Source organism: Meles meles, chromosome 9, assembly GCF_922984935.1.
Source record: "Meles meles chromosome 9, mMelMel3.1 paternal haplotype, whole genome shotgun sequence".
In the NCBI taxonomy this organism is placed as follows: domain Eukaryota; kingdom Metazoa; phylum Chordata; class Mammalia; order Carnivora; family Mustelidae; genus Meles; species Meles meles.
The window spans coordinates 118,536,403-118,605,825 of NC_060074.1; positions in this window are offsets into that span (position 1 = coordinate 118,536,403).

Consider the following 69,423-nt stretch of genomic DNA (forward strand, 5'->3'; position numbering starts at 1 on the left):
TGAAGGGAAGACTTGAGAAGAAGGGCGTACTAGAAGCTTGTTGGATACTCCGAGTTAAGGGCACGCAAAGACGCTGCGGCTTCCAAAACGTGAACGCGACCTTCAACGGAGGATTCCCAAAGGGCAGTTTGCTCCCGGCTGTGGAAAGAAGTTGGAACCTGGGGCGCACCCTAGGCAAGTTGCACACTGCGAGTTAAGTGCAGGCCCAGACCCTTAGGCTTCCACAACGTAAACTCGACCTGAAGTCAAGTTTCCTATGGGGCAGCGTGTTCCCTGCTGTGGAAAGAAGTTAGAACAAGGCCGCACTGGAGGCAAGTTGGACACTCTCAGGGCAGGGCACCCCAGGTCCCCTTTTGCTTCCAAAACGTATCATCGCTCCTAAGGTGACGTCTCCTGGGGGGGGGCGTGAGATCCCAGGGGAGGAAAGACCTTAGAACAGGGGCGGACTAGAGACCTGTTGGCTACACCGAGTTGAATTCCAACGAAGCCCCTTAGGCTCCCCAAACCTACAAACGCAGCGAGGACGAACACTACAAGAGGGCAGTGTTTTCCCAGTGGCGGAAAGGTATTAGAACAAAGGCGTACTCTAAGGCAGGTTGGAGACTCTGAGTGAAGTGCTCGCAAATGCGCCTCTACGCCAAGTTGCAAGCTCTGAGTAAAGTGCAGGCTAAGGCCCTTCTGCTTCCAAAACGCAGAAACGCTCTGAAGGCCAAGAGGCCTATGCGGCCGTGTGTTCCCATTGCAGGAAAGAACTTAGAACCAAGGCCGACTAGAAGGCAGTTGGAGCTTCTGAGTTAAGTTGCCCGTCTAGTCCCTTGGGCTGCAAAGCGTGTCATCGCGCTTCAGGTGAAGTCTCCTCAGTGGCAGTGTGTTCCCAAGTGAAGGGAAGACTTGAGAAGAAGGGCGTACTAGGAGCTTGTTGGATACTCCGAGTTAAGGGCACGCAAAGACGCTGCGGCTTCCAAAACGTGAACGCGACCTTCAAGGGAGGATTCCCAAAGGGCAGTTTGCTCCCGGCTGTGGAAAGAAGTTGGAACCTGGGGCGCAACCTAGGCAAGTTGCACACTGCGAGTTAAGTGCAGGCCCAGACCCTTAGGCTTCCACAACGTAAACTCGACCTGAAGTCAAGTTTCCAATGGGGCAGCGTGTTCCCTGCTGTGGAAAGAAGTTAGAACAAGGCCGCACTGGAGGCAAGTTGGACACTCTCAGGGCAGGGCACCCCAGGTCCCCTTTTGCTTCCAAAACGTATCATCGCTCCTAAGGTGACGTCTCCTGGGGGGGGCGTGAGATCTCAGGGGAGGAAAGACCTTAGAACAGGGGCGGACTAGAGGCCTGTTGGCTACACCGAGTTGAATTCCAGCGAAGCCCCTTAGGCTCCCCAAACCTACAAACGCAGCGAGGACGAACACTACAAGAGGGCAGTGTTTTCCCAGTTGCGGAAAGGTGTTAGAACAAAGGCGTACTCTAAGGCAGGTTGGAGACTCTGAGTGAAGTGCTCGCCAATGCGCCTCTACGCCAAGTTGCAAGCTGTGAGTAAAGTGCAGGCTAAGGCCCTTCTGCTTCCAAAACGCAGAAACGCTCTGAAGGCCAAGAGGCCTATGCGGCCGTGTGTTCCCATTGCAGGAAAGAACTTAGAACCAAGGCCGACTAGAAGGTAGTTGGAGCTTCTGAGTTAAGTTGTCCGTCCAGTCCCTTGGGCTGCAAAGCGTGTCATCGCGCTTCAGGTGAAGTCTCCTCAGTGGCAGTGTGTTCCCAAGTGAAGGGAAGACTTGAGAAGAAGGGCGTACTAGAAGCTTGTTGGATACTCCGAGTTAAGGGCACGCAAAGACGCTGCGGCTTCCAAAACGTGAACGCGACCTTCAAAGGGAGGATTCCCAAAGGGCAGTTTGCTCCCAGCTGTGGAAAGAAGTTGGAACCTGGGGCGCACCCTAGGCAAGATGCACACTGCGAGTTAAGTGCAGGCCCAGACCCTTAGGCTTCCACAACGTAAACTCGACCTGAAGTCAAGTTTCCTATGGGGCAGCGTGTTCCCTGCTGTGGAAAGAAGTTAGAACAAGGCCGCACTGGAGGCAAGTTGGACACTCTCAGGGCAGGGCACCCCAGGTCCCCTTTTGCTTCCAAAACGTATCATCGCTCCTAAGTTGACGTCTCCTGGGGGGGGGGGGCGTGAGATCCCAGGGGAGGAAAGACCTTAGAACAAGGGCGGACTAGAGGCCTGTTGGCTACACCGAGTTGAATTCCAGCGAAGCCCCTTAGGCTCCCCAAACCTACAAACGCAGCGAGGACGAACACTACAAGAGGGCAGTGTTTTCCCAGTTGCGGAAAGGTATTAGAACAAAGGCGTACTCTAAGGCAGTTGGAGACTCTGAGTGAAGTGCTCGCCAATGCGCCTCTACGCCAAGTTGCAAGCTCTGAGTAAAGTGCAGGCTAAGGCCCTTCTGCTTCCAAAACGCAGAAACGCTCTGAAGGCCAAGAGGCCTATGCGGCCGTGTGTTCCCATTGCAGGAAAGAACTTAGAACCAAGGCCGACTAGAAGGCAGTTGGAGCTTCTGAGTTAAGTTGCCCGTCCAGTCCCTTGGGCTGCAAAGCGTGTCATCGCGCTTCAGGTGAAGTCTCCTCAGTGGCAGTGTGTTCCCAAGTGAAGGGAAGACTTGAGAAGAAGGGCGTACTAGAACCTTGTTGGATACTCCGAGTTCAGGGCACGCAAAGACGCTGCGGCTTCCAAAACGTGAACGCGACCTTCAAGGGAGGATTCCCAAAGGGCAGTTTGCTCCCGGCTGTGGAAAGAAGTTGGAACCTGGGGCGCACCCTAGGCAAGTTGCACACTGCGAGTTAAGTGCAGGCCCAGACCCTTAGGCTTCCACAACGTAAACTCGACCTGAAGTCAAGTTTCCTATGGGGCAGCGTGTTCCCTGCTGTGGAAAGAAGTTAGAAAAAGGCCGCACTGGAGGCAAGTTGGACACTCTCAGGGCAGGGCACCCCAGGTCCCCTTTTGCTTCCAAAACGTATCATCGCTCCTAAGGTGACGTCTCCTGGGGGGGGGCGTGAGATCCCAGGGGAGGAAAGACCTTAGAACAGGGGCGGACTAGAGGCCTGTTGGCTACACCGAGTTGAATTCCAGCGAAGCCCCTTAGGCTCCCCAAACCTACAAACGCAGCGAGGACGAACACTACAAGAGGGCAGTGTTTTCCCAGTTGCGGAAAGGTATTAGAACAAAGGCGTACTCTAAGGCAGGTTGGAGACTCTGAGTGAAGTGCTCGCCAATGCGCCTCTACGCCAAGTTGCAAGCTCTGAGTAAAGTGCAGGCTAAGGCCCTTCTGCTTCCAAAACGCAGAAACGCTCTGAAGGCCAAGAGGCCTATGCGGCCGTGTGTTCCCATTGCAGGAAAGAACTGAGAACCAAGGCCGACTAGAAGGCAGTTGGAGCTTCTGAGTTAAGTTGCCCGTCCAGTCCCTTGGGCTGCAAAGCGTGTCATCGCGCTTCAGGTGAAGTCTCCTCAGTGGCAGTGTGTTCCCAAGTGAAGGGAAGACTTGAGAAGAAGGGCGTACTAGAACCTTGTTGGATACTCCGAGTTCAGGGCACGCAAAGACGCTGCGGCTTCCAAAACGTGAACGCGACCTTCAAGGGAGGATTCCCAAAGGGCAGTTTGCTCCCGGCTGTGGAACGAAGTTGGAACCTGGGGCGCACCCTAGGGAAGTTGCACACTGCGAGTTAAGTGCAGGCCCAGACCCTTAGGCTTCCACAACGTAAACTCGACCTGAAGTCAAGTTTCCTATGGGGCAGCGTGTTCCCTGCTGTGGAAAGAAGTTAGAACAAGGCCGCACTGGAGGCAAGTTGGACACTCTCAGGGCAGGGCACCCCAGGTCCCCTTTTGCTTCCAAAACGTATCATCGCTCCTAAGGTGACGTCTCCTGGGGGGGGGCGTGAGATCCCAGGGGAGGAAAGACCTTAGAACAATGGCGGACTAGAGGCCTGTTGGGTACACCGAGTTGAGTTCCAGGGAAGCCCCTTAGGCTCCCCAAACCTACAAACGCAGTGAAGACGAACACTACTAGAGGGCAGTGTTTTCCCAGTTGCGGAAAGGTGTTAGAACAAAGGCGGACTCTAAGGCAGGTTGGAGACTCTGAGTGAAGTGCTCGCCAATGCGCCTCTACGCCAAGTTGCAAGCTCTGAGTAAAGTGCAGGCTAAGGCCCTTCTGCTTCCAAAACGTAGAAACGCTCTGAAGGCCAAGAGGCCTATGCGGCCGTGTGTTCCCATTGCAGGAAAGAACTTAGAACCAAGGCCGACTAGAAGGCAGTTGGAGCTTCTGAGTTAGTTGCCAGTCCAGTCCCTTGGGCTGCAAAGCGTGTCATCGCGCTTCAGGTGAAGTCTCCTCAGTGGCAGTGTGTTCCCAAGTGAAGGGAAGACTTGAGAAGAAGGGCGTACTAGAACCTTGTTGGATACTCCGAGTAAAGGGCACGCAAAGACGCTGCGGCTTCCAAAACGTGAACGCGACCTTCAAGGGAGGATTCCCAAAGGGCAGTTTGCTCCCGGCTGTGGAAAGAAGTTGGAACCTGGGGCGCAACCTAGGCAAGTTGCACACTGCGAGTTAAGTGCAGGCCCAGACCCTTAGGCTTCCACAACGTAAACTAGACCTGAAGTCAAGTATCCTATGGGGCAGCGTGTTGCCTGCTGCGGAAAGAAGTTAGAACAAGGCCGCACTGGAGGCAAGTTGGACACTCTCAGGGCAGGGCACCCCAGGACCCCTTTTGCTTCCAAAAGGTATCATCGCTCCTAAGGTGACGTCTCCTGGGGGGGGCGTGAGATCCCAGGGGAGGAAAGACCTTAGAACAGGGGCGGACTAGAGGCCTGTTGGGTACACCGAGTTGAGTTCCAGGGAAGCCCCTTAGGCTCCCCAAACCTACAAACGCAGTGAAGACGAACACTACTAGAGGGCAGTGTTTCCCCAGTGGCGGAAAGGTGTTACAACAAAGGCGGACTCTAAGGCAGGTTGGAGACTCTGAGTGAAGTGCTCGCCAATGCGCCTCTACGCCAAGTTGCAAGCTCTGAATAAAGTGCAGGCTAAGGCCCTTCTGCTTCCAAAACGTAGAAACGCTCTGAAGGCCAAGCGGCCTATGCGGCCGTGTGTTCCCATTGCAGGAAAGAACTGAGAACCAAGGCCGACTAGAAGGCAGTTGGAGCTTCTGAGTTAAGTTGCCCGTCCAGTCCCTTGGGCTGCAAAGCGTGTCATCGCGCTTCAGGTGAAGTCTCCTCAGTGGCAGTGTGTTCCCAAGTGAAGGGAAGACTTGAGAAGAAGGGCGTACTAGAAGCTTGTTGGATACTCCGAGTTAAGGGCACGCAAAGACGCTGCGGCTTCCAAAACGTGAACGCGACCTTCAAGGGAGGATTCCCAAAGGGCAGTTTGCTCCCGGCTGTGGAAAGAAGTTGGAACCTGGGGCGCACCCTAGGCAAGTTGCACACTGCGAGTTAAGTGCAGGCCCAGACCCTTAGGCTTCCACAACGTAAACTCGACCTGAAGTCAAGTTTCCTATGGGGCAGCGTGTTCCCTGCTGTGGAAAGAAGTTAGAACAAGGCCGCACTGGAGGCAAGTTGGACACTCTCAGGGCAGGGCACCCCAGGTCCCCTTTTGCTTCCAAAACGTATCATCGCTCCTAAGGTGACGTCTCCTGGGGGGGGGGCGTGAGATCCCAGGGGAGGAAAGACCTTAGAACAGGGGCGGACTAGAGGCCTGTTGGCTACACCGAGTTGAATTCCAGCGAAGCCCCTTAGGCTCCCCAAACCTACAAACGCAGCGAGGACGAACACTACTAGAGGGCAGTGTTTTCCCAGTTGCGGAAAGGTGTTAGAACAAAGGCGTACTCTAAGGCAGGTTGGAGACTCTGAGTGAAGTGCTCGCCAATGCGCCTCTACGCCAAGTTGCAAGCTGTGAGTAAAGTGCAGGCTAAGGCCCTTCTGCTTCCAAAACGCAGAAACGCTCTGAAGGCCAAGAGGCCTATGCGGCCGTGTGTTCCCATTGCAGGAAAGAACTTAGAACCAAGGCCGACTAGAAGGCAGTTGGAGCTTCTGAGTTAAGTTGTCCGTCCAGTCCCTTGGGCTGCAAAGCGTGTCATCGCGCTTCAGGTGAAGTCTCCTCAGTGGCAGTGTGTTCCCAAGTGAAGGGAAGACTTGAGAAGAAGAGCGTACTAGAAGCTTGTTGGATACTCCGAGTTAAGGGCACGCAAAGACGCTGCGGCTTCCAAAACGTGAACGCGACCTTCAAAGGGAGGATTCCCAAAGGGCAGTTTGCTCCCAGCTGTGGAAAGAAGTTGGAACCTGGGGCGCACCCTAGGCAAGATGCACACTGCGAGTTAAGTGCAGGCCCAGACCCTTAGGCTTCCACAACGTAAACTCGACCTGAAGTCAAGTTTCCTATGGGGCAGCGTGTTCCCTGCTGTGGAAAGAAGTTAGAACAAGGCCGCACTGGAGGCAAGTTGGACACTCTCAGGGCAGGGCACCCCAGGTCCCCTTTTGCTTCCAAAACGTATCATCGCTCCTAAGTTGACGTCTCCTGGGGGGGGGGCGTGAGATCCCAGGGGAGGAAAGACCTTAGAACAAGGGCGGACTAGAGGCCTGTTGGCTACACCGAGTTGAATTCCAGCGAAGCCCCTTAGGCTCCCCAAACCTACAAACGCAGCGAGGACGAACACTACAAGAGGGCAGTGTTTTCCCAGTTGCGGAAAGGTATTAGAACAAAGGCGTACTCTAAGGCAGTTGGAGACTCTGAGTGAAGTGCTCGCCAATGCGCCTCTACGCCAAGTTGCAAGCTCTGAGTAAAGTGCAGGCTAAGGCCCTTCTGCTTCCAAAACGCAGAAACGCTCTGAAGGCCAAGAGGCCTATGCGGCCGTGTGTTCCCATTGCAGGAAAGAACTTAGAACCAAGGCCGACTAGAAGGCAGTTGGAGCTTCTGAGTTAAGTTGCCCGTCCAGTCCCTTGGGCTGCAAAGCGTGTCATCGCGCTTCAGGTGAAGTCTCCTCAGTGGCAGTGTGTTCCCAAGTGAAGGGAAGACTTGAGAAGAAGGGCGTACTAGAACCTTGTTGGATACTCCGAGTTCAGGGCACGCAAAGACGCTGCGGCTTCCAAAACGTGAACGCGACCTTCAAGGGAGGATTCCCAAAGGGCAGTTTGCTCCCGGCTGTGGAAAGAAGTTGGAACCTGGGGCGCACCCTAGGCAAGTTGCACACTGCGAGTTAAGTGCAGGCCCAGACCCTTAGGCTTCCACAACGTAAACTCGACCTGAAGTCAAGTTTCCTATGGGGCAGCGTGTTCCCTGCTGTGGAAAGAAGTTAGAAAAAGGCCGCACTGGAGGCAAGTTGGACACTCTCAGGGCAGGGCACCCCAGGTCCCCTTTTGCTTCCAAAACGTATCATCGCTCCTAAGGTGACGTCTCCTGGGGGGGGGCGTGAGATCCCAGGGGAGGAAAGACCTTAGAACAGGGGCGGACTAGAGGCCTGTTGGCTACACCGAGTTGAATTCCAGCGAAGCCCCTTAGGCTCCCCAAACCTACAAACGCAGCGAGGACGAACACTACAAGAGGGCAGTGTTTTCCCAGTTGCGGAAAGGTATTAGAACAAAGGCGTACTCTAAGGCAGGTTGGAGACTCTGAGTGAAGTGCTCGCCAATGCGCCTCTACGCCAAGTTGCAAGCTCTGAGTAAAGTGCAGGCTAAGGCCCTTCTGCTTCCAAAACGCAGAAACGCTCTGAAGGCCAAGAGGCCTATGCGGCCGTGTGTTCCCATTGCAGGAAAGAACTGAGAACCAAGGCCGACTAGAAGGCAGTTGGAGCTTCTGAGTTAAGTTGCCCGTCCAGTCCCTTGGGCTGCAAAGCGTGTCATCGCGCTTCAGGTGAAGTCTCCTCAGTGGCAGTGTGTTCCCAAGTGAAGGGAAGACTTGAGAAGAAGGGCGTACTAGAAGCTTGTTGGATACTCCGAGTTAAGGGCACGCAAAGACGCTGCGGCTTCCAAAACGTGAACGCGACCTTCAACGGAGGATTCCCAAAGGGCAGTTTGCTCCCGGCTGTGGAAAGAAGTTGGAACCTGGGGCGCACCCTAGGCAAGTTGCACACTGCGAGTTAAGTGCAGGCCCAGACCCTTAGGCTTCCACAACGTAAACTCGACCTGAAGTCAAGTTTCCTATGGGGCAGCGTGTTCCCTGCTGTGGAAAGAAGTTAGAACAAGGCCGCACTGGAGGCAAGTTGGACACTCTCAGGGCAGGGCACCCCAGGTCCCCTTTTGCTTCCAAAACGTATCATCGCTCCTAAGGTGACGTCTCCTGGGGGGGGGCGTGAGATCCCAGGGGAGGAAAGACCTTAGAACAGGGGCGGACTAGAGACCTGTTGGCTACACCGAGTTGAATTCCAACGAAGCCCCTTAGGCTCCCCAAACCTACAAACGCAGCGAGGACGAACACTACAAGAGGGCAGTGTTTTCCCAGTGGCGGAAAGGTATTAGAACAAAGGCGTACTCTAAGGCAGGTTGGAGACTCTGAGTGAAGTGCTCGCAAATGCGCCTCTACGCCAAGTTGCAAGCTCTGAGTAAAGTGCAGGCTAAGGCCCTTCTGCTTCCAAAACGCAGAAACGCTCTGAAGGCCAAGAGGCCTATGCGGCCGTGTGTTCCCATTGCAGGAAAGAACTTAGAACCAAGGCCGACTAGAAGGCAGTTGGAGCTTCTGAGTTAAGTTGCCCGTCTAGTCCCTTGGGCTGCAAAGCGTGTCATCGCGCTTCAGGTGAAGTCGCCTCAGTGGCAGTGTGTTCCCAAGTGAAGGGAAGACTTGAGAAGAAGGGCGTACTAGGAGCTTGTTGGATACTCCGAGTTAAGGGCACGCAAAGACGCTGCGGCTTCCAAAACGTGAACGCGACCTTCAAGGGAGGATTCCCAAAGGGCAGTTTGCTCCCGGCTGTGGAAAGAAGTTGGAACCTGGGGCGCACCCTAGGCAAGTTGCACACTGCGAGTTAAGTGCAGGCCCAGACCCTTAGGCTTCCACAACGTAAACTCGACCTGAAGTCAAGTTTCCAATGGGGCAGCGTGTTCCCTGCTGTGGAAAGAAGTTAGAACAAGGCCGCACTGGAGGCAAGTTGGACACTCTCAGGGCAGGGCACCCCAGGTCCCCTTTTGCTTCCAAAACGTATCATCGCTCCTAAGGTGACGTCTCCTGGGGGGGGCGTGAGATCTCAGGGGAGGAAAGACCTTAGAACAGGGGCGGACTAGAGGCCTGTTGGCTACACCGAGTTGAATTCCAGCGAAGCCCCTTAGGCTCCCCAAACCTACAAACGCAGCGAGGACGAACACTACAAGAGGGCAGTGTTTTCCCAGTTGCGGAAAGGTGTTAGAACAAAGGCGTACTCTAAGGCAGGTTGGAGACTCTGAGTGAAGTGCTCGCCAATGCGCCTCTACGCCAAGTTGCAAGCTCTGAGTAAAGTGCAGGCTAAGGCCCTTCTGCTTCCAAAACGCAGAAACGCTCTGAAGGCCAAGAGGCCTATGCGGCCGTGTGTTCCCATTGCAGGAAAGAACTGAGAACCAAGGCCGACTAGAAGGCAGTTGGAGCTTCTGAGTTAAGTTGCCCGTCCAGTCCCTTGGGCTGCAAAGCGTGTCATCGCGCTTCAGGTGAAGTCTCCTCAGTGGCAGTGTGTTCCCAAGTGAAGGGAAGACTTGAGAAGAAGGGCGTACTAGAAGCTTGTTGGATACTCCGAGTTAAGGGCACGCAAAGACGCTGCGGCTTCCAAAACGTGAACGCGACCTTCAACGGAGGATTCCCAAAGGGCAGTTTGCTCCCGGCTGTGGAAAGAAGTTGGAACCTGGGGCGCACCCTAGGCAAGTTGCACACTGCGAGTTAAGTGCAGGCCCAGACCCTTAGGCTTCCACAACGTAAACTCGACCTGAAGTCAAGTTTCCTATGGGGCAGCGTGTTCCCTGCTGTGGAAAGAAGTTAGAACAAGGCCGCACTGGAGGCAAGTTGGACACTCTCAGGGCAGGGCACCCCAGGTCCCCTTTTGCTTCCAAAACGTATCATCGCTCCTAAGGTGACGTCTCCTGGGGGGGGGCGTGAGATCCCAGGGGAGGAAAGACCTTAGAACAGGGGCGGACTAGAGACCTGTTGGCTACACCGAGTTGAATTCCAACGAAGCCCCTTAGGCTCCCCAAACCTACAAACGCAGCGAGGACGAACACTACAAGAGGGCAGTGTTTTCCCAGTGGCGGAAAGGTATTAGAACAAAGGCGTACTCTAAGGCAGGTTGGAGACTCTGAGTGAAGTGCTCGCAAATGCGCCTCTACGCCAAGTTGCAAGCTCTGAGTAAAGTGCAGGCTAAGGCCCTTCTGCTTCCAAAACGCAGAAACGCTCTGAAGGCCAAGAGGCCTATGCGGCCGTGTGTTCCCATTGCAGGAAAGAACTTAGAACCAAGGCCGACTAGAAGGCAGTTGGAGCTTCTGAGTTAAGTTGCCCGTCTAGTCCCTTGGGCTGCAAAGCGTGTCATCGCGCTTCAGGTGAAGTCTCCTCAGTGGCAGTGTGTTCCCAAGTGAAGGGAAGACTTGAGAAGAAGGGCGTACTAGGAGCTTGTTGGATACTCCGAGTTAAGGGCACGCAAAGACGCTGCGGCTTCCAAAACGTGAACGCGACCTTCAAGGGAGGATTCCCAAAGGGCAGTTTGCTCCCGGCTGTGGAAAGAAGTTGGAACCTGGGGCGCACCCTAGGCAAGTTGCACACTGCGAGTTAAGTGCAGGCCCAGACCCTTAGGCTTCCACAACGTAAACTCGACCTGAAGTCAAGTTTCCAATGGGGCAGCGTGTTCCCTGCTGTGGAAAGAAGTTAGAACAAGGCCGCACTGGAGGCAAGTTGGACACTCTCAGGGCAGGGCACCCCAGGTCCCCTTTTGCTTCCAAAACGTATCATCGCTCCTAAGGTGACGTCTCCTGGGGGGGGCGTGAGATCTCAGGGGAGGAAAGACCTTAGAACAGGGGCGGACTAGAGGCCTGTTGGCTACACCGAGTTGAATTCCAGCGAAGCCCCTTAGGCTCCCCAAACCTACAAACGCAGCGAGGACGAACACTACAAGAGGGCAGTGTTTTCCCAGTTGCGGAAAGGTGTTAGAACAAAGGCGTACTCTAAGGCAGGTTGGAGACTCTGAGTGAAGTGCTCGCCAATGCGCCTCTACGCCAAGTTGCAAGCTGTGAGTAAAGTGCAGGCTAAGGCCCTTCTGCTTCCAAAACGCAGAAACGCTCTGAAGGCCAAGAGGCCTATGCGGCCGTGTGTTCCCATTGCAGGAAAGAACTTAGAACCAAGGCCGACTAGAAGGTAGTTGGAGCTTCTGAGTTAAGTTGTCCGTCCAGTCCCTTGGGCTGCAAAGCGTGTCATCGCGCTTCAGGTGAAGTCTCCTCAGTGGCAGTGTGTTCCCAAGTGAAGGGAAGACTTGAGAAGAAGGGCGTACTAGAAGCTTGTTGGATACTCCGAGTTAAGGGCACGCAAAGACGCTGCGGCTTCCAAAACGTGAACGCGACCTTCAAAGGGAGGATTCCCAAAGGGCAGTTTGCTCCCAGCTGTGGAAAGAAGTTGGAACCTGGGGCGCACCCTAGGCAAGTTGCACACTGCGAGTTAAGTGCAGGCCCAGACCCTTAGGCTTCCACAACGTAAACTCGACCTGAAGTCAAGTTTCCTATGGGGCAGCGTGTTCCCTGCTGTGGAAAGAAGTTAGAACAAGGCCGCACTGGAGGCAAGTTGGACACTCTCAGGGCAGGGCACCCCAGGTCCCCTTTTGCTTCCAAAACGTATCATCGCTCCTAAGTTGACGTCTCCTGGGGGGGGGGCGTGAGATCCCAGGGGAGGAAAGACCTTAGAACAGGGGCGGACTAGAGGCCTGTTGGCTACACCGAGTTGAATTCCAGCGAAGCCCCTTAGGCTCCCCAAACCTACAAACGCAGCGAGGACGAACACTACAAGAGGGCAATGTTTTCCCAGTTGCGGAAAGGTGTTAGAACAAAGGCGTACTCTAAGGCAGGTTGGAGACTCTGAGTGAAGTGCTCGCCAATGCGCCTCTACGCCAAGTTGCAAGCTCTGAGTAAAGTGCAGGCTAAGGCCCTTCTGCTTCCAAAACGCAGAAACGCTCTGAAGGCCAAGAGGCCTATGCGGCCGTGTGTTCCCATTGCAGGAAAGAACTTAGAACCAAGGCCGACTAGAAGGTAGTTGGAGCTTCTGAGTTAAGTTGTCCGTCCAGTCCCTTGGGCTGCAAAGCGTGTCATCGCGCTTCAGGTTTAGTCTCCTCAGTGGCAGTGTGTTCCCAAGTGAAGGGAAGACTTGAGAAGAAGGGCGTACTAGAAGCTTGTTGGATACTCCGAGTTAAGGGCACGCAAAGACGCTGCGGCTTCCAAAACGTGAACGCGACCTTCAAAGGGAGGATTCCCAAAGGGCAGTTTGCTCCCAGCTGTGGAAAGAAGTTGGAACCTGGGGCGCACCCTAGGCAAGTTGCACACTGCGAGTTAAGTGCAGGCCCAGACCCTTAGGCTTCCACAACGTAAACTCGACCTGAAGTCAAGTTTCCTATGGGGCAGCGTGTTCCCTGCTGTGGAAAGAAGTTAGAACAAGGCCGCACTGGAGGCAAGTTGGACACTCTCAGGGCAGGGCACCCCAGGTCCCCTTTTGCTTCCAAAACGTATCATCGCTCCTAAGTTGACGTCTCCTGGGGGGGGGCGTGAGATCCCAGGGGAGGAAAGACCTTAGAACAGGGGCGGACTAGAGGCCTGTTGGCTACACCGAGTTGAATTCCAGCGAAGCCCCTTAGGCTCCCCAAACCTACAAACGCAGCGAGGACGAACACTACAAGAGGGCAGTGTTTTCCCAGTTGCGGAAAGGTATTAGAACAAAGGCGTACTCTAAGGCAGTTGGAGACTCTGAGTGAAGTGCTCGCCAATGCGCCTCTACGCCAAGTTGCAAGCTCTGAGTAAAGTGCAGGCTAAGGCCCTTCTGCTTCCAAAACGCAGAAACGCTCTGAAGGCCAAGAGGCCTATGCGGCCGTGTGTTCCCATTGCAGGAAAGAACTTAGAACCAAGGCCGACTAGAAGGCAGTTGGAGCTTCTGAGTTAAGTTGCCCGTCCAGTCCCTTGGGCTGCAAAGCGTGTCATCGCGCTTCAGGTGAAGTCTCCTCAGTGGCAGTGTGTTCCCAAGTGAAGGGAAGACTTGAGAAGAAGGGCGTACTAGAAGCTTGTTGGATACTCCGAGTTAAGGGCACGCAAAGACGCTGCGGCTTCCAAAACGTGAACGCGACCTTCAAGGGAGGATTCCCAAAGGGCAGTTTGCTCCCGGCTGTGGAAAGAAGTTGGAACCTGGGGCGCACCCTAGGCAAGTTGCACACTGCGAGTTAAGTGCAGGCCCAGACCCTTAGGCTTCCACAACGTAAACTCGACCTGAAGTCAAGTTTCCTATGGGGCAGGGTGTTCCCTGCTGTGGAAAGAAGTTAGAACAAGGCCACACAGGAGGCAATTTGGACACTCTCAGGGCAGGGCACCCCAGGTCCCCTTTTGCTTCCAAAACGTATCATCGCTCCTAAGGTGACGTCTCCTGGGGGGGGGGCGTGAGATCCCAGGGGAGGAAAGACCTTAGAACAGGGGCGGACTAGAGGCCTGTTGGGTACTCCGAGTTGAGTTCCAGGGAAGCCCCTTAGGCTCCCCAAACCTACAAACGCAGCGAGGACGAACACTACAAGAGGGCAGTGTTTTCCCAGTTGCGGAAAGGTGTTAGAACAAAGGCGGACTCTAAGGCAGGTTGGAGACTCTGAGTGAAGTGCTCGCCAATGCGCCTCTACGCCAAGTTGCAAGCTCTGAGTAAAGTGCAGGCTAAGGCCCTTCTGCTTCCAAAACGTAGAAACGCTCTGAAGGCCAAGAGGCCTATGCGGCCGTGTGTTCCCATTGCAGGAAGGAAAGAACTTAGAACCAAGGCCGACTAGAAGGCAGATGGAGCTTCTGAGTTAAGTTGCCCGTCCAGTCCCTTGGGCTGCAAAGCGTGTCATCGCGCTTCAGGTGAAGTCTCCTCAGGGGCAGTGTGTTCCCAAGCGAAGGGAAGACTTGAGAAGAAGGGCGTACTAGAAGCTTGTTGGATACTCCGAGTTAAGGGCACGCAAAGACGCTGCGGCTTCCAAAACGTGAACGCGACCTTCAAAGGGAGGATTCCCAAGGGGCAGTTTGCTCCCGGCTGTGGAAAGCAGTTGGAACCTGGGGCGCACCGTAGGCAAGTTGCACACTGCGAGTTAAGTGCAGGCCCAGACCCTTAGGCTTCCACAACGTAAACTCGACCTGAAGTCAAGTTTCCTATGGGGCAGCGTGTTCCCTGCTGTGGAAAGAAGTTAGAACAAGGCCGCACTGGAGGCAAGTTGGACACTCTCAGGGCAGGGCACCCCAGGTCCACTTTTGCTTCCAAAACGTATCATCGCTCCTCAGGTGACGTCTCCTGGGGGGGTGGCGTGAGATCCCAGGGGAGGAAAGACCTTAGAACAGGGGCGGACTAGAGGCCTGTTGGCTACACCGAGTTGAATTCCAGGGAAGCCCCTTAGGCTCCCCAAACCTACAAACGCAGCGAGGACGAACACTACAAGAGGGCAGTGTTTTCCCAGTTGCGGAAAGGTGTTAGAACAAAGGCGGACTCTAAGGCAGGTTGGAGACTCTGAGTGAAGTGCTCGCCAATGCGCCTCTATGCCAAGTTGCAAGCTCTGAGTAAAGTGCAGGCTAAGGCCCTTCTGCTTCCAAAACGCAGAAACGCTCTGAAGGCCAAGAGGCCTATGCGGCCGTGTGTTCCCATTGCAGGAAAGAACTGAGAACCAAGGCCGACTAGAAGGCAGTTGGAGCTTCTGAGTTAAGTTGCCCGTCCAGTCCCTTGGGCTGCAAAGCGTGTCATCGCGCTTCAGGTGAAGTCTCCTCAGTGGCAGTGTGTTCCCAAGTGAAGGGAAGACTTGAGAAGAAGGGCGTACTAGAAGCTTGTTGGATACTCCGAGTTAAGGGCACGCAAAGACGCTGCGGCTTCCAAAACGTGAACGCGACCTTCAACGGAGGATTCCCAAAGGGCAGTTTGCTCCCGGCTGTGGAAAGAAGTTGGAACCTGGGGCGCACCCTAGGCAAGTTGCACACTGCGAGTTAAGTGCAGGCCCAGACCCTTAGGCTTCCACAACGTAAACTCGACCTGAAGTCAAGTTTCCTATGGGGCAGCGTGTTCCCTGCTGTGGAAAGAAGTTAGAACAAGGCCGCACTGGAGGCAAGTTGGACACTCTCAGGGCAGGGCACCCCAGGTCCCCTTTTGCTTCCAAAACGTATCATCGCTCCTAAGGTGACGTCTCCTGGGGGGGGCGTGAGATCTCAGGGGAGGAAAGACCTTAGAACAGGGGCGGACTAGAGGCCTGTTGGCTACACCGAGTTGAATTCCAGCGAAGCCCCTTAGGCTCCCCAAACCTACAAACGCAGCGAGGACGAACACTACAAGAGGGCAGTGTTTCCCCAGTGGCGGAAAGGTGTTACAACAAAGGCGGACTCTAAGGCAGGTTGGAGACTCTGAGTGAAGTGCTCGCAAATGCGCCTCTACGCCAAGTTGCAAGCTCTGAGTAAAGTGCAGGCTAAGGCCCTTCTGCTTCCAAAACGCAGAAACGCTCTGAAGGCCAAGAGGCCTATGCGGCCGTGTGTTCCCATTGCAGGAAAGAACTTAGAACCAAGGCCGACTAGAAGGCAGTTGGAGCTTCTGAGTTAAGTTGCCCGTCCAGTCCCTTGGGCTGCAAAGCGTGTCATCGCGCTTCAGGTGAAGTCTCCTCAGTGGCAGTGTGTTCCCAAGTGAAGGGAAGACTTGAGAAGAAGGGCGTACTAGGAGCTTGTTGGATACTCCGAGTTAAGGGCACGCAAAGACGCTGCGGCTTCCAAAACGTGAACGCGACCTTCAAGGGAGGATTCCCAAAGGGCAGTTTGCTCCCGGCTGTGGAAAGAAGTTGGAACCTGGGGCGCACCCTAGGCAAGTTGCACACTGCGAGTTAAGTGCAGGCCCAGACCCTTAGGCTTCCACAACGTAAACTCGACCTGAAGTCAAGTTTCCAATGGGGCAGCGTGTTCCCTGCTGTGGAAAGAAGTTAGAACAAGGCCGCACTGGAGGCAAGTTGGACACTCTCAGGGCAGGGCACCCCAGGTCCCCTTTTGCTTCCAAAACGTATCATCGCTCCTAAGGTGACGTCTCCTGGGGGGGGCGTGAGATCTCAGGGGAGGAAAGACCTTAGAACAGGGGCGGACTAGAGGCCTGTTGGCTACACCGAGTTGAATTCCAGCGAAGCCCCTTAGGCTCCCCAAACCTACAAACGCAGCGAGGACGAACACTACAAGAGGGCAGTGTTTTCCCAGTTGCGGAAAGGTGTTAGAACAAAGGCGTACTCTAAGGCAGGTTGGAGACTCTGAGTGAAGTGCTCGCCAATGCGCCTCTACGCCAAGTTGCAAGCTGTGAGTAAAGTGCAGGCTAAGGCCCTTCTGCTTCCAAAACGCAGAAACGCTCTGAAGGCCAAGAGGCCTATGCGGCCGTGTGTTCCCATTGCAGGAAAGAACTTAGAACCAAGGCCGACTAGAAGGTAGTTGGAGCTTCTGAGTTAAGTTGTCCGTCCAGTCCCTTGGGCTGCAAAGCGTGTCATCGCGCTTCAGGTGAAGTCTCCTCAGTGGCAGTGTGTTCCCAAGTGAAGGGAAGACTTGAGAAGAAGGGCGTACTAGAAGCTTGTTGGATACTCCGAGTTAAGGGCACGCAAAGACGCTGCGGCTTCCAAAACGTGAACGCGACCTTCAAAGGGAGGATTCCCAAAGGGCAGTTTGCTCCCAGCTGTGGAAAGAAGTTGGAACCTGGGGCGCACCCTAGGCAAGTTGCACACTGCGAGTTAAGTGCAGGCCCAGACCCTTAGGCTTCCACAACGTAAACTCGACCTGAAGTCAAGTTTCCTATGGGGCAGCGTGTTCCCTGCTGTGGAAAGAAGTTAGAACAAGGCCGCACTGGAGGCAAGTTGGACACTCTCAGGGCAGGGCACCCCAGGTCCCCTTTTGCTTCCAAAACGTATCATCGCTCCTAAGTTGACGTCTCCTGGGGGGGGGCGTGAGATCCCAGGGGAGGAAAGACCTTAGAACAGGGGCGGACTAGAGGCCTGTTGGCTACACCGAGTTGAATTCCAGCGAAGCCCCTTAGGCTCCCCAAACCTACAAACGCAGCGAGGACGAACACTACAAGAGGGCAATGTTTTCCCAGTTGCGGAAAGGTGTTAGAACAAAGGCGTACTCTAAGGCAGGTTGGAGACTCTGAGTGAAGTGCTCGCCAATGCGCCTCTACGCCAAGTTGCAAGCTCTGAGTAAAGTGCAGGCTAAGGCCCTTCTGCTTCCAAAACGCAGAAACGCTCTGAAGGCCAAGAGGCCTATGCGGCCGTGTGTTCCCATTGCAGGAAGGAAAGAACTTAGAACCAAGGCCGACTAGAAGGCAGATGGAGCTTCTGAGTTAAGTTGCCCGTCCAGTCCCTTGGGCTGCAAAGCGTGTCATCGCGCTTCAGGTGAAGTCTCCTCAGTGGCAGTGTGTTCCCAAGTGAAGGGAAGACTTGAGAAGAAGGGCGTACTAGAAGCTTGTTGGATACTCCGAGTTAAGGGCACGCAAAGACGCTGCGGCTTCCAAAACGTGAACGCGACCTTCAAGGGAGGATTCCCAAAGGGCAGTTTGCTCCCGGCTGTGGAAAGAAGTTGGAACCTGGGGCGCACCCTAGGCAAGTTGCACACTGCGAGTTAAGTGCAGGCCCAGACCCTTAGGCTTCCACAACGTAAACTCGACCTGAAGTCAAGTTTCCTATGGGGCAGCGTGTTCCCTGCTGTGGAAAGAAGTTAGAACAAGGCCGCACTGGAGGCAATTTGGACACTCTCAGGGCAGGGCACCCCAGGTCCCCTTTTGCTTCCAAAACGTATCATCGCTCCTAAGGTGACGTCTCCTGGGGGGGGGGCGTGAGATCCCAGGGGAGGAAAGACCTTAGAACAGGGGCGGACTAGAGGCCTGTTGGCTACTCCGAGTTGAGTTCCAGGGAAGCCCCTTAGGCTCCCCAAACCTACAAACGCAGCGAGGACGAACACTACAAGAGGGCAGTGTTTTCCCAGTTGCGGAAAGGTGTTAGAACAAAGGCGGACTCTAAGGCAGGTTGGAGACTCTGAGTGAAGTGCTCGCCAATGCGCCTCTACGCCAAGTTGCAAGCTCTGAGTAAAGTGCAGGCTAAGGCCCTTCTGCTTCCAAAACGTAGAAACGCTCTGAAGGCCAAGAGGCCTATGCGGCCGTGTGTTCCCATTGAAGGAAAGAACTTAGAACCAAGGCCGACTAGAAGGCAGTTGGAGCTTCTGAGTTAAGTTGCCCGTCCAGTCCCTTGGGCTGCAAAGCGTGTCATCGCGCTTCAGGTGAAGTCTCCTCAGTGGCAGTGTGTTCCCAAGTGAAGGGAAGACTTGAGAAGAAGGGCGTACTAGAACCTTGTTGGATACTCCGAGTTAAGGGCACGCAAAGACGCTGCGGCTTCCAAAACGTGAACGCGACCTTCAAGGGAGGATTCCCAAAGGGCAGTTTGCTCCCGGCTGTGGAAAGCAGTTGGAACCTGGGGCGCACCCTAGGCAAGTTGCACACTGCGAGTTAAGTGCAGGCCCAGACCCTTAGGCTTCCACAACGTAAACTCGACCTGAAGTCAAGTTTCCTATGGGCAGCATGTTCCCTGCTGTGGAAAGAAGTTAGAACAAGGCCACACAGGAGGCAAGTTGGACACTCTCAGGGCAGGGCACCCCAGGTCCCCTTTTGCTTCCAAAAGGTATCATCGCTCCTAAGGTGACGTCTCCTGGGGGTGGCGTGAGATCCCAGGGGAGGAAAGACCTTAGAACAGGGGCGGACTAGAGGCCTGTTGGGTACACCGAGTTGAGTTCCAGGGAAGCCCCTTAGGCTCCCCAAACCTACAAACGCAGTGAAGACGAACACTACTAGAAGGCAGTGTTTTCCCAGTTGCAGAAAGGTGTTAGAACAAAGGCGGACTCTAAGGCAGGTTGGAGACTCTGAGTGAAGTGCTCGCCAATGCGCCTCTACGCCAAGTTGCAAGCTCTGAGTAAAGTGCAGGCTAAGGCCCTTCTGCTTCCAAAACGTAGAAACGCTCTGAAGGCCAAGAGGCCTATGCGGCCGTGTGTTCCCATTGCAGGAAAGAACTTAGAACCAAGGCCGACTAGATGGCAGTTGGAGCTTCTGAGTTAGTTGCCAGTCCAGTCCCTTGGGCTGCAAAGCGTGTCATCGCGCTTCAGGTGAAGTCTCCTCAGTGGCAGTGTGTTCCCAAGTGAAGGGAAGACTTGAGAAGAAGGGCGTACTAGAACCTTGTTGGATACTCCGAGTAAAGGGCACGCAAAGACGCTGCGGCTTCCAAAACGTGAACGCGACCTTCAAGGGAGGATTCCCAAAGGGCAGTTTGCTCCCGGCTGTGGAAAGAAGTTGGAACCTGGGGCGCAACCTAGGCAAGTTGCACACTGCGAGTTAAGTGCAGGCCCAGACCCTTAGGCTTCTACAACGTAAACTCGACCTGAAGTCAAGTTTCCTATGGGGCAGCGTGTTCCCTGCTGTGGAAAGAAGTTAGAACAAGGCCACACAGGAGGCAAGTTGGACACTCTCAGGGCAGGGCACCCCAGGTCCCCTTTTGCTTCCAAAACGTATCATCGCTCCTAAGGTGACGTCTCCTGGGGGGGGGCGTGAGATCCCAGGGGAGGAAAGACCTTAGAACAGGGGCGGACTAGAGGCCTGTTGGGTACTCCGAGTTGAGTTCCAGGGAAGCCCCTTAGGCTCCCCAAACCTACAAACGCAGCGAGGACGGACACTACAGGAGGGCAGTGTTTTCCCAGTTGCGGAAAGGTGTTAGAACAAAGGTGGACGCTAAGGCAGGTTGGAGACTCTGAGTGAAGTGCTCGCCAATGCGCCTCTACGCCAAGTTGCAAGCTCTGAGTAAAGTGCAGGCTAAGGCCCTTCTGCTTCCAAAACGTAGAAACGCTCTGAAGGCCAAGAGGCCTATGCGGCCGTGTGTTCCCATTGCAGGAAGGAAAGAACTTAGAACCAAGGCCGACTAGAAGGCAGATGGAGCTTCTGAGTTAAGTTGCCCGTCCAGTCCCTTGGGCTGCAAAGCGTGTCATCGCGCTTCAGGTGAAGTCTCCTCAGGGGCAGTGTGTTCCCAAGCGAAGGGAAGACTTGAGAAGAAGGGCGTACTAGAAGCTTGTTGGATACTCCGAGTTAAGGGCACGCAAAGACGCTGCGGCTTCCAAAACGTGAACGCGACCTTCAAAGGGAGGATTCCCAAGGGGCAGTTTGCTCCCGGCTGTGGAAAGAAGTTGGAACCTGGAGCGCACCCTAGGCAAGTTGCACACTGCGAGTTAAGTGCAGGCCCAGACCCTTAGGCTTCCACAACGTAAACTCGACCTGAAGTGAAGTTTCCTATGGGGCAGCGTGTTCCCTGCTGTGGAAAGAAGTTAGAACAAGGCCGCACTGGAGGCAAGTTGGACACTCTCAGGGCAGGGCACCCCAGGTCCACTTTTGCTTCCAAAACGTATCATCGCTCCTCAGGTGACGTCTCCTGGGGGGGTGGCGTGAGATCCCAGGGGAGGAAAGACCTTAAAACAGGGGCGGACTAGAGGCCTGTTGGCTACACCGAGTTGAATTCCAGGGAAGCCCCTTAGGCTCCCCAAACCTACAAACGCAGCGAGGACGAACACTACAAGAGGGCAGTGTTTTCCCAGTTGCGGAAAGGTGTTAGAACAAAGGCGGACTCTAAGGCAGGTTGGAGACTCTGAGTGAAGTGCTCGCCAATGCGCCTCTACACCAAGTTGCAAGCTCTGAGTAAAGTGCAGGCTAAGGCCCTTCTGCTTCCAAAACGTAGAAACGCTCTGAAGGCCAAGAGGCCTATGCGGCCGTGTGTTCCCATTGCAGGAAAGAACTTAGAACCAAGGCCGACTAGAAGGCAGTTGGAGCTTCTGAGTTAAGTTGCCCGTCCAGTCCCTTGGGCTGCAAAGCGTGTCATCGCGCTTCAGGTGAAGTCTCCTCAGTGGCAGTGTGTTCCCAAGTGAAGGGAAGACTTGAGAAGAAGGGCGTACTAGAACCTTGTTGGATACTCCGAGTTCAGGGCACGCAAAGACGCTGCGGCTTCCAAAACGTGAACGCGACCTTCAAGGGAGGATTCCCAAAGGGCAGTTTGCTCCCGGCTGTGGAACGAAGTTGGAACCTGGGGCGCACCCTAGGCAAGTTGCACACTGCGAGTTAAGTGCAGGCCCAGACCCTTAGGCTTCCACAACGTAAACTCGACCTGAAGTCAAGTTTCCTATGGGGCAGCGTGTTCCCTGCTGTGGAAAGAAGTTAGAACAAGGCCGCACTGGAGGCAAGTTGGACACTCTCAGGGCAGGGCACCCCAGGTCCACTTTTGCTTCCAAAACGTATCATCGCTCCTCAGGTGACGTCTCCTGGGGGGGTGGCGTGAGATCCCAGGGGAGGAAAGACCTTAGAACAGGGGCGGACTAGAGGCCTGTTGGCTACTATGAGATGAATTCCAGGGAAGCCGCTTAGGCTCCCCAAACCTACAAACGCAGCGAGGACGAACACTACAAGAGGGCAGTGTTTTCCCAGTTGCGGAAAGGTGTTAGAACAAAGGGGGACTCTAAGGCAGGTTGGAGACTCTGAGTGAAGTGCTCGCCAATGCGCCTCTACGCCAAGTTGCAAGCTCTGAGTAAAGTGCAGGCTAAGGCCCTTCTGCTTCCAAAACGTAGAAACGCTCTGAAGGCCAAGAGGCCTATGCGGCCGTGTGTTCCCATTGTTGGAAAGAACTTAGAACCAAGGCCGACTAGAACGCAGTTGGAGCTTCTGAGTTAAGTTGCCCGTCCAGTCCCTTGGGCTGCAAAGCGTGTCATCGCGCTTCAGGTGAAGTCTCCTCAGTGGCAGTGTGTTCCCAAGTGAAGGGAAGACTTGAGAAGAAGGGCGTACTAGAAGCTTGCTGGATACTCCGAGTAAAGGGCACGCAAAGACGCTGCGGCTTCCAAAACGTGAACGCGACCTTCAAGGGAGGATTCCCAAAGGGCAGTTTGCTCCCGGCTGTGGAAAGAAGTTGGAACCTGGGGCGCACCCTAGGCAAGTTGCACACTGCGAGTTAAGTGCAGGCCCAGACCCTTAGGCTTCCACAACGTAAACTCGACCTGAAGTCAAGTATCCTATGGGGCAGCGTGTTGCCTGCTGCGGAAAGAAGTTAGAACAAGGCCGCACTGGAGGCAAGTTGGACACTCTCAGGGCAGGGCACCCCAGGACCCCTTTTGCTTCCAAAAGGTATCATCGCTCCTAAGGTGACGTCTCCTGGGGGGGCGTGAGATCCCAGGGGAGGAAAGACCTTAGAACAGGGGAGGACTAGAGGCCTGTTGGCTACACCGAGTTGAATTCCAGGGAAGCCCCTTAGGCTCCCCAAACCTACAAACGCAGCGAGGACGAACACTACAAGAGGGCAGTGTTTTCCCAGTTGCGGAAAGGTGTTAGAACAAAGGCGGACTCTAAGGCAGGTTGGAGACTCTGAGTGAAGTGCTCGCCAATGCGCCTCTACGCCAAGTTGCAAGCTCTGAGTAAAGTGCAGGCTAAGGCCCTTCTGCTTCCAAAACGTAGAAACGCTCTGAAGGCCAAGAGGCCTATGCGGCCCTGTGTTCCCATTGTTGGAAAGAACTTAGAACCAAGGCCGACTAGAACGCAGTTGGAGCTTCTGAGTTAAGTTGCCCGTCCAGTCCCTTGGGCTGCAAAGCGTGTCATCGCGCTTCAGGTGAAGTCTCCTCAGTGGCAGTGTGTTCCCAAGTGAAGGGAAGACTTGAGAAGAAGGGCGTACTAGAAGCTTGCTGGGTACTCCGAGTAAAGGGCACGCAAAGACGCTGCGGCTTCCAAAACGTGAACGCGACCTTCAAGGGAGGATTCCCAAAGGGCAGTTTGCTCCCGGCTGTGGAAAGAAGTTGGAACCTGGGGCGCACCCTAGGCAAGTTGCACACTGCGAGTTAAGTGCAGGCCCAGACCCTTAGGCTTCCACAACGTAAACTCGACCTGAAGTCAAGTATCCTATGGGGCAGCGTGTTGCCTGCTGCGGAAAGAAGTTAGAACAAGGCCGCACTGGAGGCAAGTTGGACACTCTCAGGGCAGGGCACCCCAGGACCCCTTTTGCTTCCAAAAGGTATCATCGCTCCTAAGGTGACGTCTCCTGGGGGGGGCGTGAGATCCCAGGGGAGGAAAGACCTTAGAACAGGGGCGGACTAGAGGCCTGTTGGCTACACCGAGTTGAATTCCAGGGAAGCCCCTTAGGCTCCCCAAACCTACAAACGCAGCGAGGACGAACACTACAAGAGGGCAGTGTTTTCCCAGTTGCGGAAAGGTGTTAGAACAAAGGCGGACTCTAACGCAGGTTGGAGACTCTGAGTGAAGTGCTCGCCAATGCGCCTCTACGCCAAGTTGCAAGCTCTGAGTAAAGTGCAGGCTAAGGCCCTTCTGCTTCCAAAACGTAGAAACGCTCTGAAGGCCAAGAGGCCTATGCGGCCGTGTGTTCCCATTGCAGGAAAGAACTTAGAACCAAGGCCGACTAGAAGGCAGTTGGAGCTTCTGAGTTAGTTGCCAGTCCAGTCCTTTGGGCTGCAAAGCGTGTCATCGCGCTTCAGGTGAAGTCTCCTCAGTGGCAGTGTGTTCCCAAGTGAAGGGAAGACTTGAGAAGAAGGGCGTACTAGAAGCTTGTTGGATACTCCGAGTAAAGGGCACGCAAAGACGCTGCGGCTTCCAAAACGTGAACGCGACCTTCAAGGGAGGATTCCCAAAGGGCAGTTTGCTCCCGGCTGTGGAAAGAAGTTGGAACCTGGGGCGCAACCTAGGCAAGTTGCACACTGCGAGTTAAGTGCAGGCCCAGACCCTTAGGCTTCTACAACGTAAACTCGACCTGAAGTCAAGTTTCCTATGGGGCAGGGTGTTCCCTGCTGTGGAAAGAAGTTAGAACAAGGCCACACAGGAGGCAATTTGGACACTCTCAGGGCAGGGCACCCCAGGTCCCCTTTTGCTTCCAAAACGTATCATCGCTCCTAAGGTGACGTCTCCTGGGGGGGGGGCGTGAGATCCCAGGGGAGGAAAGACCTTAGAACAGGGGCGGACTAGAGGCCTGTTGGGTACTCCGAGTTGAGTTCCAGGGAAGCCCCTTAGGCTCCCCAAACCTACAAACGCAGCGAGGACGAACACTACAAGAGGGCAGTGTTTTCCCAGTTGCGGAAAGGTGTTAGAACAAAGGCGGACTCTAAGGCAGGTTGGAGACTCTGAGTGAAGTGCTCGCCAATGCGCCTCTACGCCAAGTTGCAAGCTCTGAGTAAAGTGCAGGCTAAGGCCCTTCTGCTTCCAAAACGTAGAAACGCTCTGAAGGCCAAGAGGCCTATGCGGCCGTGTGTTCCCATTGCAGGAAGGAAAGAACTTAGAACCAAGGCCGACTAGAAGGCAGATGGAGCTTCTGAGTTAAGTTGCCCGTCCAGTCCCTTGGGCTGCAAAGCGTGTCATCGCGCTTCAGGTGAAGTCTCCTCAGGGGCAGTGTGTTCCCAAGCGAAGGGAAGACTTGAGAAGAAGGGCGTACTAGAAGCTTGTTGGATACTCCGAGTTAAGGGCACGCAAAGACGCTGCGGCTTCCAAAACGTGAAAGCGACCTTCAAAGGGAGGATTCCCAAGGGGCAGTTTGCTCCCGGCTGTGGAAAGCAGTTGGAACCTGGGGCGCACCGTAGGCAAGTTGCACACTGCGAGTTAAGTGCAGGCCCAGACCCTTAGGCTTCCACAACGTAAACTCGACCTGAAGTCAAGTTTCCTATGGGGCAGCATGTTCCCTGCTGTGGAAAGAAGTTAGAACAAGGCCACACAGGAGGCAAGTTGGACACTCTCAGGGCAGGGCACCCCAGGTCCCCTTTTGCTTCCAAAAGGTATCATCGCTCCTAAGGTGACGTCTCCTGGGGGTGGCGTGAGATCCCAGGGGAGGAAAGACCTTAGAACAGGGGCGGACTAGAGGCCTGTTGGGTACTCCGAGTTGAGTTCCAGGGAAGCCCCTTAGGCTCCCCAAACCTACAAACGCAGCGAAGACGAACACTACTAGAGGGCAGTGTTTTCCCAGTTGCGGAAAGGTGTTAGAACAAAGGCGGACTCTAAGGCAGGTTGGAGACTCTGAGTGAAGTGCTCGCCAATGCGCCTCTACGCCAAGTTGCAAGCTCTGAGTAAAGTGCAGGCTAAGGCGTTTCTGCTTCCAAAACGTAGAAACGCTCTGAAGGCCAAGAGGCCTATGCGGCCGTGTGTTCCCATTGCAGGAAAGAACTTAGAACCAAGGCCGACTAGAAGGCAGTTGGAGCTTCTGAGTTAAGTTGCCCGTCCAGTCCCTTGGGCTGCAAAGCGTGTCATCGCGCTTCAGGTGAAGTCTCCTCAGTGGCAGTGTGTTCCCAAGCGAAGGGAAGACTTGAGAAGAAGGGCGTACTAGAAGCTTGTTGGATACTCCGAGTAAAGGGCACGCAAAGACGCTGCAGCTTCCAAAACGTGAACGCGACCTTCAAGGGAGGATTCCCAAAGGGCAGTTTGCTCCCGGCTGTGGAAAGAAGTTGGAACATGGGGCGCACCCTAGGCAAGTTGCACACTGCGAGTTAAGTGCAGGCCCAGACCCTTAGGCTTCCACAACGTAAACTCGACCTGAAGTCAAGTTTCCTATGGGGCAGCGTGTTCCCTGCTGTGGAAAGAAGTTAGAACAAGGCCGCACTGGAGGCAAGTTGGACACTCTCAGGGCAGGGCACCCCAGGTCCCCTTTTGCTTCCAAAACGTATCATCGCTCCTAAGGTGACGTCTCCTTGGGGGGGGCGTGAGATCCCAGGGGAGGAAAGACCTTAGAACAGGGGCGGACTAGAGGCCTGTTGGGTACACCGAGTTGAGTTCCAGGGAAGCCCCTTAGGCTCCCCAAACCTACAAACGCAGTGAAGACGAACACTACTAGAGGGCAGTGTTTTCCCAGTTGCGGAAAGGTGTTAGAACAAAGGCGGACTCTAAGGCAGGTTGGAGACTCTGAGTGAAGTGCTCGCCAATGCGCCTCTACGCCAAGTTGCAAGCTCTGAGTAAAGTGCAGGCTAAGGCCCTTCTGCTTCCAAAACGTAGAAACGCTCTGAAGGCCAAGAGGCCTATGCGGCCGTGTGTTCCCATTGCAGGAAAGAACTTAGAACCAAGGCCGACTAGAAGGCAGTTGGAGCTTCTGAGTTAGTTGCCAGTCCAGTCCCTTGGGCTGCAAAGCGTGTCATCGCGCTTCAGGTGAAGTCTCCTCAGTGGCAGTGTGTTCCCAAGTGAAGGGAAGACTTGAGAAGAAGGGCGTACTAGAACCTTGTTGGATACTCCGAGTAAAGGGCACGCAAAGACGCTGCGGCTTCCAAAACGTGAACGCGACCTTCAAGGGAGGATTCCCAAAGGGCAGTTTGCTCCCGGCTGTGGAAAGAAGTTGGAACCTGGGGCGCAACCTAGGCAAGTTGCACACTGCGAGTTAAGTGCAGGCCCAGACCCTTAGGCTTCCACAACGTAAACTAGACCTGAAGTCAAGTATCCTATGGGGCAGCGTGTTGCCTGCTGCGGAAAGAAGTTAGAACAAGGCCGCACTGGAGGCAAGTTGGACACTCTCAGGGCAGGGCACCCCAGGACCCCTTTTGCTTCCAAAAGGTATCATCGCTCCTAAGGTGACGTCTCCTGGGGGGGGCGTGAGATCCCAGGGGAGGAAAGACCTTAGAACAGGGGAGGACTAGAGGCCTGTTGGCTACACCGAGTTGAATTCCAGGGAAGCCCCTTAGGCTCCCCAAACCTACAAACGCAGCGAGGACGAACACTACAAGAGGGCAGTGTTTTCCCAGTTGCGGAAAGGTGTTAGAACAAAGGCGGACTCTAAAGCAGGTTGGAGACTCTGAGTGAAGTGCTCGCCAATGCGCCTCTACGCCAAGTTGCAAGCTCTGAGTAAAGTGCAGGCTAAGGCCCTTCTGCTTCCAAAACGTAGAAACGCTCTGAAGGCCAAGAGGCCTATGCGGCCGTGTGTTCCCATTGCAGGAAGGAAAGAACTTAGAACCAAGGCCGACTAGAAGGCAGATGGAGCTTCTGAGTTAAGTTGCCCGTCCAATCCCTTGGGCTGCAAAGCGTGTCATCGCGCTTCAGGTGAAGTCTCCTCAGGGGCAGTGTGTTCCCAAGCGAAGGGAAGACTTGAGAAGAAGGGCGTACTAGAAGCTTGTTGGATACTCCGAGTTAAGGGCACGCAAAGACGCTGCGGCTTCCAAAACGTGAACGCGACCTTCAAAGGGAGGATTCCCAAGGGGCAGTTTGCTCCCGGCTGTGGAAAGCAGTTGGAACCTGGGGCGCACCGTAGGCAAGTTGCACACTGCGAGTTAAGTGCAGGCCCAGACCCTTAGGCTTCCACAACGTAAACTCGACCTGAAGTCAAGTTTCCTATGGGGCAGCGTGTTCCCTGCTGTGGAAAGAAGTTAGAACAAGGCCGCACTGGAGGCAAGTTGGACACTCTCAGGGCAGGGCACCCCAGGTCCCCTTTTGCTTCCAAAACGTATCATCGCTCCTCAGGTGACGTCTCCTGGGGGGGTGGCGTGAGATCCCAGGGGAGGAAAGACCTTAGAACAGGGGCGGACTAGAGGCCTGTTGGCTACACCGAGTTGAATTCCAGGGAAGCCCCTTGGGCTCCCCAAACCTACAAACGCAGCGAGGACGAACACTACAAGAGGGCAGTGTTTTCCCAGTTGCGGAAAGGTGTTAGAACAAAGGCGGACTCTAAGGCAGGTTGGAGACTCTGAGTGAAGTGCTCGCCAAAGGGCCTCTACGCCAAGTTGCAAGCTCTGAGTAAAGTGCAGGCTAAGGCCCTTCTGCTTCCAAAACGTAGAAACGCTCTGAAGGCCAAGAGGCCTATGCGGCCGTGTGTTCCCATTGCAGGAAAGAACTTAGAACCAAGGCCGACTAGAAGGCAGTTGGAGCCTCTGAGTTAAGTTGCCCGTCCAGTCCCTTGGGCTGCAAAGCGTGTCATCGCGCTTCAGGTGAAGTCTCCTCAGTGGCAGTGTGTTCCCAAGTGAAGGGAAGACTTGAGAAGAAGGGCGTACTAGAAGCTTGTTGGATACTCCGAGTAAAGGGCACGCAAAGACGCTGCGGCTTCCAAAACGTGAACGCGACCTTCAAGGGAGGATTCCCAAAGGGCAGTTTGCTCCCGGCTGTGGAAAGAAGTTGGAACCTGGGGCGCACCGTAGGCAAGTTGCACACTGCGAGTTAAGTGCAGGCCCAGACCCTTAGGCTTCCACAACGTAAACTCGACCTGAAGTCAAGTTTCCTATGGGGCAGCGTGTTCCCTGCTGTGGAAAGAAGTTAGAGCAAGGCCACACAGGAGGCAAGTTGGACACTCTCAGGGCAGGGCACCCCAGGTCCCCTTTTTCTTCCAAAAGGTATCATCGCTCCTAAGGTGACGTCTCCTGGGGGGGGCGTGAGATCCCAGGGGAGGAAAGACCTTAGAACAGGGGCGGACTAGAGGCCTGTTGGGTACACCGAGTTGAGTTCCAGGGAAGCCCCTTAGGCTCCCCAAACCTACAAACGCAGTGAAGACGAACACTACTAGAGGGCAGTGTTTCCCCAGTGGCGGAAAGGTGTTACAACAAAGGCGGACTCTAAGGCAGGTTGGAGACTCTGAGTGAAGTGCTCGCCAATGCGCCTCTACGCCAAGTTGCAAGCTCTGAGTAAAGTGCAGGCTAAGGCCCTTCTGCTTCCAAAATGTAGAAACGCTCTGAAGGCCAAGAGGCCTATGCGGCCGTGTGTTCCCATTGCAGGAAAGAACTGAGAACCAAGGCCGACTAGAAGGCAGTTGGAGCTTCTGAGTTAAGTTGCCCGTCCAGTCCCTTGGGCTGCAAAGCGTGTCATCGCGCTTCAGGTGAAGTCTCCTCAGTGGCAGTGTGTTCCCAAGTGAAGGGAAGACTTGAGAAGAAGGGCGTACTAGAAGCTTGTTGGATACTCCGAGTTAAGGGCACGCAAAGACGCTGCGGCTTCCAAAACGTGAACGCGACCTTCAAGGGAGGATTCCCAAAGGGCAGTTTGCTCCCGGCTGTGGAAAGAAGTTGGAACCTGGGGCGCACCCTAGGCAAGTTGCACACTGCGAGTTAAGTGCAGGCCCAGACCCTTAGGCTTCCACAACGTAAACTCGACCTGAAGTCAAGTTTCCTATGGGGCAGCGTGTTCCCTGCTGTGGAAAGAAGTTAGAACAAGGCCGCACTGGAGGCAAGTTGGACACTCTCAGGGCAGGGCACCCCAGGTCCCCTTTTGCTTCCAAAACGTATCATCGCTCCTAAGGTGACGTCTCCTGGGGGGGGAGTGAGATCCCAGGGGAGGAAAGACCTTAGAACAGGGGCGGACTAGAGGCCTGTTGGCTACACCGAGTTGAATTCCAGCGAAGCCCCTTAGGCTCCCCAAACCTACAAACGCAGCGAGGACGAACACTACAAGAGGGCAGTGTTTTCCCAGTTGCGGAAAGGTATTAGAACAAAGGCGTACTCTAAGGCAGGTTGGAGACTCTGAGTGAAGTGCTCGCCAATGCGCCTCTACGCCAAGTTGCAAGCTCTGAGTAAAGTGCAGGCTAAGGCCCTTCTGTTTCCAAAACGCAGAAACGCTCTGAAGGCCAAGAGGCCTATGCGGCCGTGTGTTCCCATTGCAGGAAAGAACTTAGAACCAAGGCCGACTAGAAGGCAGTTGGAGCTTCTGAGTTAAGTTGCCCGTCCAGTCCCTTGGGCTGCAAAGCGTGTCATCGCGCTTCAGGTGAAGTCTCCTCAGTGGCAGTGTGTTCCCAAGTGAAGGGAAGACTTGAGAAGAAGGGCGTACTAGAAGCTTGTTGGATACTCCGAGTTAAGGGCACGCAAAGACGCTGCGGCTTCCAAAACGTGAACGCGACCTTCAACGGAGGATTCCCAAAGGGCAGTTTGCTCCCGGCTGTGGAAAGAAGTTGGAACCTGGGGCGCACCCTAGGCAAGTTGCACACTGCGAGTTAAGTGCAGGCCCAGACCCTTAGGCTTCCACAACGTAAACTCGACCTGAAGTCAAGTTTCCTATGGGGCAGCGTGTTCCCTGCTGTGGAAAGAAGTTAGAACAAGGCCGCACTGGAGGCAAGTTGGACACTCTCAGGGCAGGGCACCCCAGGTCCCCTTTTGCTTCCAAAACGTATCATCGCTCCTAAGGTGACGTCTCCTGGGGGGGGGGCGTGAGATCCCAGGGGAGGAAAGACCTTAGAACAGGGGCGGACTAGAGGCCTGTTGGCTACACCGAGTTGAATTCCAGCGAAGCCCCTTAGGCTCCCCAAACCTACAAACGCAGCGAGGACGAACACTACAAGAGGGCAGTGTTTTCCCAGTGGCGGAAAGGTATGAGAACAAAGGCGGACTCTAAGGCAGGTTGGAGACTCTGAGTGAAGTGCTCGCCAATGCGCCTCTACGCCAAGTTGCAAGCTCTGAGTAAAGTGCAGGCTAAGGCCCTTCTGCTTCCAAAACGCAGAAACGCTCTGAAGGCCAAGAGGCCTATGCGGCCGTGTGTTCCCATTGCAGGAAAGAACTTAGAACCAAGGCCGACTAGAAGGCAGTTGGAGCTTCTGAGTTAAGTTGCCCGTCCAGTCCCTTGGGCTGCAAAGCGTGTCATCGCGCTTCAGGTGAAGTCTCCTCAGTGGCAGTGTGTTCCCAAGTGAAGGGAAGACTTGAGAAGAAGGGCGTACTAGAAGCTTGTTGGATACTCCGAGTTAAGGGCACGCAAAGACGCTGCGGCTTCCAAAACGTGAACGCGACCTTCAAGGGAGGATTCCCAAAGGGCAGTTTGCTCCCGGCTGTGGAAAGAAGTTGGAACCTGGGGCGCACCCTAGGCAAGTTGCACACTGCGAGTTAAGTGCAGGCCCAGACCCTTAGGCTTCCACAACGTAAACTCGACCTGAAGTCAAGTTTCCTATGGGGCAGCGTGTTCCCTGCTGTGGAAAGAAGTTAGAACAAGGCCGCACTGGAGGCAATTTGGACACTCTCAGGGCAGGGCACCCCAGGTCCCCTTTTGCTTCCAAAACGTATCATCGCTCCTAAGGTGACGTCTCCTGGGGGGGGGGGCGTGAGATCCCAGGGGAGGAAAGACCTTAGAACAGGGGCGGACTAGAGGCCTGTTGGCTACTCCGAGTTGAGTTCCAGGGAAGCCCCTTAGGCTCCCCAAACCTACAAACGCAGCGAGGACGAACACTACAAGAGGGCAGTGTTTTCCCAGTTGCGGAAAGGTGTTAGAACAAAGGCGGACTCTAAGGCAGGTTGGAGACTCTGAGTGAAGTGCTCGCCAATGCGCCTCTACGCCAAGTTGCAAGCTCTGAGTAAAGTGCAGGCTAAGGCCCTTCTGCTTCCAAAACGTAGAAACGCTCTGAAGGCCAAGAGGCCTATGCGGCCGTGTGTTCCCATTGAAGGAAAGAACTTAGAACCAAGGCCGACTAGAAGGCAGTTGGAGCTTCTGAGTTAAGTTGCCCGTCCAGTCCCTTGGGCTGCAAAGCGTGTCATCGCGCTTCAGGTGAAGTCTCCTCAGTGGCAGTGTGTTCCCAAGTGAAGGGAAGACTTGAGAAGAAGGGCGTACTAGAACCTTGTTGGATACTCCGAGTTAAGGGCACGCAAAGACGCTGCGGCTTCCAAAACGTGAACGCGACCTTCAAGGGAGGATTCCCAAAGGGCAGTTTGCTCCCGGCTGTGGAAAGCAGTTGGAACCTGGGGCGCACCCTAGGCAAGTTGCACACTGCGAGTTAAGTGCAGGCCCAGACCCTTAGGCTTCCACAACGTAAACTCGACCTGAAGTCAAGTTTCCTATGGGCAGCATGTTCCCTGCTGTGGAAAGAAGTTAGAACAAGGCCACACAGGAGGCAAGTTGGACACTCTCAGGGCAGGGCACCCCAGGTCCCCTTTTGCTTCCAAAAGGTATCATCGCTCCTAAGGTGACGTCTCCTGGGGGTGGCGTGAGATCCCAGGGGAGGAAAGACCTTAGAACAGGGGCGGACTAGAGGCCTGTTGGGTACACCGAGTTGAGTTCCAGGGAAGCCCCTTAGGCTCCCCAAACCTACAAACGCAGTGAAGACGAACACTACTAGAAGGCAGTGTTTTCCCAGTTGCAGAAAGGTGTTAGAACAAAGGCGGACTCTAAGGCAGGTTGGAGACTCTGAGTGAAGTGCTCGCCAATGCGCCTCTACGCCAAGTTGCAAGCTCTGAGTAAAGTGCAGGCTAAGGCCCTTCTGCTTCCAAAACGTAGAAACGCTCTGAAGGCCAAGAGGCCTATGCGGCCGTGTGTTCCCATTGCAGGAAAGAACTTAGAACCAAGGCCGACTAGATGGCAGTTGGAGCTTCTGAGTTAGTTGCCAGTCCAGTCCCTTGGGCTGCAAAGCGTGTCATCGCGCTTCAGGTGAAGTCTCCTCAGTGGCAGTGTGTTCCCAAGTGAAGGGAAGACTTGAGAAGAAGGGCGTACTAGAACCTTGTTGGATACTCCGAGTAAAGGGCACGCAAAGACGCTGCGGCTTCCAAAACGTGAACGCGACCTTCAAGGGAGGATTCCCAAAGGGCAGTTTGCTCCCGGCTGTGGAAAGAAGTTGGAACCTGGGGCGCAACCTAGGCAAGTTGCACACTGCGAGTTAAGTGCAGGCCCAGACCCTTAGGCTTCTACAACGTAAACTCGACCTGAAGTCAAGTTTCCTATGGGGCAGCGTGTTCCCTGCTGTGGAAAGAAGTTAGAACAAGGCCACACAGGAGGCAAGTTGGACACTCTCAGGGCAGGGCACCCCAGGTCCCCTTTTGCTTCCAAAACGTATCATCGCTCCTAAGGTGACGTCTCCTGGGGGGGGGCGTGAGATCCCAGGGGAGGAAAGACCTTAGAACAGGGGCGGACTAGAGGCCTGTTGGGTACTCCGAGTTGAGTTCCAGGGAAGCCCCTTAGGCTCCCCAAACCTACAAACGCAGCGAGGACGGACACTACAGGAGGGCAGTGTTTTCCCAGTTGCGGAAAGGTGTTAGAACAAAGGCGGACTCTAAGGCAGGTTGGAGACTCTGAGTGAAGTGCTCGCCAATGCGCCTCTACGCCAAGTTGCAAGCTCTGAGTAAAGTGCAGGCTAAGGCCCTTCTGCTTCCAAAACGTAGAAACGCTCTGAAGGCCAAGAGGCCTATGCGGCCGTGTGTTCCCATTGCAGGAAGGAAAGAACTTAGAACCAAGGCCGACTAGAAGGCAGATGGAGCTTCTGAGTTAAGTTGCCCGTCCAGTCCCTTGGGCTGCAAAGCGTGTCATCGCGCTTCAGGTGAAGTCTCCTCAGGGGCAGTGTGTTCCCAAGCGAAGGGAAGACTTGAGAAGAAGGGCGTACTAGAAGCTTGTTGGATACTCCGAGTTAAGGGCACGCAAAGACGCTGCGGCTTCCAAAACGTGAACGCGACCTTCAAAGGGAGGATTCCCAAGGGGCAGTTTGCTCCCGGCTGTGGAAAGAAGTTGGAACCTGGGGCGCACCCTAGGCAAGTTGCACACTGCGAGTTAAGTGCAGGCCCAGACCCTTAGGCTTCCACAACGTAAACTCGACCTGAAGTGAAGTTTCCTATGGGGCAGCGTGTTCCCTGCTGTGGAAAGAAGTTAGAACAAGGCCGCACTGGAGGCAAGTTGGACACTCTCAGGGCAGGGCACCCCAGGTCCACTTTTGCTTCCAAAACGTATCATCGCTCCTCAGGTGACGTCTCCTGGGGGGGTGGCGTGAGATCCCAGGGGAGGAAAGACCTTAAAACAGGGGCGGACTAGAGGCCTGTTGGCTACACCGAGTTGAATTCCAGGGAAGCCCCTTAGGCTCCCCAAACCTACAAACGCAGCGAGGACGAACACTACAAGAGGGCAGTGTTTTCCCAGTTGCGGAAAGGTGTTAGAACAAAGGCGGACTCTAAGGCAGGTTGGAGACTCTGAGTGAAGTGCTCGCCAATGCGCCTCTACACCAAGTTGCAAGCTCTGAGTAAAGTGCAGGCTAAGGCCCTTCTGCTTCCAAAACGTAGAAACGCTCTGAAGGCCAAGAGGCCTATGCGGCCGTGTGTTCCCATTGCAGGAAAGAACTTAGAACCAAGGCCGACTAGAAGGCAGTTGGAGCTTCTGAGTTAAGTTGCCCGTCCAGTCCCTTGGGCTGCAAAGCGTGTCATCGCGCTTCAGGTGAAGTCTCCTCAGTGGCAGTGTGTTCCCAAGTGAAGGGAAGACTTGAGAAGAAGGGCGTACTAGAACCTTGTTGGATACTCCGAGTTCAGGGCACGCAAAGACGCTGCGGCTTCCAAAACGTGAACGCGACCTTCAAGGGAGGATTCCCAAAGGGCAGTTTGCTCCCGGCTGTGGAACGAAGTTGGAACCTGGGGCGCACCCTAGGCAAGTTGCACACTGCGAGTTAAGTGCAGGCCCAGACCCTTAGGCTTCCACAACGTAAACTCGACCTGAAGTCAAGTTTCCTATGGGGCAGCGTGTTCCCTGCTGTGGAAAGAAGTTAGAACAAGGCCGCACTGGAGGCAAGTTGGACACTCTCAGGGCAGGGCACCCCAGGTCCACTTTTGCTTCCAAAACGTATCATCGCTCCTCAGGTGACGTCTCCTGGGGGGGTGGCGTGAGATCCCAGGGGAGGAAAGACCTTAGAACAGGGGCGGACTAGAGGCCTGTTGGCTACTATGAGATGAATTCCAGGGAAGCCGCTTAGGCTCCCCAAACCTACAAACGCAGCGAGGACGAACACTACAAGAGGGCAGTGTTTTCCCAGTTGCGGAAAGGTGTTAGAACAAAGGGGGACTCTAAGGCAGGTTGGAGACTCTGAGTGAAGTGCTCGCCAATGCGCCTCTACGCCAAGTTGCAAGCTCTGAGTAAAGTGCAGGCTAAGGCCCTTCTGCTTCCAAAACGTAGAAACGCTCTGAAGGCCAAGAGGCCTATGCGGCCGTGTGTTCCCATTGTTGGAAAGAACTTAGAACCAAGGCCGACTAGAACGCAGTTGGAGCTTCTGAGTTAAGTTGCCCGTCCAGTCCCTTGGGCTGCAAAGCGTGTCATCGCGCTTCAGGTGAAGTCTCCTCAGTGGCAGTGTGTTCCCAAGTGAAGGGAAGACTTGAGAAGAAGGGCGTACTAGAAGCTTGCTGGATACTCCGAGTAAAGGGCACGCAAAGACGCTGCGGCTTCCAAAACGTGAACGCGACCTTCAAGGGAGGATTCCCAAAGGGCAGTTTGCTCCCGGCTGTGGAAAGAAGTTGGAACCTGGGGCGCACCCTAGGCAAGTTGCACACTGCGAGTTAAGTGCAGGCCCAGACCCTTAGGCTTCCACAACGTAAACTCGACCTGAAGTCAAGTATCCTATGGGGCAGCGTGTTGCCTGCTGCGGAAAGAAGTTAGAACAAGGCCGCACTGGAGGCAAGTTGGACACTCTCAGGGCAGGGCACCCCAGGACCCCTTTTGCTTCCAAAAGGTATCATCGCTCCTAAGGTGACGTCTCCTGGGGGGGCGTGAGATCCCAGGGGAGGAAAGACCTTAGAACAGGGGAGGACTAGAGGCCTGTTGGCTACACCGAGTTGAATTCCAGGGAAGCCCCTTAGGCTCCCCAAACCTACAAACGCAGCGAGGACGAACACTACAAGAGGGCAGTGTTTTCCCAGTTGCGGAAAGGTGTTAGAACAAAGGCGGACTCTAAGGCAGGTTGGAGACTCTGAGTGAAGTGCTCGCCAATGCGCCTCTACGCCAAGTTGCAAGCTCTGAGTAAAGTGCAGGCTAAGGCCCTTCTGCTTCCAAAACGTAGAAACGCTCTGAAGGCCAAGAGGCCTATGCGGCCGTGTGTTCCCATTGCAGGAAGGAAAGAACTTAGAACCAAGGCCGACTAGAAGGCAGATGGAGCTTCTGAGTTAAGTTGCCCGTCCAGTCCCTTGGGCTGCAAAGCGTGTCATCGCGCTTCAGGTGAAGTCTCCTCAGGGGCAGTGTGTTCCCAAGCGAAGGGAAGACTTGAGAAGAAGGGCGTACTAGAAGCTTGTTGGATACTCCGAGTTAAGGGCACGCAAAGACGCTGCGGCTTCCAAAACGTGAAAGCGGCCTTCAAAGGGAGGATTCCCAAGGGGCAGTTTGCTCCCGGCTGTGGAAAGCAGTTGGAACCTGGGGCGCACCGTAGGCAAGTTGCACACTGCGAGTTAAGTGCAGGCCCAGACCCTTAGGCTTCCACAACGTAAACTCGACCTGAAGTCAAGTTTCCTATGGGGCAGCATGTTCCCTGCTGTGGAAAGAAGTTAGAACAAGGCCACACAGGAGGCAAGTTGGACACTCTCAGGGCAGGGCACCCCAGGTCCCCTTTTGCTTCCAAAAGGTATCATCGCTCCTAAGGTGACGTCTCCTGGGGGTGGCGTGAGATCCCAGGGGAGGAAAGACCTTAGAACAGGGGCGGACTAGAGGCCTGTTGGGTACACCGAGTTGAGTTCCAGGGAAGCCCCTTAGGCTCCCCAAACCTACAAACGCAGTGAAGACGAACACTACTAGAAGGCAGTGTTTTCCCAGTTGCAGAAAGGTGTTAGAACAAAGGCGGACTCTAAGGCAGGTTGGAGACTCTGAGTGAAGTGCTCGCCAATGCGCCTCTACGCCAAGTTGCAAGCTCTGAGTAAAGTGCAGGCTAAGGCCCTTCTGCTTCCAAAACGTAGAAACGCTCTGAAGGCCAAGAGGCCTATGCGGCCGTGTGTTCCCAATGCAGGAAAGAACTTAGAACCAAGGCCGACTAGAAGGCAGTTGGAGCTTCTGAGTTAGTTGCCAGTCCAGTCCCTTGGGCTGCAAAGCGTGTCATCGCGCTTCAGGTGAAGTCTCCTCAGTGGCAGTGTGTTCCCAAGTGAAGGGAAGACTTGAGAAGAAGGGCGTACTAGAACCTTGTTGGATACTCCGAGTAAAGGGCACGCAAAGACGCTGCGGCTTCCAAAACGTGAACGCGACCTTCAAGGGAGGATTCCCAAAGGGCAGTTTGCTCCCGGCTGTGGAAAGAAGTTGGAACCTGGGGCGCAACCTAGGCAAGTTGCACACTGCGAGTTAAGTGCAGGCCCAGACCCTTAGGCTTCTACAACGTAAACTCGACCTGAAGTCAAGTTTCCTATGGGGCAGCGTGTTCCCTGCTGTGGAAAGAAGTTAGAACAAGGCCACACAGGAGGCAAGTTGGACACTCTCAGGGCAGGGCACCCCAGGTCCCCTTTTGCTTCCAAAACGTATCATCGCTCCTAAGGTGACGTCTCCTGGGGGGGGGCGTGAGATCCCAGGGGAGGAAAGACCTTAGAACAGGGGCGGACTAGAGGCCTGTTGGGTACTCCGAGTTGAGTTCCAGGGAAGCCCCTTAGGCTCCCCAAACCTACAAACGCAGCGAGGACGGACACTAGAGGAGGGCAGTGTTTTCCCAGTTGCGGAAAGGTGTTAGAACAAAGGCGGACTCTAAGGCAGGTTGGAGACTCTGAGTGAAGTGCTCGCCAATGCGCCTCTACGCCAAGTTGCAAGCTCTGAGTAAAGTGCAGGCTAAGGCCCTTCTGCTTCCAAAACGCAGAAACGCTCTGAAGGCCAAGAGGCCTATGCGGCCGTGTGTTCCCATTGCAGGAAGGAAAGAACTTAGAACCAAGGCCGACTAGAAGGCAGATGGAGCTTCTGAGTTAAGTTGCCCGTCCAGTCCCTTGGGCTGCAAAGCGTGTCATCGCGCTTCAGGTGAAGTCTCCTCAGGGGCAGTGTGTTCCCAAGCGAAGGGAAGACTTGAGAAGAAGGGCGTACTAGAAGCTTGTTGGATACTCCGAGTTAAGGGCACGCAAAGACGCTGCGGCTTCCAAAACGTGAACGCGACCTTCAAAGGGAGGATTCCCAAGGGGCAGTTTGCTCCCGGCTGTGGAAAGCAGTTGGAACCTGGGGCGCACCCTAGGCAAGTTGCACACTGCGAGTTAAGTGCAGGCCCAGACCCTTAGGCTTCCACAACGTAAACTCGACCTGAAGTCAAGTTTCCTATGGGGCAGCGTGTTCCCTGCTGTGGAAAGAAGTTAGAACAAGGCCGCACTGGAGGCAAGTTGGACACTCTCAGGGCAGGGCACCCCAGGTCCACTTTTGCTTCCAAAACGTATCATCGCTCCTCAGGTGACATCTCCTGGGGGGGTGGCGTGAGATCCCAGGGGAGGAAAGACCTTAAAACAGGGGCGGACTAGAGGCCTGTTGGCTACACCGAGTTGAATTCCAGGGAAGCCCCTTAGGCTCCCCAAACCTACAAACGCAGCGAGGACGAACACTACAAGAGGGCAGTGTTTTCCCAGTTGCGGAAAGGTGTTAGAACAAAGGCGGACTCTAAGGCAGGTTGGAGACTCTGAGTGAAGTGCTCGCCAATGCGCCTCTACACCAAGTTGCAAGCTCTGAGTAAAGTGCAGGCTAAGGCCCTTCTGCTTCCAAAACGTAGAAACGCTCTGAAGGCCAAGAGGCCTATGCGGCCGTGTGTTCCCATTGCAGGAAAGAACTTAGAACCAAGGCCGACTAGAAGGCAGTTGGAGCTTCTGAGTTAAGTTGCCCGTCCAGTCCCTTGGGCTGCAAAGCGTGTCATCGCGCTTCAGGTGAAGTCTCCTCAGTGGCAGTGTGTTCCCAAGTGAAGGGAAGACTTGAGAAGAAGGGCGTACTAGAACCTTGTTGGATACTCCGAGTTCAGGGCACGCAAAGACGCTGCGGCTTCCAAAACGTGAACGCGACCTTCAAGGGAGGATTCCCAAAGGGCAGTTTGCTCCCGGCTGTGGAAAGAAGTTGGAACCTGGGGCGCACCCTAGGCAAGTTGCACACTGCGAGTTAAGTGCAGGCCCAGACCCTTAGGCTTCCACAACGTAAACTCGACCTGAAGTCAAGTTTCCTATGGGGCAGCGTGTTCCCTGCTGTGGAAAGAAGTTAGAACAAGGCCGCACTGGAGGCAAGTTGGACACTCTCAGGGCAGGGCACCCCAGGTCCACTTTTGCTTCCAAAACGTATCATCGCTCCTCAGGTGACGTCTCCTGGGGGGGTGGCGTGAGATCCCAGGGGAGGAAAGACCTTAGAACAGGGGCGGACTAGAGGCCTGTTGGCTACTATGAGATGAATTCCAGGGAAGCCGCTTAGGCTCCCCAAACCTACAAACGCAGCGAGGACGAACACTACAAGAGGGCAGTGTTTTCCCAGTTGCGGAAAGGTGTTAGAACAAAGGGGGACTCTAAGGCAGGTTGGAGACTCTGAGTGAAGTGCTCGCCAATGCGCCTCTACGCCAAGTTGCAAGCTCTGAGTAAAGTGCAGGCTAAGGCCCTTCTGCTTCCAAAACGTAGAAACGCTCTGAAGGCCAAGAGGCCTATGCGGCCCTGTGTTCCCATTGTTGGAAAGAACTTAGAACCAAGGCCGACTAGAACGCAGTTGGAGCTTCTGAGTTAAGTTGCCCGTCCAGTCCCTTGGGCTGCAAAGCGTGTCATCGCGCTTCAGGTGAAGTCTCCTCAGTGGCAGTGTGTTCCCAAGTGAAGGGAAGACTTGAGAAGAAGGGCGTACTAGAAGCTTGCTGGGTACTCCGAGTAAAGGGCACGCAAAGACGCTGCGGCTTCCAAAACGTGAACGCGACCTTCAAGGGAGGATTCCCAAAGGGCAGTTTGCTCCCGGCTGTGGAAAGAAGTTGGAACCTGGGGCGCACCCTAGGCAAGTTGCACACTGCGAGTTAAGTGCAGGCCCAGACCCTTAGGCTTCCACAACGTAAACTCGACCTGAAGTCAAGTATCCTATGGGGCAGCGTGTTGCCTGCTGCGGAAAGAAGTTAGAACAAGGCCGCACTGGAGGCAAGTTGGACACTCTCAGGGCAGGGCACCCCAGGACCCCTTTTGCTTCCAAAAGGTATCATCGCTCCTAAGGTGACGTCTCCTGGGGGGGGCGTGAGATCCCAGGGGAGGAAAGACCTTAGAACAGGGGCGGACTAGAGGCCTGTTGGCTACACCGAGTTGAATTCCAGGGAAGCCCCTTAGGCTCCCCAAACCTACAAACGCAGCGAGGACGAACACTACAAGAGGGCAGTGTTTTCCCAGTTGCGGAAAGGTGTTAGAACAAAGGCGGACTCTAACGCAGGTTGGAGACTCTGAGTGAAGTGCTCGCCAATGCGCCTCTACGCCAAGTTGCAAGCTCTGAGTAAAGTGCAGGCTAAGGCCCTTCTGCTTCCAAAACGTAGAAACGCTCTGAAGGCCAAGAGGCCTATGCGGCCGTGTGTTCCCATTGCAGGAAAGAACTTAGAACCAAGGCCGACTAGAAGGCAGTTGGAGCTTCTGAGTTAGTTGCCAGTCCAGTCCTTTGGGCTGCAAAGCGTGTCATCGCGCTTCAGGTGAAGTCTCCTCAGTGGCAGTGTGTTCCCAAGTGAAGGGAAGACTTGAGAAGAAGGGCGTACTAGAAGCTTGTTGGATACTCCGAGTAAAGGGCACGCAAAGACGCTGCGGCTTCCAAAACGTGAACGCGACCTTCAAGGGAGGATTCCCAAAGGGCAGTTTGCTCCCGGCTGTGGAAAGAAGTTGGAACCTGGGGCGCAACCTAGGCAAGTTGCACACTGCGAGTTAAGTGCAGGCCCAGACCCTTAGGCTTCTACAACGTAAACTCGACCTGAAGTCAAGTTTCCTATGGGGCAGGGTGTTCCCTGCTGTGGAAAGAAGTTAGAACAAGGCCACACAGGAGGCAATTTGGACACTCTCAGGGCAGGGCACCCCAGGTCCCCTTTTGCTTCCAAAACGTATCATCGCTCCTAAGGTGACGTCTCCTGGGGGGGGGGCGTGAGATCCCAGGGGAGGAAAGACCTTAGAACAGGGGCGGACTAGAGGCCTGTTGGGTACTCCGAGTTGAGTTCCAGGGAAGCCCCTTAGGCTCCCCAAACCTACAAACGCAGCGAGGACGAACACTACAAGAGGGCAGTGTTTTCCCAGTTGCGGAAAGGTGTTAGAACAAAGGCGGACTCTAAGGCAGGTTGGAGACTCTGAGTGAAGTGCTCGCCAATGCGCCTCTACGCCAAGTTGCAAGCTCTGAGTAAAGTGCAGGCTAAGGCCCTTCTGCTTCCAAAACGTAGAAACGCTCTGAAGGCCAAGAGGCCTATGCGGCCGTGTGTTCCCATTGCAGGAAGGAAAGAACTTAGAACCAAGGCCGACTAGAAGGCAGATGGAGCTTCTGAGTTAAGTTGCCCGTCCAGTCCCTTGGGCTGCAAAGCGTGTCATCGCGCTTCAGGTGAAGTCTCCTCAGGGGCAGTGTGTTCCCAAGCGAAGGGAAGACTTGAGAAGAAGGGCGTACTAGAAGCTTGTTGGATACTCCGAGTTAAGGGCACGCAAAGACGCTGCGGCTTCCAAAACGTGAAAGCGACCTTCAAAGGGAGGATTCCCAAGGGGCAGTTTGCTCCCGGCTGTGGAAAGCAGTTGGAACCTGGGGCGCACCGTAGGCAAGTTGCACACTGCGAGTTAAGTGCAGGCCCAGACCCTTAGGCTTCCACAACGTAAACTCGACCTGAAGTCAAGTTTCCTATGGGGCAGCATGTTCCCTGCTGTGGAAAGAAGTTAGAACAAGGCCACACAGGAGGCAAGTTGGACACTCTCAGGGCAGGGCACCCCAGGTCCCCTTTTGCTTCCAAAAGGTATCATCGCTCCTAAGGTGACGTCTCCTGGGGGTGGCGTGAGATCCCAGGGGAGGAAAGACCTTAGAACAGGGGCGGACTAGAGGCCTGTTGGGTACTCCGAGTTGAGTTCCAGGGAAGCCCCTTAGGCTCCCCAAACCTACAAACGCAGCGAAGACGAACACTACTAGAGGGCAGTGTTTTCCCAGTTGCGGAAAGGTGTTAGAACAAAGGCGGACTCTAAGGCAGGTTGGAGACTCTGAGTGAAGTGCTCGCCAATGCGCCTCTACGCCAAGTTGCAAGCTCTGAGTAAAGTGCAGGCTAAGGCGTTTCTGCTTCCAAAACGTAGAAACGCTCTGAAGGCCAAGAGGCCTATGCGGCCGTGTGTTCCCATTGCAGGAAAGAACTTAGAACCAAGGCCGACTAGAAGGCAGTTGGAGCTTCTGAGTTAAGTTGCCCGTCCAGTCCCTTGGGCTGCAAAGCGTGTCATCGCGCTTCAGGTGAAGTCTCCTCAGTGGCAGTGTGTTCCCAAGCGAAGGGAAGACTTGAGAAGAAGGGCGTACTAGAAGCTTGTTGGATACTCCGAGTAAAGGGCACGCAAAGACGCTGCAGCTTCCAAAACGTGAACGCGACCTTCAAGGGAGGATTCCCAAAGGGCAGTTTGCTCCCGGCTGTGGAAAGAAGTTGGAACATGGGGCGCACCCTAGGCAAGTTGCACACTGCGAGTTAAGTGCAGGCCCAGACCCTTAGGCTTCCACAACGTAAACTCGACCTGAAGTCAAGTTTCCTATGGGGCAGCGTGTTCCCTGCTGTGGAAAGAAGTTAGAACAAGGCCGCACTGGAGGCAAGTTGGACACTCTCAGGGCAGGGCACCCCAGGTCCCCTTTTGCTTCCAAAACGTATCATCGCTCCTAAGGTGACGTCTCCTTGGGGGGGGCGTGAGATCCCAGGGGAGGAAAGACCTTAGAACAGGGGCGGACTAGAGGCCTGTTGGGTACACCGAGTTGAGTTCCAGGGAAGCCCCTTAGGCTCCCCAAACCTACAAACGCAGTGAAGACGAACACTACTAGAGGGCAGTGTTTTCCCAGTTGCGGAAAGGTGTTAGAACAAAGGCGGACTCTAAGGCAGGTTGGAGACTCTGAGTGAAGTGCTCGCCAATGCGCCTCTACGCCAAGTTGCAAGCTCTGAGTAAAGTGCAGGCTAAGGCCCTTCTGCTTCCAAAACGTAGAAACGCTCTGAAGGCCAAGAGGCCTATGCGGCCGTGTGTTCCCATTGCAGGAAAGAACTTAGAACCAAGGCCGACTAGAAGGCAGTTGGAGCTTCTGAGTTAGTTGCCAGTCCAGTCCCTTGGGCTGCAAAGCGTGTCATCGCGCTTCAGGTGAAGTCTCCTCAGTGGCAGTGTGTTCCCAAGTGAAGGGAAGACTTGAGAAGAAGGGCGTACTAGAACCTTGTTGGATACTCCGAGTAAAGGGCACGCAAAGACGCTGCGGCTTCCAAAACGTGAACGCGACCTTCAAGGGAGGATTCCCAAAGGGCAGTTTGCTCCCGGCTGTGGAAAGAAGTTGGAACCTGGGGCGCAACCTAGGCAAGTTGCACACTGCGAGTTAAGTGCAGGCCCAGACCCTTAGGCTTCCACAACGTAAACTAGACCTGAAGTCAAGTATCCTATGGGGCAGCGTGTTGCCTGCTGCGGAAAGAAGTTAGAACAAGGCCGCACTGGAGGCAAGTTGGACACTCTCAGGGCAGGGCACCCCAGGACCCCTTTTGCTTCCAAAAGGTATCATCGCTCCTAAGGTGACGTCTCCTGGGGGGGGCGTGAGATCCCAGGGGAGGAAAGACCTTAGAACAGGGGAGGACTAGAGGCCTGTTGGCTACACCGAGTTGAATTCCAGGGAAGCCCCTTAGGCTCCCCAAACCTACAAACGCAGCGAGGACGAACACTACAAGAGGGCAGTGTTTTCCCAGTTGCGGAAAGGTGTTAGAACAAAGGCGGACTCTAAAGCAGGTTGGAGACTCTGAGTGAAGTGCTCGCCAATGCGCCTCTACGCCAAGTTGCAAGCTCTGAGTAAAGTGCAGGCTAAGGCCCTTCTGCTTCCAAAACGTAGAAACGCTCTGAAGGCCAAGAGGCCTATGCGGCCGTGTGTTCCCATTGCAGGAAGGAAAGAACTTAGAACCAAGGCCGACTAGAAGGCAGATGGAGCTTCTGAGTTAAGTTGCCCGTCCAATCCCTTGGGCTGCAAAGCGTGTCATCGCGCTTCAGGTGAAGTCTCCTCAGGGGCAGTGTGTTCCCAAGCGAAGGGAAGACTTGAGAAGAAGGGCGTACTAGAAGCTTGTTGGATACTCCGAGTTAAGGGCACGCAAAGACGCTGCGGCTTCCAAAACGTGAACGCGACCTTCAAAGGGAGGATTCCCAAGGGGCAGTTTGCTCCCGGCTGTGGAAAGCAGTTGGAACCTGGGGCGCACCGTAGGCAAGTTGCACACTGCGAGTTAAGTGCAGGCCCAGACCCTTAGGCTTCCACAACGTAAACTCGACCTGAAGTCAAGTTTCCTATGGGGCAGCGTGTTCCCTGCTGTGGAAAGAAGTTAGAACAAGGCCGCACTGGAGGCAAGTTGGACACTCTCAGGGCAGGGCACCCCAGGTCCCCTTTTGCTTCCAAAACGTATCATCGCTCCTCAGGTGACGTCTCCTGGGGGGGTGGCGTGAGATCCCAGGGGAGGAAAGACCTTAGAACAGGGGCGGACTAGAGGCCTGTTGGCTACACCGAGTTGAATTCCAGGGAAGCCCCTTGGGCTCCCCAAACCTACAAACGCAGCGAGGACGAACACTACAAGAGGGCAGTGTTTTCCCAGTTGCGGAAAGGTGTTAGAACAAAGGCGGACTCTAAGGCAGGTTGGAGACTCTGAGTGAAGTGCTCGCCAAAGGGCCTCTACGCCAAGTTGCAAGCTCTGAGTAAAGTGCAGGCTAAGGCCCTTCTGCTTCCAAAACGTAGAAACGCTCTGAAGGCCAAGAGGCCTATGCGGCCGTGTGTTCCCATTGCAGGAAAGAACTTAGAACCAAGGCCGACTAGAAGGCAGTTGGAGCCTCTGAGTTAAGTTGCCCGTCCAGTCCCTTGGGCTGCAAAGCGTGTCATCGCGCTTCAGGTGAAGTCTCCTCAGTGGCAGTGTGTTCCCAAGTGAAGGGAAGACTTGAGAAGAAGGGCGTACTAGAAGCTTGTTGGATACTCCGAGTAAAGGGCACGCAAAGACGCTGCGGCTTCCAAAACGTGAACGCGACCTTCAAGGGAGGATTCCCAAAGGGCAGTTTGCTCCCGGCTGTGGAAAGAAGTTGGAACCTGGGGCGCACCCTAGGCAAGTTGCACACTGCGAGTTAAGTGCAGGCCCAGACCCTTAGGCTTCCACAACGTAAACTCGACCTGAAGTCAAGTTTCCTATGGGGCAGCGTGTTCCCTGCTGTGGAAAGAAGTTAGAGCAAGGCCACACAGGAGGCAAGTTGGACACTCTCAGGGCAGGGCACCCCAGGTCCCCTTTTTCTTCCAAAAGGTATCATCGCTCCTAAGGTGACGTCTCCTGGGGGGGGCGTGAGATCCCAGGGGAGGAAAGACCTTAGAACAGGGGCGGACTAGAGGCCTGTTGGGTACACCGAGTTGAGTTCCAGGGAAGCCCCTTAGGCTCCCCAAACCTACAAACGCAGTGAAGACGAACACTACTAGAGGGCAGTGTTTCCCCAGTGGCGGAAAGGTGTTACAACAAAGGCGGACTCTAAGGCAGGTTGGAGACTCTGAGTGAAGTGCTCGCCAATGCGCCTCTACGCCAAGTTGCAAGCTCTGAGTAAAGTGCAGGCTAAGGCCCTTCTGCTTCCAAAATGTAGAAACGCTCTGAAGGCCAAGAGGCCTATGCGGCCGTGTGTTCCCATTGCAGGAAAGAACTGAGAACCAAGGCCGACTAGAAGGCAGTTGGAGCTTCTGAGTTAAGTTGCCCGTCCAGTCCCTTGGGCTGCAAAGCGTGTCATCGCGCTTCAGGTGAAGTCTCCTCAGTGGCAGTGTGTTCCCAAGTGAAGGGAAGACTTGAGAAGAAGGGCGTACTAGAAGCTTGTTGGATACTCCGAGTTAAGGGCACGCAAAGACGCTGCGGCTTCCAAAACGTGAACGCGACCTTCAAGGGAGGATTCCCAAAGGGCAGTTTGCTCCCGGCTGTGGAAAGAAGTTGGAACCTGGGGCGCACCCTAGGCAAGTTGCACACTGCGAGTTAAGTGCAGGCCCAGACCCTTAGGCTTCCACAACGTAAACTCGACCTGAAGTCAAGTTTCCTATGGGGCAGCGTGTTCCCTGCTGTGGAAAGAAGTTAGAACAAGGCCGCACTGGAGGCAAGTTGGACACTCTCAGGGCAGGGCACCCCAGGTCCCCTTTTGCTTCCAAAACGTATCATCGCTCCTAAGGTGACGTCTCCTGGGGGGGGAGTGAGATCCCAGGGGAGGAAAGACCTTAGAACAGGGGCGGACTAGAGGCCTGTTGGCTACACCGAGTTGAATTCCAGCGAAGCCCCTTAGGCTCCCCAAACCTACAAACGCAGCGAGGACGAACACTACAAGAGGGCAGTGTTTTCCCAGTTGCGGAAAGGTATTAGAACAAAGGCGTACTCTAAGGCAGGTTGGAGACTCTGAGTGAAGTGCTCGCCAATGCGCCTCTACGCCAAGTTGCAAGCTCTGAGTAAAGTGCAGGCTAAGGCCCTTCTGTTTCCAAAACGCAGAAACGCTCTGAAGGCCAAGAGGCCTATGCGGCCGTGTGTTCCCATTGCAGGAAAGAACTTAGAACCAAGGCCGACTAGAAGGCAGTTGGAGCTTCTGAGTTAAGTTGCCCGTCCAGTCCCTTGGGCTGCAAAGCGTGTCATCGCGCTTCAGGTGAAGTCTCCTCAGTGGCAGTGTGTTCCCAAGTGAAGGGAAGACTTGAGAAGAAGGGCGTACTAGAAGCTTGTTGGATACTCCGAGTTAAGGGCACGCAAAGACGCTGCGGCTTCCAAAACGTGAACGCGACCTTCAACGGAGGATTCCCAAAGGGCAGTTTGCTCCCGGCTGTGGAAAGAAGTTGGAACCTGGGGCGCACCCTAGGCAAGTTGCACACTGCGAGTTAAGTGCAGGCCCAGACCCTTAGGCTTCCACAACGTAAACTCGACCTGAAGTCAAGTTTCCTATGGGGCAGCGTGTTCCCTGCTGTGGAAAGAAGTTAGAACAAGGCCGCACTGGAGGCAAGTTGGACACTCTCAGGGCAGGGCACCCCAGGTCCCCTTTTGCTTCCAAAACGTATCATCGCTCCTAAGGTGACGTCTCCTGGGGGGGGGGCGTGAGATCCCAGGGGAGGAAAGACCTTAGAACAGGGGCGGACTAGAGGCCTGTTGGCTACACCGAGTTGAATTCCAGCGAAGCCCCTTAGGCTCCCCAAACCTACAAACGCAGCGAGGACGAACACTACAAGAGGGCAGTGTTTTCCCAGTGGCGGAAAGGTATGAGAACAAAGGCGGACTCTAAGGCAGGTTGGAGACTCTGAGTGAAGTGCTCGCCAATGCGCCTCTACGCCAAGTTGCAAGCTCTGAGTAAAGTGCAGGCTAAGGCCCTTCTGCTTCCAAAACGCAGAAACGCTCTGAAGGCCAAGAGGCCTATGCGGCCGTGTGTTCCCATTGCAGGAAAGAACTTAGAACCAAGGCCGACTAGAAGGCAGTTGGAGCTTCTGAGTTAAGTTGCCCGTCCAGTCCCTTGGGCTGCAAAGCGTGTCATCGCGCTTCAGGTGAAGTCTCCTCAGTGGCAGTGTGTTCCCAAGTGAAGGGAAGACTTGAGAAGAAGGGCGTACTAGAAGCTTGTTGGATACTCCGAGTAAAGGGCACGCAAAGACGCTGCGGCTTCCAAAACGTGAACGCGACCTTCAAGGGAGGATTCCCAAAGGGCAGTTTGCTCCCGGCTGTGGAAAGAAGTTGGAACCTGGGGCGCAACCTAGGCAAGTTGCACACTGCGAGTTAAGTGCAGGCCCAGACCCTTAGGCTTCTACAACGTAAACTCGACCTGAAGTCAAGTTTCCTATGGGGCAGGGTGTTCCCTGCTGTGGAAAGAAGTTAGAACAAGGCCACACAGGAGGCAAGTTGGACACTCTCAGGGCAGGGCACCCCAGGTCCCCTTTTGCTTCCAAAACGTATCATCGCTCCTAAGGTGACGTCTCCTGGGGGGGGGGCGTGAGATCCCAGGGGAGGAAAGACCTTAGAACAGGGGCGGACTAGAGGCCTGTTGGGTACTCCGAGTTGAGTTCCAGGGAAGCCCCTTAGGCTCCCCAAACCTACAAACGCAGCGAGGACGAACACTACAAGAGGGCAGTGTTTTCCCAGTTGCGGAAAGGTGTTAGAACAAAGGCGGACTCTAAGGCAGGTTGGAGACTCTGAGTGAAGTGCTCGCCAATGCGCCTCTACGCCAAGTTGCAAGCTCTGAGTAAAGTGCAGGCTAAGGCCCTTCTGCTTCCAAAACGTAGAAACGCTCTGAAGGCCAAGAGGCCTATGCGGCCGTGTGTTCCCATTGCAGGAAGGAAAGAACTTAGAACCAAGGCCGACTAGAAGGCAGATGGAGCTTCTGAGTTAAGTTGCCCGTCCAGTCCCTTGGGCTGCAAAGCGTGTCATCGCGCTTCAGGTGAAGTCTCCTCAGGGGCAGTGTGTTCCCAAGCGAAGGGAAGACTTGAGAAGAAGGGCGTACTAGAAGCTTGTTGGATACTCCGAGTTAAGGGCACGCAAAGACGCTGCGGCTTCCAAAACGTGAAAGCGACCTTCAAAGGGAGGATTCCCAAGGGGCAGTTTGCTCCCGGCTGTGGAAAGCAGTTGGAACCTGGGGCGCACCGTAGGCAAGTTGCACACTGCGAGTTAAGTGCAGGCCCAGACCCTTAGGCTTCCACAACGTAAACTCGACCTGAAGTCAAGTTTCCTATGGGGCAGCATGTTCCCTGCTGTGGAAAGAAGTTAGAACAAGGCCACACAGGAGGCAAGTTGGACACTCTCAGGGCAGGGCACCCCAGGTCCCCTTTTGCTTCCAAAAGGTATCATCGCTCCTAAGGTGACGTCTCCTGGGGGTGGCGTGAGATCCCAGGGGAGGAAAGACCTTAGAACAGGGGCGGACTAGAGGCCTGTTGGGTACTCCGAGTTGAGTTCCAGGGAAGCCCCTTAGGCTCCCCAAACCTACAAACGCAGCGAAGACGAACACTACTAGAGGGCAGTGTTTTCCCAGTTGCGGAAAGGTGTTAGAACAAAGGCGGACTCTAAGGCAGGTTGGAGACTCTGAGTGAAGTGCTCGCCAATGCGCCTCTACGCCAAGTTGCAAGCTCTGAGTAAAGTGCAGGCTAAGGCGTTTCTGCTTCCAAAACGTAGAAACGCTCTGAAGGCCAAGAGGCCTATGCGGCCGTGTGTTCCCATTGCAGGAAAGAACTTAGAACCAAGGCCGACTAGAAGGCAGTTGGAGCTTCTGAGTTAAGTTGCCCGTCCAGTCCCTTGGGCTGCAAAGCGTGTCATCGCGCTTCAGGTGAAGTCTCCTCAGTGGCAGTGTGTTCCCAAGCGAAGGGAAGACTTGAGAAGAAGGGCGTACTAGAAGCTTGTTGGATACTCCGAGTAAAGGGCACGCAAAGACGCTGCAGCTTCCAAAACGTGAACGCGACCTTCAAGGGAGGATTCCCAAAGGGCAGTTTGCTCCCGGCTGTGGAAAGAAGTTGGAACATGGGGCGCACCCTAGGCAAGTTGCACACTGCGAGTTAAGTGCAGGCCCAGACCCTTAGGCTTCCACAACGTAAACTCGACCTGAAGTCAAGTTTCCTATGGGGCAGCGTGTTCCCTGCTGTGGAAAGAAGTTAGAACAAGGCCGCACTGGAGGCAAGTTGGACACTCTCAGGGCAGGGCACCCCAGGTCCCCTTTTGCTTCCAAAACGTATCATCGCTCCTAAGGTGACGTCTCCTTGGGGGGGGCGTGAGATCCCAGGGGAGGAAAGACCTTAGAACAGGGGCGGACTAGAGGCCTGTTGGGTACACCGAGTTGAGTTCCAGGGAAGCCCCTTAGGCTCCCCAAACCTACAAACGCAGTGAAGACGAACACTACTAGAGGGCAGTGTTTTCCCAGTTGCGGAAAGGTGTTAGAACAAAGGCGGACTCTAAGGCAGGTTGGAGACTCTGAGTGAAGTGCTCGCCAATGCGCCTCTACGCCAAGTTGCAAGCTCTGAGTAAAGTGCAGGCTAAGGCGTTTCTGCTTCCAAAACGTAGAAACGCTCTGAAGGCCAAGAGGCCTATGCGGCCGTGTGTTCCCATTGCAGGAAAGAACTTAGAACCAAGGCCGACTAGAAGGCAGTTGGAGCTTCTGAGTTAAGTTGCCCGTCCAGTCCCTTGGGCTGCAAAGCGTGTCATCGCGCTTCAGGTGAAGTCTCCTCAGTGGCAGTGTGTTCCCAAGCGAAGGGAAGACTTGAGAAGAAGGGCGTACTAGAAGCTTGTTGGATACTCCGAGTAAAGGGCACGCAAAGACGCTGCAGCTTCCAAAACGTGAACGCGACCTTCAAGGGAGGATTCCCAAAGGGCAGTTTGCTCCCGGCTGTGGAAAGAAGTTGGAACATGGGGCGCACCCTAGGCAAGTTGCACACTGCGAGTTAAGTGCAGGCCCAGACCCTTAGGCTTCCACAACGTAAACTCGACCTGAAGTCAAGTTTCCTATGGGGCAGCGTGTTCCCTGCTGTGGAAAGAAGTTAGAACAAGGCCGCACTGGAGGCAAGTTGGACACTCTCAGGGCAGGGCACCCCAGGTCCCCTTTTGCTTCCAAAACGTATCATCGCTCCTAAGGTGACGTCTCCTTGGGGGGGGCGTGAGATCCCAGGGGAGGAAAGACCTTAGAACAGGGGCGGACTAGAGGCCTGTTGGGTACACCGAGTTGAGTTCCAGGGAAGCCCCTTAGGCTCCCCAAACCTACAAACGCAGTGAAGACGAACACTACTAGAGGGCAGTGTTTTCCCAGTTGCGGAAAGGTGTTAGAACAAAGGCGGACTCTAAGGCAGGTTGGAGACTCTGAGTGAAGTGCTCGCCAATGCGCCTCTACGCCAAGTTGCAAGCTCTGAGTAAAGTGCAGGCTAAGGCCCTTCTGCTTCCAAAACGTAGAAACGCTCTGAAGGCCAAGAGGCCTATGCGGCCGTGTGTTCCCATTGCAGGAAAGAACTTAGAACCAAGGCCGACTAGAAGGCAGTTGGAGCTTCTGAGTTAGTTGCCCGTCCAGTCCCTTGGGCTGCAAAGCGTGTCATCGCGCTTCAGGTGAAGTCTCCTCAGTGGCAGTGTGTTCCCAAGTGAAGGGAAGACTTGAGAAGAAGGGCGTACTAGAACCTTGTTGGATACTCCGAGTAAAGGGCACGCAAAGACGCTGCGGCTTCCAAAACGTGAACGCGACCTTCAAGGGAGGATTCCCAAAGGGCAGTTTGCTCCCGGCTGTGGAAAGAAGTTGGAACCTGGGGCGCAACCTAGGCAAGTTGCACACTGCGAGTTAAGTGCAGGCCCAGACCCTTAGGCTTCCACAACGTAAACTAGACCTGAAGTCAAGTATCCTATGGGGCAGCGTGTTGCCTGCTGCGGAAAGAAGTTAGAACAAGGCCGCACTGGAGGCAAGTTGGACACTCTCAGGGCAGGGCACCCCAGGACCCCTTTTGCTTCCAAAAGGTATCATCGCTCCTAAGGTGACGTCTCCTGGGGGGGGCGTGAGATCCCAGGGGAGGAAAGACCTTAGAACAGGGGAGGACTAGAGGCCTGTTGGCTACACCGAGTTGAATTCCAGGGAAGCCCCTTAGGCTCCCCAAACCTACAAACGCAGCGAGGACGAACACTACAAGAGGGCAGTGTTTTCCCAGTTGCGGAAAGGTGTTAGAACAAAGGCGGACTCTAAAGCAGGTTGGAGACTCTGAGTGAAGTGCTCGCCAATGCGCCTCTACGCCAAGTTGCAAGCTCTGAGTAAAGTGCAGGCTAAGGCCCTTCTGCTTCCAAAACGTAGAAACGCTCTGAAGGCCAAGAGGCCTATGCGGCCGTGTGTTCCCATTGCAGGAAGGAAAGAACTTAGAACCAAGGCCGACTAGAAGGCAGATGGAGCTTCTGAGTTAAGTTGCCCGTCCAATCCCTTGGGCTGCAAAGCGTGTCATCGCGCTTCAGGTGAAGTCTCCTCAGGGGCAGTGTGTTCCCAAGCGAAGGGAAGACTTGAGAAGAAGGGCGTACTAGAAGCTTGTTGGATACTCCGAGTTAAGGGCACGCAAAGACGCTGCGGCTTCCAAAACGTGAACGCGACCTTCAAAGGGAGGATTCCCAAGGGGCAGTTTGCTCCCGGCTGTGGAAAGCAGTTGGAACCTGGGGCGCACCGTAGGCAAGTTGCACACTGCGAGTTAAGTGCAGGCCCAGACCCTTAGGCTTCCACAACGTAAACTCGACCTGAAGTCAAGTTTCCTATGGGGCAGCGTGTTCCCTGCTGTGGAAAGAAGTTAGAACAAGGCCGCACTGGAGGCAAGTTGGACACTCTCAGGGCAGGGCACCCCAGGTCCCCTTTTGCTTCCAAAACGTATCATCGCTCCTCAGGTGACGTCTCCTGGGGGGGTGGCGTGAGATCCCAGGGGAGGAAAGACCTTAGAACAGGGGCGGACTAGAGGCCTGTTGGCTACACCGAGTTGAATTCCAGGGAAGCCCCTTGGGCTCCCCAAACCTACAAACGCAGCGAGGACGAACACTACAAGAGGGCAGTGTTTTCCCAGTTGCGGAAAGGTGTTAGAACAAAGGCGGACTCTAAGGCAGGTTGGAGACTCTGAGTGAAGTGCTCGCCAAAGGGCCTCTACGCCAAGTTGCAAGCTCTGAGTAAAGTGCAGGCTAAGGCCCTTCTGCTTCCAAAACGTAGAAACGCTCTGAAGGCCAAGAGGCCTATGCGGCCGTGTGTTCCCATTGCAGGAAAGAACTTAGAACCAAGGCCGACTAGAAGGCAGTTGGAGCCTCTGAGTTAAGTTGCCCGTCCAGTCCCTTGGGCTGCAAAGCGTGTCATCGCGCTTCAGGTGAAGTCTCCTCAGTGGCAGTGTGTTCCCAAGTGAAGGGAAGACTTGAGAAGAAGGGCGTACTAGAAGCTTGTTGGATACTCCGAGTAAAGGGCACGCAAAGACGCTGCGGCTTCCAAAACGTGAACGCGACCTTCAAGGGAGGATTCCCAAAGGGCAGTTTGCTCCCGGCTGTGGAAAGAAGTTGGAACCTGGGGCGCACCCTAGGCAAGTTGCACACTGCGAGTTAAGTGCAGGCCCAGACCCTTAGGCTTCCACAACGTAAACTCGACCTGAAGTCAAGTTTCCTATGGGGCAGCGTGTTCCCTGCTGTGGAAAGAAGTTAGAGCAAGGCCACACAGGAGGCAAGTTGGACACTCTCAGGGCAGGGCACCCCAGGTCCCCTTTTTCTTCCAAAAGGTATCATCGCTCCTAAGGTGACGTCTCCTGGGGGGGGCGTGAGATCCCAGGGGAGGAAAGACCTTAGAACAGGGGCGGACTAGAGGCCTGTTGGGTACACCGAGTTGAGTTCCAGGGAAGCCCCTTAGGCTCCCCAAACCTACAAACGCAGTGAAGACGAACACTACTAGAGGGCAGTGTTTCCCCAGTGGCGGAAAGGTGTTACAACAAAGGCGGACTCTAAGGCAGGTTGGAGACTCTGAGTGAAGTGCTCGCCAATGCGCCTCTACGCCAAGTTGCAAGCTCTGAGTAAAGTGCAGGCTAAGGCCCTTCTGCTTCCAAAATGTAGAAACGCTCTGAAGGCCAAGAGGCCTATGCGGCCGTGTGTTCCCATTGCAGGAAAGAACTGAGAACCAAGGCCGACTAGAAGGCAGTTGGAGCTTCTGAGTTAAGTTGCCCGTCCAGTCCCTTGGGCTGCAAAGCGTGTCATCGCGCTTCAGGTGAAGTCTCCTCAGTGGCAGTGTGTTCCCAAGTGAAGGGAAGACTTGAGAAGAAGGGCGTACTAGAAGCTTGTTGGATACTCCGAGTTAAGGGCACGCAAAGACGCTGCGGCTTCCAAAACGTGAACGCGACCTTCAAGGGAGGATTCCCAAAGGGCAGTTTGCTCCCGGCTGTGGAAAGAAGTTGGAACCTGGGGCGCACCCTAGGCAAGTTGCACACTGCGAGTTAAGTGCAGGCCCAGACCCTTAGGCTTCCACAACGTAAACTCGACCTGAAGTCAAGTTTCCTATGGGGCAGCGTGTTCCCTGCTGTGGAAAGAAGTTAGAACAAGGCCGCACTGGAGGCAAGTTGGACACTCTCAGGGCAGGGCACCCCAGGTCCCCTTTTGCTTCCAAAACGTATCATCGCTCCTAAGGTGACGTCTCCTGGGGGGGGAGTGAGATCCCAGGGGAGGAAAGACCTTAGAACAGGGGCGGACTAGAGGCCTGTTGGCTACACCGAGTTGAATTCCAGCGAAGCCCCTTAGGCTCCCCAAACCTACAAACGCAGCGAGGACGAACACTACAAGAGGGCAGTGTTTTCCCAGTTGCGGAAAGGTATTAGAACAAAGGCGTACTCTAAGGCAGGTTGGAGACTCTGAGTGAAGTGCTCGCCAATGCGCCTCTACGCCAAGTTGCAAGCTCTGAGTAAAGTGCAGGCTAAGGCCCTTCTGTTTCCAAAACGCAGAAACGCTCTGAAGGCCAAGAGGCCTATGCGGCCGTGTGTTCCCATTGCAGGAAAGAACTTAGAACCAAGGCCGACTAGAAGGCAGTTGGAGCTTCTGAGTTAAGTTGCCCGTCCAGTCCCTTGGGCTGCAAAGCGTGTCATCGCGCTTCAGGTGAAGTCTCCTCAGTGGCAGTGTGTTCCCAAGTGAAGGGAAGACTTGAGAAGAAGGGCGTACTAGAAGCTTGTTGGATACTCCGAGTTAAGGGCACGCAAAGACGCTGCGGCTTCCAAAACGTGAACGCGACCTTCAACGGAGGATTCCCAAAGGGCAGTTTGCTCCCGGCTGTGGAAAGAAGTTGGAACCTGGGGCGCACCCTAGGCAAGTTGCACACTGCGAGTTAAGTGCAGGCCCAGACCCTTAGGCTTCCACAACGTAAACTCGACCTGAAGTCAAGTTTCCTATGGGGCAGCGTGTTCCCTGCTGTGGAAAGAAGTTAGAACAAGGCCGCACTGGAGGCAAGTTGGACACTCTCAGGGCAGGGCACCCCAGGTCCCCTTTTGCTTCCAAAACGTATCATCGCTCCTAAGGTGACGTCTCCTGGGGGGGGGGCGTGAGATCCCAGGGGAGGAAAGACCTTAGAACAGGGGCGGACTAGAGGCCTGTTGGCTACACCGAGTTGAATTCCAGCGAAGCCCCTTAGGCTCCCCAAACCTACAAACGCAGCGAGGACGAACACTACAAGAGGGCAGTGTTTTCCCAGTGGCGGAAAGGTATGAGAACAAAGGCGGACTCTAAGGCAGGTTGGAGACTCTGAGTGAAGTGCTCGCCAATGCGCCTCTACGCCAAGTTGCAAGCTCTGAGTAAAGTGCAGGCTAAGGCCCTTCTGCTTCCAAAACGCAGAAACGCTCTGAAGGCCAAGAGGCCTATGCGGCCGTGTGTTCCCATTGCAGGAAAGAACTTAGAACCAAGGCCGACTAGAAGGCAGTTGGAGCTTCTGAGTTAAGTTGCCCGTCCAGTCCCTTGGGCTGCAAAGCGTGTCATCGCGCTTCAGGTGAAGTCTCCTCAGTGGCAGTGTGTTCCCAAGTGAAGGGAAGACTTGAGAAGAAGGGCGTACTAGAAGCTTGTTGGATACTCCGAGTTAAGGGCACGCAAAGACGCTGCGGCTTCCAAAACGTGAACGCGACCTTCAAGGGAGGATTCCCAAAGGGCAGTTTGCTCCCGGCTGTGGAAAGAAGTTGGAACCTGGGGCGCACCCTAGGCAAGTTGCACACTGCGAGTTAAGTGCAGGCCCAGACCCTTAGGCTTCCACAACGTAAACTCGACCTGAAGTCAAGTTTCCTATGGGGCAGCGTGTTCCCTGCTGTGGAAAGAAGTTAGAACAAGGCCGCACTGGAGGCAAGTTGGACACTCTCAGGGCAGGGCACCCCAGGTCCCCTTTTGCTTCCAAAAGGTATCATCGCTCCTAAGGTGACGTCTCCTGGGGGGGGGCGTGAGATCCCAGGGGAGGAAAGACCTTAGAACAGGGGCGGACTAGAGGCCTGTTGGCTACACCGAGTTGAATTCCAGCGAAGCCCCTTAGGCTCCCCAAACCTACAAACGCAGCGAGGACGAACACTACAAGAGGGCAGTGTTTTCCCAGTTGCGGAAAGGTATTAGAACAAAGGCGTACTCTAAGGCAGGTTGGAGACTCTGAGTGAAGTGCTCGCCAATGCGCCTCTACGCCAAGTTGCAAGCTCTGAGTAAAGTGCAGGCTAAGGCCCTTCTGCATGCTCAGAACACAAACTAAGCTTCAGTTAGGGGTTAGGAGCATGGCAGGCCCAATCTGATGGTGGTGTGTCAAGCTATCCAGAGGGCTGAGTACATAGGGATGGATAGAGTAAGTGTCAGGTTCAGGTTTGTGTCCAGCTGCTGACTCTGGGTGAGCTCAGTGGTGCGTGGCAGATTTCTCCTGCTCAGAATCCTTTGCAGAGTTCCAACTGGTATGGTTTCCTTCTGGGTGGCAGGCAGAGATCTCAGATATTGCTCAGGGGTCCCCATCCGTGGGACTTGGGTGCCAGTCCTCTGGGGCAGAGCATGAAACCCCAACCTAGGGTTAGGGCTAGGTCCCAGCAACATGACAGGCCTGATTTGCTGATGCTGTGGAGAGCTCTCACGGGGACTGAGTAGAGAACATGGGTCAGTCTGAGTCAGGCTCCGGGTTGGTGGCCATGGGGGGAAAGGCAGATTTCTGCTGCTCTCAGTCCTTGGCAGAGTTCCAATTCTACTGTTTCCTTCTGGGTTGAAGACAGAGTCCTCTGGCATTTCTCAGGGGTCCCACATATGTGGGGCTTTGGTACCTGTATTCTTGGGACACAAGACAGAAAATGTACCTAAGTTTTGGTTAGGGCTAAGGGTCATGTCAGTCTCAATATGCCACCCTGAGAGGAGTGACCTGGGGAGCAGAGTTGAGGACGTGGGTCAGTGTGAGTGTTAAGATCCAGGTGTGAACGGGGGGTGCTGAAAGTGGGATAGCCTCAGGGGGTCAAGAAATATTCTGGTATAGTTCAGGTGTAACCCATCAGAGGGGCTTTGGTGTCAATCATCAGAGGACAGAAGACTGAAAACACAACCTAGGGCTTGGAAAAGAGCACAGGGGCATGGCTGGCCTGATCTGCTGGTGCTGAGGCTAGATGTCTGGGGTACTGAGTTGAGGGCCATGGTCAGGTGGTGCATTACGATCTGGGTTTGTGCCTGGGGGGTGGCCGAAGGTGGAGGTGGCTTCAGGGAGCATGAAGATTTCTCCCATTCTGATGGTACTGTGCAGCTACAAACAGAACGGTTTCCTCCTGGGTGGCAGACAGAGTACTGGGTTGTGGCTCAGGGGTCCAAATATGGAGGAATTGGGGGACCAGCCTCTGGGGATGAAGACTGAAAATGCAAGCTAGGGTTAAGGTTAGGGTCAGGGGCATGGCAGGCCCGATTTGCTGGCACTGAGAAGGGATCCCAGGGGGCTGAATTGAGGGCAGAGGTCCGGTGGCATGAGAGGGTCCAGGTTTGTGGCCAGGGGACCACTGAAGGGGGGTGGTTGTGCTCAGGGAGGCATGCAGTTTCTCCCACTCTGAGTGTTCTACTCAGCTTCAAATGGCACGGTTTCCTCCTGGGTGGTAGGCAAGCTGAGTGCCAGCCTCCGCATTTGTGGCCCAATAGTGCGCAGAGGGTGGGGGATAGCCTCAGGTGAACCATGCAGTTTTCTCCCGCTCTGAGGATTCGACACAGCTCCAAACAGCATGGTTTCCTCCTGCATGGTGGACAGAGTCCTGGGGTGTCACTCAGGATTCTGTAATCTTGGGGTCTTGGTGTCACGACTCTTGGGGATGATACCTGAAAACTGAAATTAGGGATAGTGTTAAGGCCTAGGGGCATGGTAGACCTGATACGCCAGTGCTGAGGCAGGTGCCCTGGTGCGCTGAGTTGAGGTCGGGTGTCAGAAGGGGCCTTAGCCTCTGGGTGTGTGTCCAGACGTTCGCATAACCTGGGGGTGACTTCAGGGGTGCATGGAAGTTTCTCCAGCTCTGAGGGTTCAGCGCAGCTCCAAACAGCACAGCGGTGCCCTGCGTGGCAGGCAGATTCCCAGCATGAGTATCAGGCATCCTCAATCCTTGTGACGCAGTATGTGGTCTATTCTGGAGAAGGTTCCATGTGCACTTGAGAAGAATGAGTATTCTGTTGTTTTAGGGTGGAATGTTCTGTATATGTCTATGAGGTCCATCTGGTCCAATGTTTCATTCAATGCTCTTATTTCTTTTTTAATTTTCTGCTTCGATGACCTGTCTATTTCTGAGAGAGGCGTATGAAGATCTCCTACTATTATTGTATTCATATCAATATGACTCTTTATCTTGATTAATAGTTTTCTTATGTAATTGGGTGCTCCCATATTGGGGGCATAGATATTCACAATTGTTAGATCATCTTGGCGGATAGTCCCTTTAAGAATTATGGAGTGTCCTTCTGTATCTCTGACTATAGTCTTTAGTTTAAAATCTAATTTATCTGATATGAGGATCGCTACCCCGGCCTTCTTTTGAGGCCCATTGGCATGAAAGATGCTTCTCCATCCCTTCACTTTCAGTCTGGGTGTATCCTTAGGTTCAAAATGGGTCTCTTGTAGACAACATATGGATGGGTCCTGTCGTTTTATCCAATCTGCAACCCTGTGTCGTTTTATGGGCGCATTTAGGCCATTCACATTGAGAGTGATTATTGAGAGATAGGTTTTGATTCATGTCATGTTGCCTTTGAAGTCTTTCTGTCTATAGATTGTTTCTATATTTCTGTTCAATGATATTCTCGGGATTTTTTCTCTTTTATAGGACCCCCCTTAATATTTCCTGCAGTGTCGGCTTGGTGGTTGCATAGTCTTTAAGCCTTGACGGTCTTGGAAACTCTTTATCTCTCCATACATTTTAAATGTCAGTCTTGCTGGATAGAGAATTCTTGGTTGCATGTTCTTCTCATTTAGTACTCTGAATATATTTTGCCAGCCCTTCCTGGCTTGCCAGGTCTCTGTGAAAAGGTCTGATGTTATTCTAATGGGCTTGGATGCCCACTCTCACCACTCTTGTTCAACATAGTATTAGAAGTCCTAGCAACGGCAATCAGACAACAAAGAGAAATAAAAGGTATCCAAATTGGCAAGGAAGAAGTCAAACTCTCTCTCTTCGCAGATGACATGATTTTTTATATGGAAAACCCCAAAGACTCCACCCCCTAACTACTATAACTCATACAGCAATTCAGTAACGTGGCAGGATACAAAGTCAATGTACAGAAATCAGTGGCTTTCTTACACACTAACAATGAAAATACAGAAAGGGAAATTAGAGAATCGATTCCATTTACTATAGCACCAAGAACCATAAGATACCTGGGAATAAACCTAACCAAAGAGGTAAAGGACCTGTACTCGAGGAACTACAGAACACTCATGAAAGAAATTGAAGAAGACACAAAAAGATGGAAGACAATTCCATGCTCTTGGATTGGAAGAATAAACATTGTTAAAATGTCTATACTGCCTAGAGCAATCTATACTTTTAATGCCATTCCGATCAAAATTCCACCGGTATTTTTCAAAGAGCTGGAGCAAACAATCCTAAAATTTGTATGGAATCAGAAGAGACCCCGAATTGCTAAGGAAATGTTGAAAAACAAAAACAAAACTGGCGGCATCACGTTACCCGATTTCAAGCTTTACTACAAAGCTGCGATCACCAAGACAGCGTGGTACTGGCATAAAAACAGACACATAGACCAGTGGAACAGAGTGGAGAGCCCAGATATGGACCCTCAACTCCACGGTGAAATAATCTTCGACAAAACAGGAAAAAATATTCAATGGAAAAAAAGACAGTCTCTTCAATCAATGGTGCTGGGAAAAATGGACAGCTATATGTAGAATAATGAAACTCAACCATTCTCTTACACTCGAAACGGATAAAAGACCTCATCATGAGACAGGAATCCATCAGAATCCTAGAGGAGAACATAGGCAGTAACCTCTTCGATATCAGCCACAGCAACTTCTTTCAAGATATGTCTCCAAAGGCCAAGGAAACAAAAGCGAAAATGAACTTTTGGCACTTCATCAAGATCAAAAGCTTCTGCACAGCAAAGGAAACAGTCCACCAAACAAAAAGGCAACCCACGGAATGGGAGAAGATATTTGCAAATGACAGTACAGACAAAAGGTTGATATCCAGGATCTATAAAGAACTTCTCAAACTCAACACACACAAAACAGATAATCATATCGAAAAATGGGCAGAAGATATGAACAGACACTTCTCCAACGAAGAGATACAAATGGCTATCAGACACATGAAAAAATGTTCATCATCACTAGCCATCAGGGAGATTCAAATTAAAACCACATTGAGATACCACCTGACACCAGTTAGAAAGGCCAAAATTCGCAAGACAGGAAACAACGTGTGTTGGAGAGGATGTGGAGAAAGGGGAACCCTCTTACACTGTTGGTGGGAATGCAAGTTAGTGCAGCCTCTTTGGAGAACAGTGTGGAGATTCCTCAAGAAATTAAAAATAGAGCTTCCCTATGACCCTGCAATTGCACTGCTGGGTATTTACCCCAAAGATACAGATGTAGTGAAAAGAAGGGCCATCTGTACCCCAATGTTTATTGTAGCAATGGCTATGCTCACCAAACTGTGGAAAGAACCAAGATGCCCTTCAACGGATGAATGGATAAGGAAGATGTGGTCCATATACACAATGGAGTATTATGCCTCCATCAGAAAGGATGAATACCCAACTTTTGTAGCAACATGGACGGGACTGAAAGAAATTATGCTGAGCGAAATAAGTCAAGCAGAGAGAGTCATGTATCATATGGTCTCACTTATTTGTGGAGCATAGCAAATAACACGGAGGACATAGGGAGATGGAGAGGAGAGGGAGTTGAGAGAAACTGGAAGGGGAGATGAACCATGAGAGACTATGGACTCTGAAAAACAACCAGAGGGTTTTGGAGAGGCGGGGGGGGGGGGTGGGAGGTTGAGGAATCAGGTGGTGGGTAATAGGGAGGGCACGTACTGCATGGAGCACTGGGTGTGATGCCAAAACAATGAACATAGTTATGCTGTAAATAAACAAATAAAATAAAAATGAGTCTATGGAAGGCCCAGCAGTGCCAGTTCACGCCACTGGAGGGAGTGGTGAGCCGTGGTGTGAGATACCCTGGAAGGCATAGCGATGCTGCTTGCCACCACTGGAGGCAGCGGCGAGCTGCCGTGGGAAACACACCTGAAGAGGAGTCCATGCAGCCTGCTGGCTCTGAAGGCAGGGTGGAGGTGCCGGGTGAGAGACCCTGAAACGTGAGGCACTACAGCTTGTTTTTACAGGACGGAGTGGTGAGCTGTATAGTCTCTGTTTCTCCAGGCTCAAGAGTGGTGGTAAGAATTGATGGAGCCTGTCCCCCACTCAGCATTGTGCCCTCTTTCCCCAGGTTTGCTGGTAATGTTCTGTCAGGATGGTTCAGGAGGGTCCTCTCAGTTGGGCTCTGGAGCCAGGGGAACCAAACCCGACTCATGGTGCATTTGGAACCAAGGAGCTGAGTGTTTGTTTGGAAAAGTATGTTTGTTTCTCCAAAAAGGACAAGGGCATTGGCCAGCTTGAGAGGGAAGTGAATGACCAGTTAAGAAACAAGCCTGTGTCTCTCCTTCTCCCAGGAATCAGAGCAGGTGTGCAGGCTTTAGGTGGGAGACGCCTGCTTATCTGCACCTGACAACCCTTCTTCACTCTGGCTCCATGAGACCTGAAGTTTGGAAGTCAGCGTCTGAGTCAGTCATGCAGCTTGTCCCAGGACGTCAGTGTTCAGAGAAAACAGCAGGCCCGTGGGCCACAATGTCACATCCATGCCAGGATGGCAGGTAAAAGTTCCCTTTCACCCCAAATTTCCTGGGCTTTTCTCTTGTCTCCAGTGGAGCTCACAAATGGCACCCTGAACCAGCTGTAAGCAATCTCGTGCAGGTGCCAGAGCTCCTGAGCTTCTCTGCAGGGAGCACCTGGCAGGGATCTCATTTTCTCTGTTTATTTCTGGCTTACAAAGGTATTTGGAACATCTCTTTCCTAGGAAATCCCTTGGATTCGAAAGGGAAGGTGAGATTGACTTGGTGTGCCTTTTGAACATAGAAAGTATTCCTTCATCGAACAGTGTTTACTCCACTGGGCCTAGGCTCTGGTGGAACGGCTGGCATCTAGAGTGAGGTGGCTGTTTGTGGTCAGATAGAGACTTGGATGATGGCTTCTTCTTTGTCCAAGGTGATGTATCCTAATGGACTCGTCTTTGAATCCAAAGAGTTCCAATGAGGGCAGAGGGAAAATTCAAAATGATTCCAAGGAGTCTTTCTTGGACAATTTAAAAGGGATGCTTGTCTTCCTAGGTTCACTCAAACGGCTATATGTGGTTGGACATGCTGTATTTTCTCTGCAGTTTCATGGGTAGTGAAGTCAGAAGGAGAGTCTTTGGGAATTTCCCTGGATAAAGGCACTCTGGTGGCTTCAAGGGACTTGGTGTCAGGAACCCTGGGCTGAATTTCTGTGGCTGCTTCCCTGATGCTCAGTGAGTCAGTTTTTCCCACAGGTTTTACATTTCCTCCTTAGGAAATTGCTGGCAGGGAATGTTCTGCTTAAAGTGGAACCCTCGGGGGCACCTGTGTGGCTCAGTGGGTTAAGCCACTGCCTTCGGCTCAGGTCATGGTCTCAGGGTCCTGAGATGGAGCCCCACATTGGGCTCTCTGCTCAGCGGGGAGTCTGCTTCGTCCTCTCTCTCTGCCTGCCTCTCTGCCTACTTGTGACCTCTGTCAAATAAATAAATAAAATCTAAAAAAAAAAAAAACACCCAAAACCGGAACCCTCCTACATTGTTGGTGGGCATGCGTGTTGTTGCAGCCACTCTTGGAAAGAATACAGTGTGTCCTCCAAAAGCTAAGAACTGAACAACAGTAGGATCCAGCAATTGCCCTCCTAGTTATTTCCCTAAAGGGCACAAAAATGCACATTCAGTGGGGTATAAGCACCGTGATATTTACAGCAGCATTTTCAACCATTGTAAAACAATGGAGGGAGACCAAATGTCCATTCACTGATGAGTGATATATATATATATATATATATATATATATCACTCGTATATATCATATGTTTGTGTGTGTGTGTATGTGTATTCATTCTCCCACATCTTCTTAATGGAATAGGATCCAGGTTCAAAAAGGATGAAATCTTACCATCTGCAAGGATGTGGATGGATCTACAGTGCATTTAGCTAAGTAAAATCAGTAAGAAAAGACCAATAGCCTATATCTTGACCTCTATGGAATTTCAGAAAGAAAACAGATGAACATAGTGAGGAGAGAAAGGCCAATGAGGAAACAGACTCTAACCTAGAGCAAAATCGAGGGTTGCTAGGGGGCAGGGGTGTGGGGCGAAGAGTTAAGTGGGTGACAGCTATTAGGGAGAGTACTTGTTGTGATGAGCTCTGGGTGTTCTATGCAGGTGAGGAATCACAAAATCCTACCCCTGAAGGAGAGGAATGAACATTGCATGGAAACGAATTGGAATTGAAGTCAATGAAGAAAAGAAGACCATGTTCTACTTCATGAAGACTGAGGTAAAACTGGAATGACTTTTGCTCTCCTGTTCTGTAGCTGTTCATTATGAAACACTCTCTGGCAGGATACACTAGTTTCCTATTGCATAAGGAGCCCTCAGAAAGTTGCCATGAAAGATTTAGATCTCAGAGCATGTACATGTTCCATTGATATGTTACTTTCAGTTTGCCCAGGTGCAAAGGTAAGTGGAGAGAAATAGGGCTGAAGAGGAAAGGAGGTATTAAGCATTCAAGAGGTAGCCTTCCCCTTTCTCATGAATGCCTGGGCCAGTGTAAATTGGGAAGAAGGAGGGGGGATCCCAGAGCTTTGCCACAGACAGGGGAGTTCTAGGTCTGCCTAGAGCTGGTGGTGTCCATGAGCAGAGCTGAGCTAGTGGCGTGGCAGGCCCGAACTGCTGGTGTTGAGGTGAGTTCCCCAAGGAGCTGAGTTGAGAATGGGGGTCAGGTGGTGAATCAGGCTCTGGGTTTGTGGCCAGGGGGCTGCAGAATGTGGGGGAGTCCTAATGGGGTCATGCAGGTTTCTCTGGCTCTGAGGGTTCCGCACAGCTCCAAAGGGACAAGTTTCCTGCTGGGTGGCAGGGGGACTCCTACAGTGTGGCTCCAAGTTTACCAATCTAGAGGGCTTGGTGGATAGGCCCCTGGGGAAGGAAGCCTGAAAATGCAACATAGGGTTAAGGGTAATGGGCTGGGCAGGACAGGCCTGATCAGCCGACACAGAGGTGAGATACCCTCAGAATTGAGTTGAGGAAATGCATCCTGCAATGCAGAAGAGTCAGGGTTTCTGGCCAGAGGGACGGCTGATCGTGGGGGTGGCTTTAGAGGGGCATGCTGGTTTCTCCCTCTCTGAGGAAACTTTGGAGCTCCAAATGTCATGGCTTCCCCCTGCATGGCATTCAGGTTTCTGCCTTGTTACAGGGGGGTCCTGAATCTGGGGAGTTTGGGGGCCAGGCCTCTTGGGATGGAAGCCCAAAATCAGAAACTAGAGCTACGGTAAGTGTGTAGGGGCATGGCATGCTCAATCTGCTACTGCTGAGGTGGGCTCCCTGGTGGGCTGACTTCAGGGTGGGTATCAGGTGGCATGTCAGACTCAGAGTTTGTGTCCAGGGATGCCACAGAAGCTGGGTGTGACCTCAGGGTTGCATGCAGGTTTCTCCTACCCTGAGGGTTCTGCAGAGCTCCAAATGGCATGGTTTCCTCCTGTGTGGCAGACGCAGTTCTGGGGTGTCACTGAGGAATCCTTAATCTCTACTGGCATGAATCTCGGAGGTGCCCAATCTGGCGGGCTTGGGGGACAGGCCTCTGTTCATGAAAGCCTGTACACCCCACCTAGGTTTATGGTTAGGGCCGAAGGGCATGGCAGGTCCAATGTGCCGGTGCTGATGCGGGCTCCCTAAGGGTCGAGTTGAGGGCATAGATCTGGCATCGCAGGAGAATCTGGTTTTATGGCCATGGGGGTGACTCATGGTGGGGTGGCATTACGGGGGTTTGCAGGTTTCTCCCCGTCTGAGTGTTCAGTGCAGCTCTAAACCACAAGTTTTCCTCATGAGTGCCAGGTGGAGTCCCGTGGTGGCGCTCAGTAGACCTTAATCTGGGGGGACATGGGAGGCAGGCCCCCTGGGATGGAAGCCTGAAAACCTAAAGAGGGGTTCTGGTAAGGGCCTAGGGGCATGGTGGCCCGATCTGCTTATGTTGAGGTGGGGCGCCCTAGGGTCTGAATTTATGGCATGCGTCCGGCAGCTCAGCAGAATCTGGTTTATGGCCGGGGGGACGGGTGCAGATGATGGGAGTGCCTTTAGAGGGGCAAGTTTCTCCCCCTCTGAGGGTTCAGCACAACTCCAAGGCACAGGTTCCTACTGTGTGGCAAGCGGAGTCCTGAGGTGTATGTCAAGATTCCTTAATCCAGGGGATTTTGTTGCCTGGACCCTCAGCATGGAAGACTGAACACCCAAACTTGTGTTAGGGTTAGGGCCTAGGGGCAATGGCAGGCCCGATCTGCCAGTGCTGAGGCGGGATCCCGTATGGGCTGAGTTGAGGGTATGCATTTGGTGGCGGGATGGAATCCAGCTCTATGGCCAGAGTGGCTGTTGATTATTGGGGTGGCTTTAGGGTGGCATGAAAGTTTCTCCCCATCTGAGGGTTCATTGCAGCTCCAAACCACAAGGTTTCCACTTGTGTGACAGGCTGTGTCCTGTGGTGTTGCTCAGAAGTCCTTAATCTGGGGGGCGTGGGGGCCAGGCCTCTTGGGATGGAAGCCTGAAAATCCAAACTAGGGTTAGGGTTAAGGCTTAGGGACATGGCAGGCCCGATCTGCTGCAATTGAGGTGGTCTCCTGGATAGGCCGAATGGAGGGTGGGAATCAGGCAGGACTTGAGGTCTGTGTTTGTGTTTGTGGGGGCAAAGAAGCTAGTGGTGTTCTTGGGGGGCATGCAGCTTTCTCCTGCTCTGAGGTTCCTGCACAGTTCCAAATGGCACCATTTTGCCGTAGGAGGCTGGAGGAGTGCTGGCGGGAGTCTCAGTCATCCCCAGTCTGATGGGCTTGGGGTACAGGCCTCTGGGCACGGAAGGCTGTATACCCCACCTAGGGTTAGGGTTAGGGTCTAGGGTCATGGCAGGCCCAATCTGCCGGCGCTGAGATGGGCTCCCCTCAGGGCTGAGTTGAGGGCATATGTCCGGTAGCTTCATAGAAAACAGCTTTCTGGCCTGGGGTGCCGCAAATTGTGCGGATAGCTTTACGGGGGCTTGAAGGTTTCTCACCCTCTGAGTATTCAGCAGCTCCAAACTGCAAGGTTTCATCCTGCGTGGCTGTTGGAGTCCTGCAATGTCACTCAGGGGTCCTTAATCCAGGGGGCCTGGAGGCTAGGCCTCTTGGGATGGAAGCCTGGAAACTCTAAGTTTGAGGTCTTGGGGCGTGACAGGCCCAATCTGCCAGTGCTGAGGCGGACTCCCCGGTGGCCTGAGTTGAGGGTCGGTGATAGGTGGCTAGTGTGAATCTGGGTTTGTGTTCAGGAGGGGCTCAGATGCTGGGGCTTGCCTTGGGGGGCATGAAGTTATCTTTTGCTCTGAGGTCTAAGTAGCTCCAAATGGCACTGTAACAGCATAGGCAGCCTCCAGACTGCCAGAGTGAGTCTCATGCATCCACAATCTGGCGGGTTTGGGGGCTAGGCCTCTGGGTACGGAAGACTGTACACCCAACCTAGGGTTAGGGTTAAGGCCTAGGGGCATGGCAGTTCTGATATGCTGCTGATATGCTGTGTTGAGGCGGGCTCCCTCAGGGCTGAGTGGATGACATGCATCTGGCGTTGTGGCAGAATCTGGCATTATGTCTGGGGCATTGCCAATGGCGGGTGTGATTAGGTGCTCATGCACCTTTCTTTCTGGAGGGCAGGCAGAGTCCTGTGTTGTGACTTTGGAATCCCCAGTCTGGAGGGTTAGGGTTAGGGATAGAGGTTCGGAGAGTGTTAGGGTTAGTTGTTAGGGGTTAGGGTTAGGGTTAGGGTTAGGAGTTAGGGGATAGGGTTAGAGGTAAGGTTTAGGGTTAGGCTTAGGGTTAGGCGTATGTCTTAGGGACAAGGCATGTCAGATCTGCCAGCACAGATATGGACTCACCCAAGGGCTGTGTTGAGGTCGGGACTCAGGAGTCTCCTCAGGCCCTGGATTTTTGGACTGGAGGGGCAAAGAATGTGGGAATCGCCTCTGGGGAGCATGATGGTTTCTACTGCTCCGAGGTTGTTATGTTAGGTTTAGAGGTTAGGGTTAGGTTTTGTGGTTAGGGTTAGTGTTAAGATTAGTGTTAAGGTGGGGCGCCTGGGTGGCTCAGTTGGTTAAAGCCTCTGCCTTTCGCTCAGGTTATGATCTCAGGGTCCTGGGATCGAGCCCCACATCAGGCTCTCTGCTGATCGGGGAGCGTGCTTCGTCCTCTCTGTGCCTTCTTCTGATCTGTCTCTGTCAAAGAAATGAATAAAATCTTAAAAAAAAATAAAAAGATTAGGGTTAGGGTTATGTCTTAGGGACGAGGCATGTTGGATCTGGTAACACTTATATGGGCTCACCCAAGGGCTGAGTTGAAGGCGGGACTCAGGAGGATCCTTAGGCCCTGGGTTTTTTTCCTAGAAGGTAAAGATGGTGGGAATGGCCTCAGGGGAGCATGATGGTTTCTAGGGCTCTGAGAGTGTTAGATAGCACTAAATGAAATGGTTTATTTCATTTATTCTCCTGGCTGAGAGGCTGAGTCCTGCCATCAGTCTGATGATCCTATCCACTGGGATGGAATTGGGTATCAGGCCTCTGGGGTCCAGAGCCTGACCACCTGAGCTAGGGTATTAGGGTTTGGTCCTGGGAGCATGGCAGGCCTGAGGTGCCAGTGCGGACTCAGGCTCTCCGGAGGGCTGAGTTGAGGGTATTGCTCTGGTGGCCCATCAGGCACTGGACGGTGGTGTGTGGGTCCTCGGAAGGTGTGGGTGTCTTTAGGGGGCATGGAGGTTTCTCCGGCCAGGAGCGTACTGCACAGGGCCATGTGGGCCATTTTCCTTGTGGGTGGCAGCCGGAGTCCAGCATTGCAAATACAGGGTCCCCAGTCTGGACGGCTAGGGAGCCAGGCCTCTGTGGATCGAAGCATAAACACCCATCCTAGCATTATGGTTAAGTCTTTGGGGCATGGTAACCCCGATCTGCCAGTGCTGTGGTGACCCATCCTGATGCCTGAGTTGAGGCTATGTCTGCAGGACATTGAGACTCTGGTTCCCGGTCCTTGGGAGGGTCCAGAAGTGCTTTGGCCTCAGGGAGACTTGCAGGCTTCTCCTGCTCTGTGGCTTCAGCCCATTTCTAAACGGCACGGTTCATGCTGGGATCATGTGCAATTATGGGGTGCAACTCAGGGGTCCCCTATCTGGGGTTTTGAGGACCGACCAGTTGTGGGAGGATGATGCCTGAGCACGAACCTGGGCTAGGGTTAGTATTAGGATTAGGGTTAAGGTTATGTCTTAGGGACAAGGCATGTCGGATATGCAAGCACAGATATCAGCTCACCCAAGGGCTGAGTTGAGGGCGGGACTCAGGAGGCTCCTCGGGCACTGGGGTTTTGGGCTGTACGGGCAAAGATGTTGGAAATCGCCTCAGGGGAGCATGCCAGTTTCTACAATTCTCAGGGCATTAGATAGCACGAAAAAGGTCACCTTCTGGCTGAGAGGGTGAGTCCTGCTGAGAGGGTTAGGTTGTAGGGGCATTGCAGCCCCAATCTGCTGGCGCTGTGGTGACCCATCCCAATGCTTGAGTTCAGAGCGTGTGTCTGCAGAACCATGAGACTCCTGGTTCTTGGTCCTTGGGGGCGCTGGAAGTGGGGTGGTCTCAGGGAGACATTCCAATTTATCCCGCTCTGTGGGTTCAGCACAATTCTAAACAGCATGGTTTCCTCCTGGTGTCAGGTTCAATGATGGGGTATCGCTCACGGGTCCCCCATCTGGGGCCTTGGGGACCAGGAGTCAGAGTATGGACGCCTGAACACACAACCTGGGCTAGGTTTAGTATTATGGTTAGTGTTAGGCTTAGGGACAGGGCATGTCGGATCTGCTAGCACAGATACGGGCTCACCCAAGGGCTGAGTTGAGGGCAGGACTCAGGAGGCTCCTCAGGCCCTGGGTTCTTGGCCTGGAGGAGCAAAGCTGGTGGGAATGGCCTCAAGGGAGAATGGCTGGTTGCTACTGCTCTGAGGGTGTGAGAGAACACCAAATGAAAAGGTCTCCTCCTGGCTGAGAACTGAGTCCTGCCGACAGTCTGATGCTCAACCCATGGGAGGAATTGGGTGTCAGGCCTCTGGGTCCAATGCCTGAACACCCAACCTAGTGTTAGGGTTTCGTCCTGGGAGAATGGCAGGCCTGCCAGTGCGGCTCAGGTTCTCCGGAGGGCTGAGTTGAGGGCAT